At 42.8% G+C, this 58168-nt stretch overlaps 1 pseudogene; it reads left to right on the top strand.

Annotated features, from left to right (window-relative positions):
* Window positions 1-4800: 4800 nt before the first annotated feature.
* LOC129869685 (flavin-containing monooxygenase 5-like) lies at window positions 4801-51737 on the top strand (annotated as a pseudogene).
* Window positions 51738-58168: the final 6431 nt, after the last annotated feature.

Raw genomic sequence — 58168 nt, 5'->3', positions numbered from 1 at the left:
CCCAGTCCCTCCTTATTCCATGATGACCTTAAAAAATAAAGAAATGCCTTATTTGCTTTAGTATTCAGACCCTTTGCTATGAGACTCAAAATTGAGCTCAGGAGCATCCTGTTTCCATTGATCATCCTTGAGATGTTTCTATAACTTCATTGGAGTCCACCTGTGGTAAATTCAATTGATTATACATGATTTGGAAAGGCACACACCTGTCTATATAAGGTCCAACAGCTGACAATGCATGTCAGAGCAAAAACCAAGCCATGAGGTCGAAGGAATTGTCCGTATAGCTCCGAGACAGGATTGTGTCGGGGGCACAGATCTTGGGAAGGGTACCAAAAAATGTCTGCAGCATTGAAGGTCCCCAGGAAAACAGTGGCTTCCATCATTCTTAAATGGAAGAAGTTTGAAACCACCAAGACTCTTCCTAGAGCTGGCCGCCTGGCCTAATTAAGCAATCGGGGGAGAAGGGCCTTGGTCAGGGAGGTGACCAAGAACTCGATGGTCACTCTGACAGAGCTCTAGAGTTCCTCTGTGGAGATGGGAGAAACTTCCAGAAGGACAACCATCTCTGCAGCACTCCACTAATCAGGCCTTTATGGTAGAGTGGCCAGACAGAAGTCACTCCTCAGTAAAAGACACACGACAGCTCGCTTGGAGTTTGCCAAAGGCACCTAAAGGAATCTCAGACCATATGAAACTAAGATTCAACTCTTTGGCCTAAATGCCAAGTGTCCCGTCTGGAGGAAACATGGCATCATCCCTATGGTGAGGCATGGTGGTGGCAGCATCATGCTGTGGGGATGTTTTTCAGTGGCAGGGCCTGGGAGACTAATCAGGATAGAGGGAAAGATTAACGGAGAAAAGTACAGAGATCCTTAATGAAAACCTGCTCCAGAGCGCTCAGGACCTCAGATTGGGGCGAAGGTTCATCTTCCAACAGGAAAACGATCCTAATTACACAGCCAAAACAACGCAGGAGTGGCTTCGGGATAAGTCTCTGAATGTCCTTGAGTGGCCCAGCCAGAGCTTGGATTTGAACCCAATCGAACGTCTCTGGAGATAGCTGAAAATACCTGTGCAGCGACGCTCCCCATCCAACCTGACACAGCTTAAGAAGATCTGCAGAGAAGAATGTGAGAAGCTCCCCAATAAAGGTGTGCCAAGCTTGTAGCGTCATACCCAAGAAGACCCAAGGCTGTAATCGCTGCCAAAGGTGCTTCAACAAAGTACTGAGTAAAGGGTCTGAATACTTATGTAAATGTGATATTCGGCCTCCCGAGTGGCGCAGTGGTCTAAGGCACTGAATCGCAGTGCTAGCTGTGCCACTAGAGATTCTGGGTTCAAGTCTAGGCTCTGTCGCAGCCGGCCGCGACCGGGATACCCATGGGGCCGTGCACAATTGGCCCAGCGTCGTCCGGGTAAGGGGAGGGTTTGGCCAGCAGGGATGTCCTTCTCCCATCGCGCACTAGCAACTCCTGTGGCGGGCCAGGCGCAGTGCACGCTGACACGGTCGCAAGGTGCACGGTGTTTCCTCTGAGGCATTGGTGCGGCTGGCTTCCTTGTCCACCCAACTTTACAGGTTATGTGGGCATTGTGTCAAGAAGCAGTGCGGCTTGGTTGGGTTGTGTTTCGGAGGACGCGCGGCTCTCGTCATTCGCCTCTCCCGAGTCTGTATGGGAGTTACAGCGATGAGACAAGACTGTAACTACCAATTGGATACCACGAAATTGGGGAGAAAACGGGGTAAAAAAAAAAGTTAATGTGATATTTCAGTTTTTGTATTTTTATATTTTTTGTAACATTTTCTAAAAAACTGTTTTTGCTTTGTCATTATGGTGTATTATGTGTAGATAGATGAGGGGGGAAATTATTTAATACATTTTTGAATAAGGCTGTAACGTAACAAAGTGGAAAAAGTCAAGGGGTCTAAATACTTTCCGAATGCACTGTATCACCTGCCTTTTTCCTCCAACGACTTGGTCACCATGTCTGCCTTCTTCACCCATGCCAGCTCATCCCTCTTCATGCGGATGTACCTGGCCAGAATCAACATCTTTCTCAAGTTGCTTACTGGGTCTTCATGTTCCTCCTCTCACCTGCATGTCTCCCTTCTCCTCAAGGGCTTCCAACACATAGAAGTCCCCCCTCGCCGCCAGTCCATAACACTCAACATCCTGTCTGCCTGCATCCAGACGCTTCAGTCTGGTTACATCTCCATCACAGTCTCTTACACACTATAATCAATGTTTCTTTTGCCATTTTTTGGGATTCCTGCAATGTTCAGAGTTTACATCCTCATCTACTATCTACATCCTAGTGTGTCAGACGTTCCCATCCTCAATCAGTTTGGCAAGACCACACCAGTCTACCAGTTTCAGCTACCATCTACCCTCAGCCCTTATGAACCACTTACCTACTTGCTGCAGCTCAGACAATCTCAACATGTCTCTCCATCCGACCCACTATTCATCACTGATTCTGCTTCCATCGCCAATGATTCCATTCCCATCTGAGACAAATACTTTCCCTGTCTGGTTATCTTGTTGACCAATTCTCTGGACAAACCTGCCACATCCATGGCATCCCGACACAGCATCGCAGACCACACCGTTTCAACTCCTCGCCAACTGGTCCTCTCAAGCCTATCATTCCTACTTCCGCTCTGACATAAACATCAGGACAGCCCACAACATGCTAATCTCGCAGAACCTGCATTAACTCAAGCACAGTCCTCCAGTCTCCGCCTCCTTTCACGGACACCATCTACTTCACGCACTGTATCCTGCCCAACCTGCAAAAATAGTATTTGTTCCCCAGCTGAGGCTGGTTCCTCAGGGGTTTTTTCATTCAAGGGAGTTTTTTCCTAGCCACGGTTACTTCTGCTTGCTCTCCTGGGGCCTATGGTTAGTTTTCTCCATGGGCACCTAGTCCGTATGACTGTTCTACCTCAACTATATCGCCAACCATTCAGCACATGAAGTCCAGAACAGCTATCCAGGGTCCAACTAACTTGGTGCTCTCTTATTGGGGATACTGCCTAACTACTTTACCACGACCTGACGGTGATGTCTACCTGAGGCTCCAAGCCAAACCCTACTGCACAGGTGTCAAACTCATTCCACGGAGGGCCGAGTGTCTGCGGGTTTTCGCTCCACCCTTGTACTTGATTGATGAATTAACATCACTAATTAGTTAGGAACTCCCCACACCTGGTTGTCTAGGGCTTTATTGAAAGGAAAGACCAAAAACCTGCAGACACAAGGCCCTCCGTGGAATGAGTTTGACACCCCTGCCCTACTGAGTCAACCCCTCCGGATTCTTGATCTGCATCCTTTGGCTTCATCCGGTCTATTCTCATTTCCCCGCTGAATCCTCATTCTCACATCCATTCCATCTCCTCAATAAATATTCTAAACCCATTTCATGTCTGGTCCTGACACTCGTGAAATGGCGTTAAGGATTGAACAAATTCAGGAGAAGGGACCAGTCTTGAATATAACACTTAACTAGTTGCCTAGCAACTCAACAAGCACCAGCTGTTAACCATTGCGAATTAGCCTATTTTTTGCAACACTTTACTAGTTTGCCTTGAACGTAACTCCTCAAATAAGCTCCAGCTGCTACTAACTGCTAATCTCCACCCCTGTTTTCACTCTTCTTAATTTTTTGTGTCACATGCCATTCCTTAAAAAAATAGTCTAAACCCATTTCATGTCTGGTCATGTGAATTGAACTCAACCTGCAGGAGGTTTGTTTGTTGTGATTGAGTGGAGGGAAACGGCTGCGGGCAAGGTTCTGACAGATGGGTGTGTCATGGCTGCCAGCATTACATGAGGAGCAAGCCAAAATACCAGGCCAAATCAGTGGGTGGAGTTCCCCTTTAAGATCACCAGCATGAAGCAGTTTGTTTTCTAATCAGCATGCAGTTTTTCTCCATGCACCTGGTATTACAATAGGCGTGCAAAAAAAGTCTGTTACATTTAAATGTAACTAAACGACCTGGAGAGAAGCCATTGCTGTGACCTTATCTTAAGCATTCTATTTTTATCATAACACTAAAGAACATCTCTCCACTCTTCTGCCTGATATCATCTACACAGTGTACACCTTCCTGATATTGATCCGCACCCCCTTTGGCCCTCAGAACAGCCTCAATTTGCCGGGGGCATGGACTGCTCAATGTGTCGAAGGCGTTCCACTGCTGGCCCATGTTAACTCCAATGCTTCCCACAAGTTGGTTGGATGTCCTTTGGGTGGTGGACCATTCTTGATACACACTGGAAACTATTGAGCGTGGAAAAACCCAGCAGCGTTGCAGTTCTTGACACACTCAAACCTGTGCACCTGACACCTCCTACCATACCCCGTTCAAAGGCACTTAAATATTTTGTATTGGCCATTCACCCTCTCCTCCACCTTAATCTACACTGATTGACGTGGATTTAATAGGTGACATCAATAAGGGATCCTAGCTTTCACCTGGTCAGTATGTCATGTAAAGATCAGGCATTCCTAATGTTGTGTACACTCAGTGTACGTAAGTTCAATTAGAGCAATTAATTTTTGCACAACAAACTGCTTTTTAAAATGAGTTATTTTACCTACAACCTCTGCTGTCTATCCTTCTCTCCTATACTCTCCCTCCCTCTCTTTCTCCTCTCCTACTCTTCCTCCCTCTCTCCTCTCCCTTGTCTGGGGGTAGGGGCTTGAAGTGCGTCTCTCCCTGTAGCGCCATACTAACCATCACTCTCTCTCCTCCTTGTAGTTCCATCATGGTACTAACCTTCTCTCTCTCTGTAGTTCCATCATGGTGCGTACAGTAGCAGTGATCGGGGCGGGTCCCTCAGGTCTGACCAGCATCAAGAGCTGTCTGGATGAGGGTCTGGAGCCCACCTGCTTCGGGAGCAGTGATGACATCGGGGGGCTGTGGAAGTTCAAGGCAAGGCCTGGGACCAGGGACTGATGTACATTACATTTGGCAAACTAAGTTTGCAGATTTATTCAGGTCGTTATAATGGTTGCCATGTTGGCACCAACAGTTCAAAGGTAGACAATATATACAAAAGTATGTAGTCATCAAATTAGTGGATTCAACTATTTCAGCCACACCCGTTTGCTGACGGGTGTATAAAATCGAGCACACTGCCATGCAATCTCCATAGACAAACATTGGCAATAGAATGGTCTTACTGAAGCGCTCAGTGACTTTCAACGTGGCACCATCATAGGATGTCACCTTTCCAACAAGTCAGTTCGTCAAAATTCTGCCTTGCTAGAACTGCCCCGGTCAAATTGTGCAAGTTCTCCCACTTAAAAAGATGAGAGAGGCCTGTAATTTTCATCATAGGTACACTTCAACTATGACAGACAAAATGAGGAAAAAAAATCCAGAAAATCACATTGTAGGATTTTTTTATGAATTTATTTGCAAATTATGGTGGAAAATAAGTATTTGGTCAATAACAAAAGTTTATCTCAATACTTTGTTATCCTGATGAGGATAGAGGGCGCTATTTACACTTTGGGGGAAAAACGTGCCCAATTTAAACGGCCTCGTACTCTATTCTTGCTCCTACAATATGCATATTATTACTATTGGATAGAAAACACTCTCTAGTTTCTAAAACCGTTTGAATTTTGTCTGTGAGTAAAACAGAACTCATTTGGCAGCACACTTTCTGACCAGGAAGTGGAAAGTCTGAAAATTATGCCCTGCCTATAAATGGGCATGACACGTATGAGTATACATGCACGTCATACACCTTCCCCAGGATGTCAAGATGCAGTGAGAGAAGAAATGGAGTGATTATCTTGGTCTGAGATGGAATACGTCCTCATGGAATGACGTGTCACCCATTTTATGTTTTCAGGAAGGCGCGAAGTTGGTCCTGGATTTGCCAACGGAATAGCTGTCGTTATAGGCAATTACTATCTCCGGCTTTGATTTTATTTGATACATGTGACCATATCATCGTAAAGTATGTTTTTTCAATATAGTTTTATTAGATTTTTGAAATTTATTCGGGACGTTAGGCGTGTTGCGTTGTGTGCCTTTGTTCAGAAAGGAGAGCTTCGAGCCACTTGGCCAGTGTGCTTGCTAAATCAGGAGGGAAAAACGATGTTCTAAATCCAAACAACGACTGTTCTGGACAAAGGACCCCTTGTCCAACATTCTGATGGAAGATCACCAAAAGTAGGACCCATTTTGTGATGCTATTTCATATATCTGTCGAACTGTATACTAGTAGTTTTGCGCCCAGATTTTGGGCACTCTCTCGCTATAAAGTAAGGTGGATGTCGTAATGAAGTTATTTTTAGAATTCTAACACTGCGATTGCATTAAGAACTAGTGTTACTATCATTTCCTATACAACATGTATTTTTTTGTAATGTTTATGAATAGCTATTTGGTCAGAATAGGTGAGAGTCTAATAGAAATATCCGCACATTCTGGGAAAAAGAAGCTACATTAGCATAATGGATAACCACTGATTTCAGCTCTAAATATGCACATTTTTGAACAAAACATAAGTGTATGTATAACCTGATGTTATAGGACTGTCATCTGAGGAAGGTTTATGAAGGTTAGTGAAAATTGATATCTTTTGCTGGTTTATTCGCTAACGTGCCTATTGCTATCGCTAACGTGCCTTGATGAATGAATGCGGTTGTGTGTAGGCTATTGTAGTAAGCTAATATAATGCTATATTGTGTTTTCGCTGTAAAACACTTTAAAAAAAATCGAAAATATTGGCTGGATTCACAAGATGCTTGTCTCTCATTTGCTGTACACGATGCATTTTTCAGAAATGTTTTATGATGAGTATTTAGGTATTCCACGTTGGTCTCTATAATTACTCTGGCTGCTTCGGTGCTATTTTTGACGGTAGCTGTGATGGTAGCTGCAATGTACTACTGATTTATACCTCAAATATGCACATTTTTCGAACAAAACAGATTTGTTGTGTAACATGTTATAAGACTGTCATCTGATGAAGTTGTTTCTTGGTTAGTTTGGTTGGTTCTTGGTTAGTTAGGTTGGCTTTGTGCATGCTACCTGTGCTGTGAAAATGTCTGTCCTTCTTTGTATTTGGTGGTGAGCTAACATAAATATACGTGCTGTTTTCGCTGTAAAACATTTAAAAAAATCGGACATGTTGACTGGATTCACAAGATGTGTATCTTTCATTTGCTGTATTGGACTTGTTAATGTGTGAAAGTTAAATATTTAAAAAAAAAAAACTTTTTAAATGTGCATATTTGAGGTATAAATCAGTTTTACATTGCAGCTACCATCACAGCTACCATCACAAATAGGACCGAAGCAGCCAGAGTAATTACAGACACCAACGTCAAATACCTAAATACTCATCATAAAACATTTCTGAAAATCGATGGTGTACAGCAAATTAAAGACAAACATCTTGTGAATCCAGACAATATTTCTGATTTTTTTAAAGTGTGTTACAGCGAAAACACAATATAGCATTATATTAGCTTACTACAATAGCCTACCACACTACCGCATTCATTCATCAAGGCACGTTAGCGATAGCAATAGGCACGTTAGCGATAGCGAATAAACCAGCAAAAGATATATAATTTTAGACTAACCTTGATAAGCTTCATCAGATGACAGTCCTATAACATCAGGTTATACATACACTTATGTTTTGTTCGAAAATGTGCATATTTAGAGCTGAAATCAGTGGTTATACATTGTGCTAACGTAGCATCTTTTTCCCAGAATGTGCGGATATTTTTATGACACTCAAACTATTCTGACCAAATTATACATAAACGTTACTAAAAAATACATGTTGTATAGGAAATGATAGATACACTAGTTCTTAATGCAATCGCCGTGTTAGAATTCTAAAAATAACTTCATTACGACATCCAGCTTAGGTATAGCGAGAGAGTGCCCAAACTCTGGGCGCAAACAACTAGTACAACATGTTCGACAGATATATGAAATAGCATCATAAAATGGGTCCTACTTTTGATGATCTTTCATCAGAATGTTGTACAAGGGGTCCTTCGTCGGGAACAATCGTTGTTTGGATTTAGAATGTCCTCTTCTCCAGTCAATTAGCACGGAAAGCTAGCAAAGTGGCGCAAAGCTCTCCTTCCTGAACAAAGGTACACAACGCAACACGCCTAACGTCCCGAAAAAATTTCAATAATCTAATAAAACTATATTGAAAAAACATACTTTACGATGATATTGTCACAAGTATCAAATAAAATCAAAGCCGGAGATATTAGTCGTCTATAACGACAGCTTTACAGAAGGCAAAACCAGGTCCCTTCACGCGCTCTCCAGAAAACAGGAAACTGGTGACACGTCATACAAAGAGCTTTTGTTCGTCCCCAGTTCAAGTAACACACTCCATTTCTTCTCTCACTGCCTGTCGACATCTAGTGAAAGACGTATGAAGTGCATGTATACTGATATATATCAAGAACATTTATAGGCAGGCCCTAGAACAGAGCATCGATTTCAGATTTTCCACTTCCTGTCAGGAAGTTTGCTGCAAAATGAGTTCTGTTTAACTCACAGATATAATTCAAACGGTTTTAGAAACTAGAGAGTGTTTTCTATCCAATAGTAATAATAATATGCATATTGTACGAGCAAGAATTGAGTACGAGGCCCTTTGAAATGGGCACCTTTTTATCCGGCTACTCAATACTGCCCCTGCAGCCCAAACAGGTTAATGAAGAAGTTACAGGTCTGTGAGAGACAGAAATCTTGCTTGTTTGTAGGTCACCAAATACTTATTTTCCACCATAATTTGCAAATAAATTCATTAAAAATCCTACAATTTGATTTTCTGGATTTTTTTTTCTCATTTTGTCTCTCATAGTTGAAGTGTACCTATGATGAAAATTACAGGCCTCTCATCTTTTTAAGTGGGAGAACTTGCACAATTGGTGGCTGACTAAATACTTTTTTGCCCCACTGTATATCTGTATGTATCAATCTACAGAAGAGTTACCACGCTTTTGTGCCTAGCGCAGCTAACATAATGTAATGATTATAAATGGGTGAAACAGTCCCACGTTTGAGTTGACCTGATATGCTCAGAGTGAGATCTTATTTATTATGTAAGCACAAGGGAGCAGTCAGTTATCAGATGATAATATGGATATTGATGATCATATCACAGCGCTATGACTTAAACATGTCTGCCTCCTCCCAGGAGGTTTCTGAGCCCAACAGAGCCAGTATCTACCGTTCCCTCACCATCAATATCTCCAAGGAGATGATGTGTTTCAGCGACTTCCCCATCCCAGCTGACTACCCCAACTACATGCACCACTCCCGTATCCTGCAGTACTTCAGGCTCTATGCTGAACACTTCAAACTGCTGCAGCACATCCACTTCCAGGTGACAGCAGAGTGACCTTTCAAACCCGATTATAGGGTATAATGGGTTGGTTGGTGGGTTCAAGGTTGGTTAATTGTGTGTGTTTCAGACCAGTGTGCGGAGTGTGAGACAGAGGCCAGACTTCAGTCATTCAGGCCAGTGGGAGGTGGTGACAGAGAACAGGGAGGGAAAGGAGGAGACACACATGTTTGACTCTGTCATTGTCTGCTCTGGCCACTACTCCTACCCACACCTTCCACTTAAAGACTTCTCAGGTCAGCAGAATCAATCAATCAATCAACAAATAAAATCATTTTTTTAAATAAAAAAGTGCTTTACAATAACCTGGCCTAGACCCCTAGAGCAAGCAGTTAGCACAATGGCAAGAAAAACCTCCTTGAACCATTCTCAGAGCTGAGACTATCTTCTGACACATATATATATATACACACTGCTCAAAAAAATAAAGGGAACACTTAAACAACACAATGTAACTCCAAGTCAATCACACTTCTGTGAAATCAAACTGTCCACTTAGGAAGCATCACTGATTGACAATAAATTTCACATGCTGTTGTGCAAATGGAATAGACAAAAGGTGGAAATAATAGGCAATTAGCAAGACACCCCCAATAAAGGAGTGATTCTGCAGGTGGTGTCTCCTGGTAGCGCCTCCATGCTCTGGACACTACGCTGACAGACACAGCAAACCTTCTTGCCACAGCTCGCATTGATGTGCCATCCTGGATGAGCTGCACTACCTGAGCCACTTGTGTGGGTTGTAGACTCCGTCTCATGCTACCACTAGAGTGAGAGCACCGCCAGCATTCAAAAGTGACCAAAACATTAGCCAGGAAGCATAGGAACTGAGAAGTGGTCTGTGGTCACCACCTGCAGAATCACTCCTGTTTTGGGTGGTGTCTTGCTAATTGCCTATAATTTCCACCTTTTGTCTATTCCATTTGCACAACAGCATGTGAAATTTATTGTCAATCAGTGTTGCTTCCTATGTGGACAGTTTGATTTCACAGAAGTGTGATTGACTTGGAGTTACATTGTGTTGTTTAAGTGTTCCCTTTATTTTTTTGAGCAATGTATATGTTGAAGAGGGTGAGGTTTAAGCTGCATCCCTGTCTCACCCCACGGCCCTGTGGAAAGAAATATGTGTTTTTTGCCAATTTTAACCACAGACTTGTTGTTTGTGTACATGGATTTTATAATGACGTATATTTCCCCCCCAACCATGAGAGAGAGAGAGAGAGAGAGAGAGAGCCAAACATCCTTATTCTAAAATGGATTAAATAAAAAATAAAAGCTGGGTATTACTAATCAATATCCTGAATAATTAATAACTGATGACTGTAGCTCTGTCCTGTCCACAGCTACATCGTATCCAAGCTGGTGCCTCTGCAGGTGGACTTTGTGTCCTACATGGATGACATCGCTGGGGAGGTGGGGGTCGGACCCAGCCTGGCCTGGCTGTTCTTCACTGACTACCCCCTATTCAAGAGGGTTCTGTGGGGTCCCGTCACCGCCTACCAATACCGTATCACCGGCCCAGGGAAATGGTCCGGGGCACGCCGAGCCATCTTCACCCAGTTTGACCGCATGTTCCAGCCCTTCAAGACCAGACAGGTGACATATTTATTATATATTCATACTGAAGATGCATCTAAGATATTTGTATTTAAGATGAATGTACATTGGTATCGAATAGGTTATTATACTATGATGTGTTCTTCTGCCCATCCTTGTACCAGGTGGAGGAGAAGCAGGGATGTTCTGTGGCGGGCCGTCTGCTAAAGCTCAGCCTCACAGCGATGGTGGGAGGAGCAGCAGCCTACTACTTCCACCTCCATCCACCCTCCTCCCTCACCTACCTTCTCTCCAAACTCACACCTCAGAGAGCCTGAACACCATCCTCCTCCACCTCCCTCCTCTCCACCCTCAACCCCCAGAGAGCCTGAACACCACCCTCTTTTCATCCTAAACCACCTCCCTCCTCTCTTTTATGAACACCACCCTCTGCTCCTGTGATCTTCATGATTCTAAGAGCCATTCCTCTGCTGTGAAGTATGTTATTGGTATTATTAAAGATTGTAAATGGACTGCTCTTTGTGTTTAACTGGGTAGAAAAAATTACTTCTGTTAAATTTAATACCCCATATTAAATTTCATAAATATTGTTTATCTTCCCAATGTTCAACCATTCCGCAACATAGCAAATGTTTAAGCGAACTGAACGCACATTTGCATTTGACACAGTTCCAGTCAAAACTACTTCAGCTGAGAGAGAGCAAAGTCTATCCCTCTGACACACAGACTGGGGTTACATAACAATCTGGGTTTTGACTGAGAGTTTAGAGGTTTTCCACACCAGCAAACAGCAGGCAACACACAGGCTTCTGGGTCCACTCACTGGACCAGGTGAGTACAGTCTATGGGTGACAGATTTAGATGGGTTTGCATTGTTATACAGGTTTACAATAGAGGATAAATAACTTGGTGGGTGATTATATTTATCCTGTTTCACGTGTACAAGTGTGTATTATACCCATGTGTTAAATGGAAATGTGTTTTTGCATATCCCAACGTCCCCTGAGACACCCTTGGTGAATGGGGTCACAGCCAGGGTCAGCCATTATCAATGGCGGCACAGTAGCAATTAAAGGTTAATCAACAGATTTTTGACCTTGTCAGAGGTCAAGGAGTGTCGAATTTAGTCAGCAATTTTTTGGATCGGTAATTTGCTACGTGAGGCTTATTTGATCTAATAGAAGTTTCGTAATGGTTAGGTTGTGAAAAAAATACAACTTTATATTGGAGTTGCCTGTTGTTCACACACATCTGCCCTCTCATTGGCTAGAATGGTCCCACCCGATCCTGCCTTCCATCAATCAAAGACAGTAGAGCGCTTCCATCTTTGAGGACATGTATTTCCATTGTTAGAGCAGTCACTCCACTATCTTGTCAATATAATAGATTGTGTAATAGATACTCTTTGTTTCTACCCCTGTGGGAGAATCTCAATTGCATACTCTCTCCTTGCCTCCTTCTCAAAACCCATTGGAGAAGGTCAGAAGGGAGAGACCTTGCTTTTTCATCCAATTGGTTTTGAGGAGGGAGGAAGCAAGGGGTAAACAATTGAGATTCTCCCTGTGTCCAATGGAATAGAGGTAAGCACAACTTCTTTAACATCAAAGTTTACTGTTTGACAAATGTATTTGTGTTGTTCCATGATGTTTTCATGATTTTGAAGAAAAGTAATCAAAGCAATGTGTGAGCAACTCTCCCTTTAAAGGTGCAGTAGACAGCTTTTTGTGCGATCCAACCAAATCCAATAGAAACGGGAGTTATAGATACGTCATTCTCAGTAACTAGGTTTTCATCAAATTGGCGACAGATTTTTTTGCGAATATTCTACAATCCACAAAGAAAATATGCACATTTTCCCACCAGTGGTGTTTCCACCAAATGGACTTGTTGGGTCTAAAAATCAGAGCGTGATGACAGTGCACACAAAATTTACTTTTCCGCTTAAGTTTTCATGTACCGATTTAAAAGTTGTTTCCATCGCATTTTCAACTACCTCACACAAAAACTGTTGCATTAAATAGCATGTGCCTTCTCTGGTCCTGGCACGTGCGCTCTAGTCAACAGCTGGAATAAACAGTGAGAGTAGGTTGTGTGGGTAGGCTGGTCTACACAAGATTGTTCATATTTTTATTTGTCAAATGGCAGTCAAGCATCGACTATCATGTCACCAGAACAAGGCCCTCGATATGTATTGGGAATGAGCATCAATATTACCGTGCACTTTCACCACCCTGTGTAGATAAACTATATGGCTTCCTGAGTCATAGTGGAAGGACCACACACCATATAATTTATAGTTTATCTACAGATGGAATATGGTTTCCTGAGTCATAGTGGAAGGACCACACACCATATCATTTATAGTTTATCTACAGATGGAATATGGTTTCCTGAGTCATAGTGGAAGGACCACACACCATATCATTTATAGTTTATCTACAGATGGAATATGGTTTCCTGAGTCATACTGGAAGGACCACACACCATATCATTTATAGTTTATCTACAGATGGAATATGGTTTCCTGAGTCATAGTGGAAGGACCACACACCATATCATTTATAGTTTATCTACAGATGGAATATGGTTTCCTGAGTCATACTGGAAGGACCACACACCATATCATTTATAGTTTATCGACAGATGGAATATGGTTTCCTGAGTCATAGTGGAAGGACCACACACCATATAATTTATACAAGTGTACTGAAACTGCTACATTTATTATAGTATGACTTTACACGCATACAAACTATGGATGGAAACGTGGTCAATGAAAGCAAGCCTGAGAGGCCGTAGATTTGTTTAATGTGGGATAATTCTATACTTGCCGTTCTTGTTTCGTTTTTGCTAAAATTATGCCAATAACCGTTAGAATTTAAAGCAGCAATCCACAGGTCGTGGGCGACACTATGCCCATAGCTGGAGAGGAAGTAAAATTCACTTGAAATTTAACATTACAGCCGTCAGAAACAATCAGAGCAGACAAAGTCAACATGCATCATCTCTGTTCTTGGATCTGAATCAATTCAAGTCAAAAGAGAAAAAGATTGCTCATGACCAATCCAGGAACCGGATAAACATAGGAATTAATTTTGAAAGGTGTTAGAGAAATGGCCACCATTCTCATGGACTGGTAACCTTGGCCAAGGACCACCCCAAAAAATGCATCTAGCTATAACGTTTGGAACAGTAACATCAAACAAACATGTGTTACTCAGGGAGATACTGGTGGAGACCATTTGGAGGTAACCCGAGGCTGTACAAGTTGTGGTTGTGCAAACCCCAAAACTGAAAAGGAAGGTAAGAAATGCTGTATGCATTTTCTGTTATGCTTTGTAATTCAACCAAAATAGTTAGCTATGTTTGCCTGTTCAGCACATTGCCTATATACAGCATTGATTCCTATCTAGTGTGAACTGCCCACCAGAATGACAATGAAAACCCAGTGTGGTCAATAAACAATGGCTCATTGCTTCAGTATGATATGTTGGATAAATGAATAAAGACAGACACCAATGTCAAGTTCAATAGCCTTGTTCAAGCATTGTACAAATCCCTACATGCGGAGTCCGGCAGACAGACAACCAATCGAGGCAGAGTAATTCACCATGAATGGTGAACACAGAGAGCCCCATAGCATGTAAATACTGTGGGAATACACACACACACACGAGGCGAAGAGCACTGCCCTGCCTACAGAAAACCATGCAGAGCTTGTGGAACTAATAATCACTTTGCAAAAGTGTGTTGCAAAAGAAGGGTGAGTGAGGGCAAGATTCACTGTGTTGATGTCACTCAATGTTCAGATCAGTGAAAGTGACATTTACATGCATGAATCCATTGGGGTTGTACACTCGAGGGAAGAAATTGTTCCTGACACTACGATTACACGCCAAGCAACAACAATGTCAACTGGATTCTGGTGCTACATGCAACTTAATGTGCTACAAAGACAAAATCAATCTGGCACCTGACACACATCTATTGCCCAGCGATACTAGACTAAAGCTGTACTCAGGAGAACTAATGAGCTCTATGGGCATCTTTGAGACCGAATGTGTTATTCGGGGACGCAAACACAAGCTGAAGTTTGAGATTGTGAAAACCAGTCAACATCCTCTCCTCTCAGGCTCTACATGTGAATGCCTGGGACTGATGCAGTTCACTGTACCAAATGACCTGCACATTGTGGAGCATGTCCAGCATGGACCCCCTGTCCAGAGAACAACTACTCAGCAGATATGATGATGTATTCAACATGCCCGTTGAATCAGTCCCTTGGGAGGTACACTTTGAAGTGAGAGCATCACTCCAGTCCAGTGTGCTCCTCGCAATGTGCCCATTGCAATGAAAGTGGCTGTGAAGGCCCAGCTGGACAAGTATGAGGCCTATGGCCACATGACATCTGTGACTGAACCAGCAATATGGTCATAGTGAAAAAACAAAGAAGCTGAGGGTCTACATCGACCCAAAGCATCTGAACCAAGCACTGAAACGATCCCACTACATCATGCCGACACTAGAGGATGTCCTCTACAAGCTTCCCAAGGCCAGGATTTTCACCTTGGTGGATGCCCGAGATGCATTCCTTCAATGCAAGCTGGACGAAGAAAGCAGCTTCATGACTACCTTCTGGACCCCCTGGGGTCAGAAACATTGGCTCAAGCTCCCGTTTGGTGTCTCAGTGGCGCCTGAGGTATACCAACGCAAGCAGCACAAGTTACTGGCTGGGCTCAAGGGTATTGAACCCATCGCCGAAGATGTCCTGATCGTAGGCTGCAGTGACACAGACGAAGAAGCAGAACGCGACCACGATGTGAAACTCCTTGCACTGATGGAGCGCTGCCGATCAGTTAAGCTTCGCCTTGGCCTGAAGATGCTGCAGTTCAAGGAAAAAAGACAGACACCAATGTCAAGTTCAATAGCCTTGATCAAGCATTGTACAAATCCCTACACGCGGAGTCCGGGGAACAGTCCGGCTAGTCGATTACCTATCAACTAGACTCCGTAACACTCATCTGCATGACATATTGGTGGACTATGGGCCATCAAGTCATATGATGGTTATGTTCGCATTACACTGGTCATAGCACAACCCCCAACTCCAATGTAACGTAACAGGTCAAGCATTTATAACACTTTTTTTTAACAAAAAATACCTAGAAAACGGTTGAAGCACAAATGGCAACCTATTCCCTACATAGTGAACTATGTTTGACACCCCCAGCCCCTGAGAAGCAGGGGGTGTCTATACAGTGACTTCTGTTCATTTTTAAATACTGTAGAGACATTTGTAAAGTTGTCCTTTTGGTATCAATCCATTCTCTCTTCACACAACAGGATATCACAACTCAAATTACATAACTCTGAAAATCCCAAACACCCTTATAAATAAATAAAACATTTAAACCTAGTGTTAGTCTCTTAAAGATGAACAAACATTTTAGTTTTTTTGTCTGGCACATGGTAATCTTAAGGGGAAAAAACGTAGTTCTGCTCATTTCCCAATGTCAACCTATAATGCTCAGGATAGCTTAGACCTGTTGGATGGAGGAAAATGTCAGCCATAGACAGTGGTATAAAGTACTTTAGTAAAAATTCTCAGACACAAATACTCAACGGCTCAGACACGAGATGTATGCGGCAGGGTTTACTGGCAATCACGGACTACAAAAAGAAAACCACCCACGTCATGGACACCGACGTCTTGCTTCCAGACAAAGAAAACACCTTCTTTGCCCACTTTGAGGATAATGGAGTGCCACCGACACGGCCCGCTACCAAGGACTGCGAGCCCTCCTTCTCCGTGGCCGACATGAGTAAGACATTTAAAAGTATTAAACCTTGCAAGGCTGCCGGCCAAGACGGTATCTGGAGCATCAGTATTTGTGGGTTTGATTACAGACTCAAAATGGCCAGAAACAAAGAACTTTCTTCTGAAACTCGTCAGTCTATTTTTGATCCGAGAAATGAAGGCTATTCCATGCGAGAAATTGCCAAGAAACTGAAGATCTCGTACAACGCTGTGTACTACTCCCTTCACAGAACAGCGCAAACTGGCTCTAACCAAAATAGAAAGAGGAGTGAGAGGCCCCAGTGCACAACTGAGGATTTTTACACAAAAGATTTGTGATTCGTTTTTAAATATTTTATTATGCCGCAAGTAGTCCAAGTCATCCAAGGTTCTGTTACTCCGGCAGTGTTAATGCTGAAGCGGGAGAAAAGCATCACTGAAATGCATTGAAATCACAAATAAAGTATTGATTGTAACTCAATGTAATTGTATATTCATTTCTCAAGATTCATCAGGAAGAGGTCAAATACTTGTAACAAGTGTAATATCTGCCATTGTGTATGAACAAAAGTTTCTTACCAATCCCTTTGCACTGATGTTCCTGGAGAAACTCTTGCTTGCTTTGTAGTGGGACGAGTCTTTGAAGGTTGTTGGCACAGTGTGGGAAAACATTAAACAAGTTGTTACTTCAATAGTACACAGTACAATGCAATGTCATATTCCCGTATACACCCCACTGTATCCTGTGCATATACCAAATAAACATTGATACGAGTAAATTTGTGATAACGTACTCACTGTTTATGAATTTAACCAATTCACCATCAATTAATTGGACTCACCTGAGAGAAGGTAGGTAATATTTTCTTAATGTAATTGTAATTTCTCAAATATACTCAAAATACTTGTAAAGAGCGTAACGTCTGCCATTGTGTATGCACACGTTTCTTACCAAGCCCTTTGCACTGATGTTCCTGGAGATACTCTTGCTTGGTTGGTTGTGAGAAAGGAGGGACGAGTGTGAGTCTGTGGGGGGTTGTTGACACTGAGTTGACTACAGCTAAATGTAGAGGCAGTACCATCAAATAAGTTAGTGTTAGTCACAACAGTGTCCTTTTTCATACAGTTCATTCGGAAAGTTTTCAGACCTTCACTTTTTCCAAATTTTGTTACGTTACAACCTTATTCTAAAGTGGATTAAATTAAATGTTTTCCTCATTAATCTACACACAATACCCCAAAATGACATAGTGAAAACAGTTGCCGTAGAGCTCAGAGACAAGATTGTATTGAGGCACAGCTCAGGGGAATGGTACCAAAACATTTCTACAGCATTGAAGGTCTCCAAGAACACTGTTCTCCATCATTCTTAAAAGGAAGAAGTTTGGAACCACCAAGACTCCTCCGAGAGCTGGCCGCCCAACCAAACAGAACAATCAGAGGAGAAGGGCCTTGGTCAGGGAGGTGACCAAGAACCCAATGGTCACTGACAGAGCTCCAGAGTTCTTCTGTGGAGATGGGAGAACCTTCCAGAAGGACAACCATCTCTGCAGCACTCCAACAAACAGACGTTTATGGCCTTTATGGTAGAGTGACCAGACGGAAGACACTCCTCAGTAAAATGCACATGACAGCCCGCTTGGAGTTTGCCTAAACACTCTCAGACCATGAGAAACAAGATTGAACTCTTTGGCCTGAATGCCAAACTTCACATCTGGAGGAAACCTGGCACCATCTCTACAGTGAAGCATGGTGGTGGCAGCATCATGATGTGGGGATGTTTTTCAGCGGCAGGGACATGGAGACTAGTCAGGATCGAGGGAAAGATTAATGGAGCAAAGTACAGAGAGATCCTTGATGAAAGCGCTCAGGACGTCAGACTGGGGCAAAGATTCACCTTCCAACAGAACAACGATCCTAATTACACAGCCAATGCAATGCGGGAGTGGACTTGAACCCAATCAAACATCTCTGGAGAGACCCTGAAAATAGCTGTGCAGCGACGCTCCCCATCCAACCTGACAGAGCTTAAGAGGATCTGCAGAGAAGAATGTGAGAAACTCCCCAAGCTTGTAGCGTCATACCCAAGAAGACTCAAGGCTGTAATCGCTGCCAAAAGTGCTTCAACAAAGTACTGAGTAAAGGGTCTGAATACTTATGTAAATGAAATATTTCAGTTTTTTAAATTTGCTAACATTTGTGAAAGCCTGTTTTTGCTTTGTCATTATTGGGTACTGTGTGTAGATTGAGGGGGTAAAAACTATTTAATTTTATAATGAGGCTGTAACATTTAGAAAAAGTCAAGGAGTCAGAATACTTTCCAAATGATAGGATGTGGTGGTGTAACATATGCTAATATAACCATCGAATGAGTCATGATTTGATGGCCCATAGTCCACCAATATGTCATGTAGTTTAGCAATTTTTTACTTGACTGGCCATGCTGGATATTCATTGTCCTTCTGGTGGGTAGTTCAGACTAGGTAGGAATCAATGCTGTATATAAGCAGGCAATGTGATGTACAGGCAAACGTAGCCAACTATTTTGTTCGATGAACAACAAAATCATTATTGAATCAATAACCATAACAGAAAATGCATACAGCATTTCTTAGCTCTTACAGTGTTGGTTTGCAAAACAACAAATTTTACGGCCTTAGGTTCCCTCGAAATCAGACTGTCTCCACCAGTATCTCCCTGAGAAATACATGTTTGTGTGATGTTGCTGTACCAAATATTATAGATAAATGCATTTGGGTGAGTCCCGGGCCAAAAATGCTGGGTAATATAGATATAGCATTGTCACCTAGTTAGCATTGTCATCTACAAACGAAACACACTATAATGTCAACAATCTGCTTATCTAGGTTACACTAGCTAACGTTAGCTAGTTGAAATAAAGGCATTGGGCATCTTCTGGGGTTTATGCAGTGTAACTACATGATGCCATTGTTAGATACCTTTTTAATACAACACGGTCCTAATAAAGATGTTAGCTAGCTTGAACATTGAACACGCTACGATTCTCAGCTAACGTAGCAAGCAGGCAAAAAAAACAACCCAACACTTACCTAACATTACCAGTCCATGAGAAAAGTGGCCATTTCAGCGTCACTCTTATACCTTTCAAAATGTGTTTATCCAATTTCTGGATTGGTCATAACTCATGAGCAGCCAGGAAATGGCGGCGCGATTCTTGGAAAACATTAAAGCAAGGTCATTATTGTGTGAACCTTCCTGAAACACTGATTACACTGAGACTGATAAACAATGTTCATGGAGCGCTGTGTTCCTTATTCCCTGTATTATTGTATTGTTTTTTTATGCCATTCTGTGTCCTGATCGACTCAAGCACCCTTAATTTTAAATAGTTCTAAGGTCTCTAATTTGATTGATTTATAATGGTGTATGGATTGAAAAGTCAATCAGTGAAGTTCTAAAGAAACAGTGCCTTCAGACAAATACAAATTAAACAGAGCCCCTAACTAGAGTCAATAGGTCATAAACGTTGGCTCCTAGTTGGACATTCTTTGTGAACATCCACCAGAAACAGTGCCACTCCCCACTAACCAATCAGAGGCTCTGGTCTTGTCATAACCATCTCTTGCCTGTGCAGGTCAGGGCCCCTCAGTCTCTCTCCAAGTTGACATGTGTTGTGTCTGGACAGAAGTGAGTGTGATATTGTACCTTGTGTGTATTTGTTGTAGTTATTCCAATGGCACTTCCAATTGGCCTATACTTAATCTTCTTCAATACTGGGTATGTGTATTTCTATTACCCCCTCTCTCGGGGTGAGCTATGACCTGTTTCCATAAACTACACGGGGACCTGCACAGATATCTTCCATAAAGGCCCATAGTCCTAGACTGCCAAGGGGTCAGAGACCCTATTTGGTCTATATAGAACTCAACGGAGACATATTTCCCTATCTCCACTCTCACTTCCTGTTGACCTCTTATGCTTGGTTGATACAAAATCCTCATCATCTACACCACAGGTGTCAAACTCATTCCACGGGGGGCCGAGTGTCTGCGGGTTTTCGCTCCTCCCTTGTACTTGATTGATGAATTAACATCACTAATTAGTTAGGAACTCCCCACACCTGGTTGTCTAGGGCTTTATTGAAAGGAAAAACCAAAAACCTGCAGACACAAGGCCCTCCGTGGAATGAGTTTGACACCCCTGATCTACACTATGGGTCAAGTTACCACCTTCTGCATTCTCGGATGGGTCATGGTGTATTAGGAATATGGCTCCCACCATAAGACAGCTCAGACCGATCAGCACTCCTGTAAAGCCCCACCATTTCCCGGAGAACATATCATCAGCTAGAGGCCAGCCCATACTTTCACTTCTATGAACGCACACAGGGAGGATAGGGCGGGGTCAGGGAATCTTCGTTAGAGCGGTAACCCCCTATTGGTATTCGATTCTTCTCCTAACTCTGTGATTGTTCGACAGTGTCAGTGTGTCTTACCCTCTTGCAATGTGTGACATGAACCCAGGTAGCTCTTTCAGCTATTCTCACCGCGAAAGCAGTGACCAGGAGTACTTGATATGGCCCCTCCCACCGTGGCTGCTTCCAGTCCTTTTTCTTTAGTGATTGGACCCAGACCCAGTCTCCTGGTTGGATTGAGTGAATCACCTTCTCCTGTAATTCACTTGTTGGACATAAAATCTTGGACATACGGGTTTGGTTAACAAACAGTCCTGCTAGTATATTTGTTCTGCTAGTATATCTTCAACTTCTATGTCTACCAATTCTGGTTCCTAACTCTGGCCTTCTATTTGTTCTACCTGATTAGCTAAACTGTCATCCATTATTTAAATAAATAGATCCTAGTAAACCAACTCTAAGGATAATATCTTGACCTAATATTTTAGCTACCATAATTGTGTCCGCCAAGTATGTTGGGAACGCTTCTACCCATTTGCTATATTTATCTATTATAAAAAAATATTTTCATATTTATTCTAATTAATTCGTTATCCAATAGGCCACAAAGTGTCCCAATATTGCCGCATATCTAAATAATGACAGGTAAGATTAGTAAATTATCCTTATGTCGGACATTATCTTGTAGGATCGCCCCTTTCATTTTCCATCTGTCTAATTCCCCCAGGGGCTTTCATTCATGGCTATCCTGTAACAATTCTCTGTCAAGTGTCTTATCTTCTTTAAGATCTATCTGTGCTGCTTTCTATGGTTTTAAATGCCTATGTGCTTGTCTGTGTAAACTCTGTGTCACTTCTATCTTCTCTCCTCATGCTACTCCCCAACCATCAAGGTCTCAGTAGTGCGGGGAGGGCTTCTCCATCTGCCTTTCCTTCTGTCTGTCTCTCTTTTTTATAACAGTAGGTATCAACTATGGGTTGTTTCCAAATATTTACTAAATGTCTCACTGTCTCCCTGTCTGAACTCATGGATTTTAGAAAAATCAACAGGTCTATAGCTTTAATCTCTAAGTGTCGAATTTCTTACACTGCATACTACAACAGCTGACTACCTAAAGGAAAATAAAATGTTGCTAGATTTCTAAACATTACTTAAGCTACTTTAAAAACAGTATTACAAATGACCTTAAATTCATTATCCAAATGGATTTCCAATGAGGGTGATCAAGCCACAACGGAAAGTCATGATAGAGGTCATAAAAAACCCTTCAAAGAAGTGTTTCTTACTATAGAAGACAAATTTAGAAAATAGTCAAACATTTCCTAAATGTTGTATCCCAGGTTCCCAGAACATTCCTTTACCAAATTAATTCACGTGTTTAATTAAAACTCAGAAAATAAAACCTCTAAAATTCCATATGTGTGTGTACCCCTTTAAGATTCGCTCCCTTCAAGATTACAGCACCCAGAAAACATTTTTTCCCGAAGAGAGACAATGAAACACTCCTTTTCCCCCCAAAAAACCACTTGGTCAGCATTCATTATACTACCCCGATTCAGAAACCCAAACGTTGACTACAAACAAAACATAATGATAATTCCATTGTACTTCCTCCAATCATTAGTTTTACATGTCCTCAATGGTTATATGTACTTAACTTCTTGTGCATAGGGGGCAGCATTTTCACGTTTGGATGAAAAGCATGCCCAGAGTAAATTCCCTCTTCCTCAGTCCCAGATGCTAATATATGCATATTATTATTAGTATTGGAAATAAAACACTCTGAAGTTTCTAAAACTGTTTGAATCATGTCTGTGACTATAACAAAACTTATTTGGCAGGCGAAACCCAGAGGACAAACCATTCAGAATTTTTCTTTTTGAGGTCACTCTCTTTTCAATGGGTTTTCATTGGGAATCCAGATTTCTAAGGGACCTTCCTGCAGTTCCTATCGCTTCCACTGGATGTCAACAGTCTTTAGAAATTGGTTGAGGTTTTTCCTTTGAGAAAAGAAGAAGTAGCCATGTTCAGAATGAGGCTCCAGTGAAGTGTACTGTTTGTTAGAGGCGCGTGACCAGAAAGCATGCTACACATTGTTTTCCTCCGGTATTGAACACAGATCATCCCGTCTTCAATTTTATCGATTATTTACGTAAAAAATACCTAAAGTTATATTACAAAAGTAGTTTGAAAAGTTTGGACAAAGCTTACAGGTAACTTTTGAGATATTTTGTAGTCACGTTGTGCAAGTTGGAACCGGTGTTTTTCTGGATCAAACGCGCCAAATAAATGGACATTTTGGATATACATTGACAGAATTAATCGAACAAAAGGACCATTTGTGATGTTTATGGGACATATTGGAGTGCCAACAGAAGAAGCTCGTCAAAGGTAAGGCATGAATTATATCTTTATTTCTGCATTTTGTGTCACGCCTGGAGGGTTGAAATATGATGGTCTGTGTTTGTTTGCTTGGGTGCTATCCTCAGATAATAGCATTGTTTGCTTTCGCCGTAAAGCATTTTTGAAATCTGACACGTTGGCTAGATTCACAACAAGTGTAGCTTCAATTTGTTATATTGAATGTGTGATTTCATGAAAGTTACATTTTATAGTAATTTATTTGAATTTGGCGCTCTGCATTTTCACTTGTTGTTGGCCAGGTGGGACGCTACCGTCCCACATATCCCAGAGAGGTTAATTTACTCAATAAATGTTCCTTTTGTTCGATAAAATCTCTTTATATCCAAAAACCTCCGTTTTGTTCGCGTGTTTTCTTCAGTAATCCACAGGCTCAAACGCAGTCAAAACAGGCAGACAAAAAATCCAAATTGTATCCGTAAAGTTCATAGAAACATGTCAAACGATGTTTGTATTCAATCCTCAGGTTGTTTTTAGCCTAAATAATCAATCCTATTTCAACCGGACAATAACGTCGTCAATATAAAATGTAAACAAGAAAGGCACTCTCTCGGGCTCGCGCATGACAAAGCTCTGTGGCACTTTAGGGTCTACTCATTCAGACTGTTCTTACTTCCTCATTTTTCAGAATACAAGCCTGAAACAATTTCTAAAGACTGTTGATATCTAGTGGAAGGCATAGGAACTGCAATTTGAGTGCTAAGTCAATGGATACTGTAATGGCATTGAATAGAAAACTACAAAACCAACAAAAAAAACTACTTCCCGAATGGATTTTTCTCAGGTTTTCGCCTGCCAAATCAGTTATGTTGTACTCAAAGACACTATTTTAATAGTTTTGGAAACTTTAGAGTGTTTTCTATCCAAATATAGGCAGATCATATCTTCTGGGCCCGAGAAGCAGGCAGTTTAATTTGGGCATGCTTTTCATCCAAAATTCTGAATGCTGCCCCATACCCTAGAGAAGTTAACCATTAGGGATTAGAGATTATGTAGCATAGACAAGGAGTAATTAAAGCTGAGAAACATATGTCCAAATAGATTGGACTGGGGAAGAGAGGAATGTATGTGTGTGCCGAAAGAAAACAAAGAGAATCCTTAACCTATGTTTGAACCGACCCCGGCTATATCTCTGGGGAGATAAGACAGGACAGGGAGTACCCCTCCAGGTTTCCCTTATCTTGGGGGGATGGAACTGTCAGTTGGGTAGTGATCAACTGTGGTGAGAATTGTAGAGAAGTAGATAGGATAGCTCTCCTAATGTTAGTGTGTATGTATGTGCGTAGGTTGAGAGAATGTTATAAAAGGAACATCTTTGTATATGCACGGGAGAGCTTTCGCAAATAAAATTGGATTTGACTAATTGTGAGTTGGAATTCTGTCTGTTTCATTTAAACCAGAACTTCACACACTTTGGGTTGCAGACCTATAAGGATAATTGAAATTTATGAACATTGATTACAAAATTCTATAACAATTTGGTCTATAACAAGTTTCCAATATCTGTCCCTGTCGGCCGAAGGTAGCACGCCGAAAGACCTCTCCCCTGAAATTGGGGTTCAATAACAGGCCGGTATATATCTAAGGTCGACAGAGACGGTGACGGAATCTAACGAACATTGCTTTTCCCAGCCTGCAATGCAAAAGGTCAGTAAAACTTTATTCGCGGATTTGGGGAATTGACGTTCGGGCTACATTTTGAGAAAAATGTTTAATGACTCTTGTGTGGTTTGGACATTGATTTTTAGAATCCATTGGGCCTTCTAATCTGGTGACCTGTCTTTAGAATTTTGTGTAGAGAACCCTGGTATAGGTAGTATTCTATGCAATTGGAAGACAGGAATGGGATTTAGAAGCCACCTAGGAATGAAAAGGTCCCCAGTGACTAGTCCGAAATGACAGGAGGATTATTATCATTATTATTATTATTATCATCCTTAGAGCACTACCAACGTAAACTAACTAATATTGAGATCTAAGCGGGAACCTGATCAAGATTATATTAGTGGGTCTGTAAAGACACGAGATATAGGTGGCCACTACAAATGAATGTAAACTATTTGTGAACACTACCTAGGAAAACTAACGGAAACTAGGTATATACGTAGATTGTGAGAATATACTGTAGGACAAAACTTTAGTAATTGGATAACGGTAAAAAAGCACACACATAAATCACAAAAGCATATACACCTAGATAAGGAGAATAAGCATAGCAACTACAAAGTTAACTAGCAATGGGCAGTAAATCCTCAAAGGAAGTGTCCAGAATTAATTGGAAATGAGAGATCAGAGGGAGAAAAGAAAAGGGAAATAACAAAGAAAGAAGATGTAGGTTGCCAGGAACAGATAACAAGTATTCCCACGGCTCCTCAGGAGGCTCCCCATAAGCCTAAATTGAATCCCTCTCTGGCCGATCAGGCATGGAGAGATAATCCTGATGAGTGGTGGTAAGGAGACGGCAGCCGGTGCTCCCCGTACCACAACCACCCCCATATCTCCTATCGCACCCCGAGGGAGCGATAGAAGAGGAAAGGATAGGGCCAGTTACTTTAGAGAAGGAGATAACTAAACTAGGACGCAGAGTAAACAAGCGACAGGAAGAGGAGAAAAGGGGTAGAGACCAGGCTTTATCCCTCAGAAGGCTGAAGTCACATAATCAGAGCCCAGGGAGAAGGGGGGTAGAGTCAGAGTGGCTAGAGGCCGAGGAAGGAGAAGAGGTCAGTCAATATCCCCTAATTGTCTTACCAAACCCACGGGCTGGGGAAGGAGGACAAGATTTAGCAACCTTATTGAGAAAGTGGATAGAGGTAGAGAAAGGGATAAAGTCGAGAAAAGTGGATAGCGACAGTCAAAAGAAAGGGGGAAAAAATGCTTTAACTGTCACAAACCAGGCTATTTGGCTAGAGATTGTAAGGCACCGTGTAAACACTGTAATAAAGTAGGCCATAATCACCGAGACTGTAAAAAGAGAGAAGAGGTTGGGTCAGAGCATCTGACAGTAACGATCGGGGTAATTGTAAACAAGCATGAAGGAGGCTTTAAGGGGAAGGGACCTAAGAGAAAAAATGGACAGGATCAGAAGATAGAAAATGTTTCAATTGCGATGAGACAGGACATTTCACCCGGGAGTGTAAGGCTCCCTGTAAACATTGTGACTGAGTAGGACATGACCTCTATTGGTATGTTTTGCCTGGAAAGATACGGTCGCTAGTGTTTGGATAAGAGATAAATTTAACTTTTTAATAGATTGTTTACGTTAAATTGAGAGACTAATTCATTGAAAATAATAGTGAAGCGAATTTCGATGCCAGATGGTGTCTGTTGCCTAAATTATCTGCTGGAATAACGTATTGAGAGTTTTATTTTTATTTTACCCTTATTTTACCAGGTAAGTTGACTGGGAAAGAGAGTGTGTGTGTGTGTGGCAATATGGAGTTCTGTTTCAATAGCTGTATATCCTTTATGAATTACTATGACTGTTTGGACAAACAGTACAATCTAAGTGGTGTATAGTTGTGTGTGTATATTGGACCGTACCCTCAATCAGTGTCCTTGTCCTTTAGGAGCATCCAGAGCCAGGCAGGGCTAACATCTACCAGTCTGTCATCATCAACGGCAAGGAGATGATGACGTCATATAGCGACTTCCCTCCTCCATCTCACCTGCCCAACAACATGCACCACTCCCAGGTGATACTCTACCTACGACTCTACGCTGAGACCTTTGACCTCAAGCACATCCACTTCCAGGTCAGAGGCCATTAACTTCTCTAGGATATGTGGGACGCTAACGTCCCACTTGGCCAAAATCCATAAAAAATGTAGCGCGCCAAATTCAAATATATTACTATAAAAATCTATCTTTCATGAAATCACACATGAAAGACACCAAATTAAAGCTACACATGTTGTGAATCCAGCCAACGTGTCTGATTTCAAAAAGGATTTACGGGGAAAGCACACCAAACGATTATGTTAGCTCAGTACATAGCCACAGAAAAACACAGCCATTTTCCCAGCAAAATATAGTAGTAACAAAAAGCAGAAAGAGATAAAATGAATCACTAACCTTTGAAATTCATCAAATGACACTCATGACATCATGTTACACAATACACTTATGTTTTGTTCGATAATGTGCATATTTATATCCACAAATCTCGTTTAAATTGGCGCCATGTTCAGAAATGCCTCCAAAATATCCAGAGTAATTACAGAGAGCCATGTTAGATAACAGAAATACTCATCATAAACTTTGAGATACATGTTTTACATATCATTAAAGATACACTTGTTCTTAATGCAACCGCTGTGTCAGATAAAAAAAATAAAAAAAAATGTTGTTTTGTTCGATAATGTCCATTTACTTATGTCCAATTAGCTAATTTTGCTAGCATGTGTAGTACACATGTCCAAACGCTCGCGCAGATGCAGGCAAACGTCGGACGAAAACTTCAAAAGGTTCTATTAAAAGTCGAATAAACTGGTCAAACTTAGTAGAGAATCAATCTTCAGGATGTTGTTATCATATAGATCCAATAATGTTCCAACCAGAGCATTCTTTTCAGTCTCTATAAGTTTTTTTTTTATTTATTTTTTTATTTCACCTTTATTTAACCAGGTAGGCTAGTTGAGAACAAGTTCTCATTTGCAACTGCGACCTGGCAGTAGTAATGGAACGCATGACGATATCATGAGGAAAGTGCGTGACCAAGAACTGGCAATCTGCCAGACCACTGACTCAAACACCTATCCGGTCCCACAACACAGCATAAGCTTCATTCCACGTTCTACTGACATCTAGTGGAAGGCGTAGGAAATGCAAACAGATCCATATATTACAGGGAATTGAATAGGCAATGACTTTTTTTTTTTTTTTTTTTTACTTGTTTTTATTTTATTTTTTTTACCCCCTTTTTCCCCCAATTTTCGTGGTATCCAATCGCTAGTAATTACTATCTTGTCTCATCGCTACAACTCCCGTACGGGCTCGGGAGAGATGAAGGTCGAAAGCCATGCGTCCTCCGAAGCACAACCCAACCAAGCCGCACTGCTTCTTAACACAGCACGCCTCCAACCCGGAAGCCAGCCGCACCAATGTGTCGGAGGAAAAACCGTGCACCTGGCCCCCTCGGTTAGCGCGCACTGCGCCCGGCCCGCCACAGGAGTCGCTGGAGCGCGATGAGACAAGGATATCCCTACCGGCCAAACCCTCCCTAACCCGGACGACGCTAGGCCAATTGTGCGTCGCCCCACGGACCTCCCGGTCGCGGCCGGCTGCGACAGAGCCTGGGTGCGAACCCAGAGACTCTGGTGGCGCAGCTAGCGCTGCAATGCAGTGCCCTAGACCCCTGCGCCACCCGGGAGGCCCTGGCGATGACTTTAACATCGACCACTCTCAGAATTCTCACTTCCTGTTTGGATTTCTTCTCAGGTTTTTGCCTGCCATATGAGTTCTGTTATACTCACAGACATCATTCAAACAGTTTTAGAAACTTCAGAGTGTTTTCTATCCAATAGTAATAATAATATGCATATATTAGCATCTGGGGCAGAGTAGGAGGCAGTTCACTATGGGCACGCAATTCATCCAAAAGTGAAAATGCTGCCCCCTATATCAAAGAAGTTAAGGAAGGAAGATGTATTTTCAGTCATCCATGTCAGCTATGACAATTTACCCATTATGTTCACATTCAGCAATAAATGGTCCTGATTTATGCGTGTTTGTGCCTGTCTTTCTTTCTTTCTGTCTGTCTGTCTGCTTGCTTGTGTCTGCTTATGTGTTAGACCCCTGTGGTGAGTGTGCGACAGAGGCCAGACTTCCCAGTGTCAGGTCAGTGGGAGGTGGAGACAGAGGGGACCGAAGGTCAGAGGGAGACTAAGGTCTTTGATTCTGTGATGGTCTGCACCCATCACTTTACACAACCACACCTGCCTCTCAATGACTTCCCAGGTAACTGTCAACTCCAGAACAAAGTATTATTAGTTTAACATTCAATCCTTCTTCTTTGTTAATTATCACAATCAATCCATGATCCCATTTCTCCTTTTCTCAGGTATAGAGGAGTTTTAGGGCTGGTATTTGCATAGTTGGGAATACCGCAGTGCTGAGGGGCTGCAGGGGAAGAGGGTGGTGGTGGTCGAGATCGGGAATTCTGGAGGTGACATCGCTGTGGATGCCAGCAGAGTGGGAAATCATCCGATTCTTTTTGAAGTATTTCTCTCCGATATTATGTAGGGAAGTTTGCAAAACTCCCAGCTAGCATGAACAGGAAGAGACTAGGCAATATCTGACCTACATCACAAACCCCTGGTCTACAGGTGTACCTCAGCATACGGAGGGGGGCGTGGGTGGTCAGCAGGGTGGGGGCAGGGGGACCGCCAGGTGACCTGGTGGGCACTTCGCGATTGGACAAGCTGCTGCAGAAGCTCTTCTCCTCCTGGATTACCAGGACGATGGAGAAGAATCTGAATCAAAGCTTCGACCACAGACTGTACGGCCTACAGCCAAAACACAGGTATGCTACAATGAACAAATATATAAACGCAACATGCAACAATTTCAAAGATCTAGAGCATCCCAAACCTGCTCAATGGGTGACATGTCTGGTGAGTATGCAGGCCATGGAAGAACTGGGACATTTTCAGCTTCCAGGAATTGTGTACAGATCCTTGCGACATGGGGCCGTGCATTATCATGATGAGGATATGGCGGTGGATGAATGGCTAGACAATGAGCCTCAGGATCTTGTCGCGTTATCTCTGTGCTTTCAAATTGCCATTGATTAAATGCAATCGTGTTCGTTGTCCGTAGCTTATGTCTGCCCATACCATAACCCCACTGCTACCATGGGGCACTCTGTTCACAATGTTGACATCAGCAAACCACTCACCCACACAGTACAGTTGAAATCAGGATTCATCTGTGAAGATTACACTTCTCTTGCGTGCCAGTGGCCATCGAAGGTGACATTTACCCCCGGAAGTTGGTTACGACGCCAATCTGCAGTCAGGTCAAGACCCCGGTTAGGTCTATGAGCACACAGATGAGCTTTTTGTGTTTTTTTCTCATGGGATGTAGGCCTACATTGAACACACATTGGCTGCTACTGTAGGCTGAATGCTAAAACCACTATTTCTATGTTAAAATGTTATGTGATGCATTTTCTCCATGTTTTTTATGGTAGGCCACTCTAGTAGGCCTACATTATGATCAAATAGCCACAGTAGCCTGATTGGCCACTGCGGCAGTACCCACTTTAATTTTGTTCACAGTAAACGCGTGCTGGAAATTGCACAGAAATTTCACAAGGTTCAAATTTGTGAAATCTGCTCAGTGCTGAAAAATATTAGAGGGAACATTGCCACCAAGCCATAAGACAGGGATCATCAACTAGATTCAGCGGCGGGCCAATTTTTTTCTTGAGCGGATGGTCGGGGGCCGGAACATAATTAAGCAATAAGGCCCGAGCGGGTGTGGTAAATCAAATTTAAGAGAGAAATAGAAGTTCATGGCCCGCATAACTAATGTCCTGCCTAGCAGTAAAGAATGATGTTTGTACAGATGGGTAGGAGGAGACTCAGCCTAGGAGAAAGGGTTAAATATCGGCGCATGTGTGAAATGTTTTTTTTTGTCTGAATTACAGCTGTATCGACCCTTTGGGAAGAAGGGACAACGAACACAGGATACTTTTCTGCTGGATTCCACAAAATGAAAGCCCTAAAAAGCCTCCTCATGCTTTCGCCCAAACTTCCCCTTTCGGCGCCAGGTTCCGAGAAGTGTTCCCAAGTCATGTCATTTTCACTTTGTTCCCCATCTCCTCCATTGCCACAACCCTACATCCTCTTGAGGTAACTCAGCACTGTATATGCTTTCACATCAATGCCTTCAACATGTTGTTTAGAGTAAAATTACCCCTAATATCTATCCTCTTTCATATGATGCATTAACCACATTTTTTTTTTTTCATTTTTTTTTTTTCACCTTTATATTAACCAGGTAGGCTAGTTGAGAACAAGTTCTCATTTACAACTGCGACCTGGCCAAGATAAAGCATAGCAGTGTGAACATACAACAACACAGAGTTACACATGGAGTAAACAATAAACAAGTAAATAACACAGTAGGGGGGAAAAATGAGTCTATACATTGTGTGCAAAAGGCATGAGGAGGTAGGCAATAAATAGGCCATAGGAGCGAATAATTACAATTTAGCAGATTAACACTGGAGTGATAAATCATCAGATGATCATGTGCAAATAGAGATACTGGTGTGCAAAAGAGCAGAAAAGTAAATAAATAAAAACAGTAGGGGATGAGGTTGGTAAATTGGGTGGGCTGTTTACAGATGGACTATATACAGCTGCAGCAATCGGTTAGCTGCTCAGATAGCAGATGTTTAAAGTTGGTGAGGGAAATAAAAGTCTCCAACTTCAGCAATTTTTGCAATTCGTTCCAGTCACAGGCAGCAGAGAACTGGAAGGAAAGGCGGCCAAATGAGGTGTTGGCTTTTGGGATGATCAGTGAGATATACCTGCTGGAGCGTGTGCTACGGGTGGGTGTTGTTATTATGACCAGTGAACTGAGATAAGGCGGAGCTTTACCTAGCATGGACTTATAGATGACCTGGAGCCAGTGGGTCTGGCGACGAATATGTAGCGAGGGCCAGCCGACTAGAGCATACAGGTCGCAGTGGTGGGTGGTATAAGGTGTTTTAGTAACAAAACGGATGGCACTATGATAAACTGCATCTAGTTTGCTGAGTAGAGTATTGGAAGCTATTTTGTAGATGACATCGCTGAAGTCGAGGATCGGTAGGATAGTCAGTTTTACTAGGGTAAGTTTGGCGGCGTGAGTGAAGGAGGCTTTGTTGCGAAATAGAAATCCGATTCTTGATTTGATTTTGGATTGGAGATGTTTAATACGAGTCTGGAAGGAGAGTTTACAGTCTAGCCAGACACCTAGGTATTTATAGATGTCCACATATTCTAGGTCGGAACCGTCCAGGGTGGTGATGCTAGTCGGGCGGGCGGGTGCAGGCAGCGAACGGTTGAAAAGCATGCATTTGGTTTTACTAGCGTTTAAGAGCAGTTGGAGGCCACGGAAGGAGTGTTGTATGGCACTGAGGCTCGTTTGGAGGTTAGATAGCACAGTGTCCAAGGAAGGGCCAGAAGTATACAGAATGGTGTCGTCTGCGTAGAGGTGGATCAGGGAATCGCCCGCAGCAAGAGCAACATCATTGATATATACAGAGAAAAGATTGGGTCCGAGAATCGAACCCTGTGGTACCCCCATAGAGACTGCCAGAGGACCGGACAACATGCCCTCCGATTTGACACACTGAACTCTGTCTGCAAAGTAGTTGGTGAACCAGGCAAGGCAGTCATCAGAAAAACCGAGGCTACTGAGTCTGCCGATAAGAATATGGTGATTGACAGAGTCGAAAGCCTTGGCCAGGTCGATGAAGACGGCTGCACAGTACTGTCTTTTATCGATGGCAGTTATGATATCATTTAGTACCTTGAGCGTGGCTGAGGTGCACCCGTGACCGGCTCGGAAACCGGATTGCACAGCGGAGAAGGTACGGTGGGATTCGAGATGGTCAGTGATCTGTTTATTAACTTGGCTTTCGAAGACCTTAGATAGGCAGGACAGGATGGATATAGGTCTGTAACAGTTTGGGTCCAGGGTGTCTCCCCCTTTGAAGAGGGGGATGACCGCAGCAGCTTTCCAATCCTTGGGGATCTCAGACGATATGAAAGAGATTGAACAGGCTGGTAATAGGGGTTGCGACAATGGCGGCGGACAGTTTCAGAAATAGAGGGTCCAGATTGTCAAGCCCAGCTGATTTCTATGGGTCCAGGTTTTGCAGCTCTTTCAGAACATCTGCTATCTGGATTTGGGTAAAGGAGAAGCTGGGGACGCTTGGGCGAGTAGCTGCGGGGGGGGGAGCTGTTGGCCGAGGTTGGAGTAGCCAGGTGGAAGGCATGGCCAGCCGTTGAGAAATGCTTGTTGAAGTTTTCGATTATCATGGATTTATCGGTGGTGACCGTGTTACCTAGCCTCAGTGCAGTGGGCAGCTGGGAGGAGGTGCTCTTGTTCTCCATGGACTTTACAGTGTCCCAGAACTTTTTGGAGTTAGAGCTACAGGATGCAAATTTCTGCTTGAAAAAGTTAGCCTTTGCTTTCCTGACTGACTGCGTGTATTGGTTCCTGACTTCCCTGAACAGTTGCATATCGCGGGGACAATTCGATGCTATTGCAGTCCGCCACAGGATGTTTTTGTGCTGGTCGAGGGCAGTCAGGTCTGGAGTGAACCAAGGGCTATATCTGTTCTTAGTTCTGCATTTTTCGAACGGGGCATGCTTATCTAAGATGGTGAGGAAGTTACTTTAAAGAATGACCAGGCATCCTCAACTGACGGGATGAGGTCAATATCCTTCCAGGATACCCGGGCCAGGTCAATTAGAAAGTGTTTTAGGGCGCGTTTGACAGTGATGAGGGGTGGTCGTTTGACCGCGGGCCCGTAGCGGATACAGGCAATGAGGCAGTGATCGCTGAGATCCTGATTGAAGACAGCAGAGGTGTATTTGGAGGGCAAGTTGGTCAGGATAATGTCTATGAGGGTGCCCATGTTTACAGATTTAGGGTTGTACCTGGCGGGTTCCTTGATGATTTGTGTGAGATTGAGGGCATCTAGCTTAGATTGTAGGACTGCCGTTGTGTTAAGCATATCCCAGTTTAGGTCACCTAACAGAACAAACTCTGAAGCTAGATGGGGGGCGATCAATTCACAAATGGTGTCCAGGGCACAGCTGGGAGCTGAGGGGGGTTGGTAGCAGGTGGCAACAGTGAGAGACTTATTTCTGGAGAGATTAATTTTTAAAATTAGAAGTTCGAACTGTTTGGGTATGGACCTGGAAAGTATGACATTACTTTGCAGGCTATCTCTGCAGTAGATTGCAACTCCTCCCCCTTTGGCAGTTCTATCTTGACGGAAAATGTTATAGGTGGGTATGGAAATTTCCGAATATTTGGTGGCCTTCCTAAGCCAGGATTCAGACACGGCAAGGACATCAGGGTTGGCAGAGTGTGCTAAAGCGGTGATTAAGACAAACTTAGGGAGGAGGCTTCTGATGTTGACATGCATGAAACCAAGGCTTTTTCGATCACAGAAGTCAACAAATGAGGGTGCCTGGGGACATGCAGAGCCTGGGTTTACCTCCACATCACCCGAGGAACAGAGGAGGAGTAGGATGAGGGTGCGGCTAAAGGCTATCAAAACTGGTCGCCTAGAGCGTTGGGGACAAAGAATAAAAGGAGCAGATTTCAGGGCGTGGTAGAATAGATTCAGGGCATAATGTGCAGACAGGGGTATGGTGGGGTGCGGGTACAGCGGAGGTAAGCCCAGGCACTGGGTGATGATAAGAGAGATTGTATCTCTGGACATGCTGGTTATAATGGGTGAGGTCACCGCATGTGTGGGAGGTGGGACAAAGGAGGCGTCAGAAGTATGAAGAGTGGAACTAGGGGCTCTATTATAAACTAAAACAATGATAACTAACCTGAACAACAGTATACAAGGCATATTGACATTTGAGAGAGACATTCAGCGAGGCATAAAGTAATCGCAGGAATTGATTGGGAGAGCTAGCTAAGACAACAGGTGAGACAGCAACAGCTAATCAGCTAACAGCTAACACAACAACAGCAGGTAAAATGGCGATGACTAGGCAGAGAGGGTCGGAATAACTACACCCAGAGCCTGAGTTCGCGGCTGGGGCAATAAAGCAGCTAACTCCAACCCAACTACGATGTTCAAAGTGGCTCCCACTAGTCTCTCTCTCTTTCACTCCGCTTCCTCTGTCATGGTGTCTTCAAGCTCACCCATTATGCAGCTGGACCTCACTTCAAGTGAGAACTATGCAACCACCAAGGAGAGACATGACGATCTTTACCTCTGCAGCTGTTATAAGAAGTACTGTGTGTGGACCAAACCAACGCTGTCCCAACACCCCCACCTGGTGCATCAGGATGTACACTCAATCTCCAGAATTCAGCCAGTGCCCTTGGTTATCTCTGCTTTCACCTGAGGATATACACACTGCAACACATGGGTCATTCCCTGACAACATAGACTTTCCTATTATGGCAAGATCACTAATTTGTGACATTTGAAAAACAGCCTCCCCTGTACTCCCATCGGTCTCCCAGTTACCAATCCATGTGGCACGAGTCCTCATAAACTGATATCCCAACATTGCTACTAAAGTAACCCCTGCTACTACTAACATGGGCCATGCCTATAGCCTCCTTCAATTACGGCTCCTACAGTGACTGTCGTGAGCATAACTCCTGCATGTAATCTGTCAAGTGTTCGCCGGCTGTTAGAAATTGGCAAAGAGATTAATGAGTTGGGAAGAATATTCAACTTAACAAAACTCTGAGTCAAAGGTTTCTTAAAAGTTGACCATAGTGTCTGAAATACCACCACTATCTCTTCTACTCTCACCATGATCTTAATTATGAGCCCCCACAGATCTCCACTGCAGTCATGTTCCATCCCACTTAACAGCCCTATGTAAACATTGTCTCAAACACCTCGCCTCCTGCTACAGATACATTTGCCATCTAACGCCTACAGACTAGTCACTACTCCCAATGTATTTATACAGTTATAAACATTCTCAAATCAATATAAACTCAGCAAAAAAAGAAATGTCCCTTTTTCAGGACCCTGTCTTCCAAAGATAATTTGTAAAAATCCAAATAACTTCACAGATCTTCATTGTAAAGGGTTTAAACACTGTTTCCCATGCTTGTTCATTGAACCATAGACAATTAATGAACATACACCTGTAGAATGGTCATTAAGACTAACAGCTTACAGACGGTAGGCAATTAAGGTCACAGTCATGAAAACCTAGGACTAAAAGAGGCCTTTGACTGACTCTGAAAAACACCAAAAGAAAGATGCCCAGGGTCCCTGCTCATCTGCTTAAGCGTGCCTTAGGCATGCTGCAAGGAGGCATGAGGACTGCAGATGTGGCCAGGGCAATAAATTGCAATGTCTGTACTGTGAGACAGCGCTACAGGGAGACAGGATGGACAGCTGATCGTCTTCGCCGTCGCAGACCACGTGTAAGAACACCTGCATAGGATTGGTACATCCGAACATCACACCTGCGGGACAGGTATAGGACGGCAACAACAACTTCCAGAGTTGGGACGCACAATCCCTCCATCAGTGCTCAGACTGTCTGCAGTAGGCTGAGAGAGGCTGGACTGAGGGCTTGAAAGCCTGTTGTAAGGCAGGTCCTCATCAGACATCACAGGCAACAACGTCACCTATGGGCACAAATCCACCGTCGCTGGACCAGACAGGACTGACAAAAAGTGCTCTTCACTGACGAGTCGCGGTTTTGTCTCACCAGGGGTGATGGTCGGATTTAGAATGACAGTCCTTAGTGCTTACTTTGAGTATAGGACTCAAATTCCAGCTTCTCAATTTAGCACACATCATCCCTGTTAGAACATACATTTATAAACAAAACCTTTTTATTGCTAGTAATTACTCTTCTCATTACAGCCCCCTTTTGTCCCTGTTTTCCTGTCCTGGTAATGAAAGATCAGTATCTCAATGCATCCTTAGTCTAAATTGTTCACAGTGTGTAGACCCCCCCCGTTTACAATTCTCCCCTCTACTTTACATTGACATGGAGATGATCAGCAGCTTCAAGTTCCCGGGCACCCTGATATCCTTTTCTGCCCTCAGTCACTCAAAAAGTCCCACTAGTGCTTCTCCACTACCCTCAAACTTGCTGCACCACGGCCTATGTACCAACTACGGTGTCTGTTTTTATTGCCATTACATGTAAATGAAATGTCCATATTTACTGTAAGATTTATTTGTGTTAACATTGCAGACATTGTAACATAGTCCCTTGACATACATGACTTAACTACTTTGCATAATGCTCAGTTTACCCACTAAGAAATCATACATTTATTAAAATATAAAAGCTGCATTATGCATTACTGTGTCCAATTGATTATGATTGGTTGTAATGTTTTTGAAAACTTTCACGACAACTTTTTTTTGCTGATGGACAATCCTGTCGGAAACTTTCATATTATCAATCATTTTGGGACACATCACCAATTAACATTGGCTGCAGTCTTCCCAATTTACTAGGTAGTCATGCAAGAAACATTTTGGATAATTCCCCTAAAATGAATTCCCTTTAAATCAAATTGTATTTGTCACATGCACCGAATACAACAGGTGTAGTAGACCTTACAGTGAAATGCTTACTTACAAGCCCTTAACCAACAATGCAGTTTTAAAAAACTACAAGAAATAAAAGTAACAAATAATTAAAGAGCAGTAGTAAAATAACAATAGCGAGGCTATATACAGGGGATACCGGTACAGAGTCAATGTGCGGGGGCACCGGTTAGTCGAGGTAATATATACATGTAGGTATTAAAGATATTGAAGTGACTGCATAGAAAATAGAGTAGCAGCAAATAGTCTGGGTAGCCATTTGATTAGATGTTCAGTAGTCTCATGGCTTGGGGGTAGAATCTATTTAGAAGCCTCTTGGACCTAGACTTGGTGCTCCGGTACCGCTTGCCGTGCGGTTGCAGAGAGAACTGTAGCTGTGGCTCCACTGGCAATCCCAGCCTAGGAATGCTGAAGCACCCAAAGTGAAAATGAAACCTTCTCCATGGTTAAAGGGTATGTGTTCCCCCCCTGAAAAAATAAGAGTTGGACATTAAAGTCCATAAGTAACACTTATTTGAGAACATGATACTCTAAGTGAAAGTAGTTTGGGATTTAATTTTTCTATTACGTTCTTAGGGGGCTCATGGAAGAATAAGGCTACAAAATGCTGTCCCATAGTTGTTAGAGTGATTAGGTGTTATATTTTATTGATGTGGGCCATGTTACTTCAATGATCATGGTTTTGCATCTAACCTTCCACCTCCAGCAGCCAGTCCCTCCAGAAACATATGCCTCTTCTCTCTATTGTTCTTTGATTGGTACCAGGTGGGGAGTGCTCTGCTTTTAAGAGGGAAGCTATGTCATTGGCCAAAAGAGGCTTCTCAGCGTAGATGAAAACCTCTCTGAAGAGGCTTGAGTGTCTATTCATGTAAGGCAGGAGACCTAGACACTCCACACCCTATTTGAATCTATAAAGTAAAAAAAAAAGTCACATAATGAATTTGCCCTGAAGAATTGAACTAAACTTGAGATTCCTTAGATACGTATATGGAAACTCACTGCTCAAGAGCATCCCTTATCCTGCTTTCTAAGTAGAATATATATACATTTTTTTAATAGTAATGAAATTGAAGCCTGATAAAGACTAGGCGGCAGCTTTGAGGTATTAAGGCGCTCTGCAAATAGTCGAGACAAGAATGGGCAAAGCAGACCAGAAAACGTCCTGTAAAATTTGGTTGGAAAACCATCCGGACCCGGTGATTTACCACTTTTCATTGCGGACACTGCTGTTGCAATCTCCTCAGGTGTAAATTCTTCTTCTAGACAGTCATGGGTGTCTGTATCAATTGAAGGCATATTCAGGCCATTAAAGAAGGAATCAATCAGCAAAGGGTCTTGAGGGATTCAGAGGTGTATAGCGCAGAGTAAAATTGTTTGAATTGATCATTGATCTCTTTATGTATAACTGTGGTGGCACCAGACGGGGTCCTTATTTGTGGGATTAAACGTGAGGCCTCAGATTTACGGATCTGATGTGCAAGGAGTTTACTGGCCTTGTCGCCTTGTTCATACACTCTGTACCGAGCTCGCAAGAGTAACTGTTCAGCTTGCCTGGTAGAAAGCTCATCAAATTCAGATTGGAGTAGTTGGCGCTCTTTATGCAGATCAGAGGAAGGAACCGTGGCATACTTCTCATCCAATGTGGCTATGGATTCGCTCAGGTCCCGAAGTCGCTGAGAGCGAACTCTGTTTTGGTTGGCTGTATAAGAAATAATTTGGCCACGTAGGTATGCTTCCATATGGTAGAGCAGGACATACCTGGTGTTGAATTAGTTTCTAGGAATAAGGTGATTTCAGAAGAAATGAAATTGACAAACTCCTTATCTGAGAGTAAAATGGGGTTAAGACGCCATTGATAACACATAGGAGGTCGCTGGGGAAACTCTAGTTCAAGCACTAATGGTGAATGGTCAGAAATAACAATACTCTTGTAAGTACACTGCCGAAGGTTAGGCAGAAGTTTTTTGTCCAAAAATAAGTAATCAATCCGGGAGTATGTTTGATGAACATGAGAATAAAAGGAATACTGTCTATCTGTAGGATGTAGGAAACGCCAGGCCTCAAACATGGCATATTTCTGAAGAAAGGCTTGAATAAGTAGGGCACATTTAGATGGGCCTGTAGTTGTTCGTGAGGACTTGTCAAGAACTGGGGACATTTTGCAGTTGAAACCCCCCCCTAAAATCAACAAATGAGAATCTAAATTGGGTATAGCAGACAAAAAGGAAGAAATGAAACTTGTGTCATCCCAATTGGGAGCATAAACACTAGCCAAAACAAGAGGGGTAGAAAACAGTTTACCGGTTACTATGACGTATCGTCCCTTAGGATCAGCGATAACCTCAGAAGCTACAAAGGGAGTGGCTTTATCAACCAAAATGGCAGCCCCTCTTGATTTACTATGAAAGTTAGAGTGGAACACTTGACCAACCCAGTCCCTACGCATCCTAAAGTGCTCACCAGTCCTCAAGTGAGTCTCTTGTAGAAATGCAACATTTGCATTCAAACCCTTTAAGTGTGTCAACACCCTCTTACGCTTCACTGGGTTATTAACCCCTTTGGTGTTCCACGAAATGTACTTGATCGCATTGTTTCGGCCCCTCTGGGCATTCCCGTTATACAACCCTGTCATTAGAGCATAGAATGGAAAAGCAATGAGCGCCCAAAAACCCCAGAATAACTTGTCTCAGAGTAATAATGTACGGTGGTAGATGTTTGGAAAAAGTACAGAAAAAAAACAAAAAAGACAGAATGACAACATTAGAACTGAACAATTCAACCCCTCCCCCCACCCCCTCCCCCCATCCCAGACAATACCTCCCCAAACGAGGTACAAGCCTAAATATAACATGTTCTCTTCGCACAGTATGTCTGTGAGAGTGCGGTCTTAAACCTAAACCCACAGTCCCACTCTTTAAAGTCGCGTTTTGTTAGTGGATCAAACAGCAAAAAGAGATAATCATTTTTTAAATAAAAAAAATTAAAGTGAATCCCTTGTGCAGACGAAATTACAAAAGCACCACTTGTAGATGTATACAATTATATTCCCAGTCTTATAACAGGCATTTGAGAGATAAAATAAATCAAATAAATCAAATGTATAAAGGCTCTCAGCCGAAAACCTAATTTGAAGTAAGGAAATCGTAGTAAGACAATCAAAATTATAATAGTTATTATAATAGTTGTCTAGTTGAATGCTGAGACAGCTTACAACCAAGACCAAAAAACTACGTGTGCGCAACGTTGAACGCTTGCTGGGCATAAATGACCTCAGAACTTTTAAAATTTAAGTGAAGACCCCAAAAAACGTGTAGCCTTGGAAAGCATTTACTGTTTACTGGGTCAATGCAAACGGATGCAGTAAGCAAATAACCAAGAATATTTTGAGTCACTGAGACACTATGTAAACAAACTGAATAGGTGAGCAAGACAGCCTAGAAAACACAGGAGTATAGTAAAACCTCAATACAATGCAATTAAAATGACTGAATGCTTGTAAGGCAAGCACACTAGATGATCAAAACATTAGATCACATCAAATAAGCCTGAATGGGTTCGCCAACTCCCCAACTATACAAAATTAGCATGTTGTAGCTAAACATAATTGTACCACAGGTGGGTTACTTACTATCCACAGTTCGCAAGCAACAGTTGCTGAACTATGAGCAAGTTCAAGACTTCTTGATGTGACGTTGAATGTGAGAGAGAGCCTCATCCGGAGATTCAAATGTGTAGTCTTTACCATCATGAGATAGCCATAAACGGCCGGGAATCGCAGTCCATACTTCACACCTGGATGGTCCCGAAGTAGTCGTTTGGCCTGTCCGAAAGCTGCGCGCTGCCTGGAAACAGTGGGGGAGTAGTCCTGGTAGATGGAGAAGCTCTGTCCTTGAAAGCTCAGAGTGGTATTGCGGGCTCGTTGGAGAATCTCCACCTTCTCATGGAAAAAGTGCACTCGAAGAATTATGTCACGGGGCCTCTCACCATCTCGGGGATTTGGGCGCAGCGACCGGTGGGCACAATCAATCAGGGGCTTTTCATCTAAGGCAAGAACATCCTTCAGCAGCCCAGAAACGAAATCCGTGGCGCGAGGCATTTCCGCTGACTCTGGGACTGATACAAGTCTCATGTCATTGCGGCGAGAGAATCCCTCTAAACTTACACAGGTCTCCTTCACCTTTTTCAAATCCGCAGCTAGGCGTTTCACGTCAGCCTCCAGGGATGTAGTTAAGTCGGAGACATTTGTAGCGAGAAGGTCTCCAGTGCTGCAATCGTTGTAGTGTGCGACGCCATTATTGTTTTGAGTGATGTGATTGCTGGCACCGTCTCGTTCCGCAGGATGGTTAGATCTGCTTTTAAAGTATCAGAAACCTCCTTTATTCGGGCCTCAATCGTAGCAACCACCTCCGTTTTCATTTCAACTATCTCAGACCGTAGTAGTTTGATGGCCTCGAGAATGTTCACTTCAGCGCCGCCAGGCCAAGCCGCCCCCCCGGGTAAAGTATCAGTCCCCGGGCCGTCAGGCTCAGGGGAGGGCGGTGATGAGAGTGTGTCTTGTAGGCCGGGTTTTCTCAAAGTCATGCTTTTGGCCTTATGTTTCGTCGACATACTGACATTTGGAAAATTCACATAAACTTTAAAAATACCACGGGAGCAAACGGAAAACACGTCAGTCGCACATGGCGTCCCTCCAATCCCCCAGCTGTATAACTTTTTGAGAATCTGGAGAACCATGCCAAATCTTTTCAGTTTCCTGAGGGGAAAAGGTGTTGCCGTGCCCTCTTCACGACTGTCTTGGTGTGTTTGGACCATGATAGATTGTTGGTGATGTGAAACTCTCGACCCGCTCCGCTACAGGCCCGTCAATGTGAATGGGGGCATGTTCGGCCCTCATTTTCCTGTAGTCCACGTCTTACCAGATGTAGCTGTTCGGTCTTGCTGATGCATGGAAAACCCTGCTCACTGTATATTATCCATGTCATCGTTCAGCCCCGATTCAGTGAAACATAAGATATTACAGTTTTTATTGTCCCATTTGTAGGATAGTCTCGAACGGAGATCGTCCAGTTTATACTCCCGTGATTGCACCTTGGCCAATAGAACGGATGGTAGTGGCGTGTTACCCACTCATCGATAAATTCTCATTTTACCAGGTAAGTTGACTGAGAACACGTTCTCATTTACAGCAACGACCTGGGGAATAGTTACAGGGGAGAGGAGGGGGATGAATGAGCCAATTGTAAACTGGGGATTATTAGGTGACCGTGATGGTTTGAGGGCCAGATTGGGAATTTAGCCAGGACACCGGGGTTAACACCCCTACTCTTACGATAAGTGCCATGGGATCTTTTAATGACCTCAGAGAGTCAGGACACCCGTTTAACGTCCCATCCGAAAGACAGCACCCTACACAGGGTAGTGTCCCCAATCACTGCCCTTGCATTGGGATATTTTTTGGAACAGAGGAAAGAGTGCCTCCTACTGGCCCTCCAACACCACTTCCAGCAGCATCTGGTCTCCCATCCAGGGACAGACCAGGACCAACCCTGCTTAGCTTCAGAAGCAAGCCAGCAGTGGTATGCAGGGTGGTATGCTGCTATAATAAGGCTGTAACATAACAAAATGTGGAAAAAGTAAATGGGTCTGAATACTTTCTGAATGCACTTTAAATAGGCCCATTTACTTTTTTATGGCTTGCCGTTCCAAATTAAATTGAATACAGTGGGGCAAAAAAGTATTTAGTCAGCCACCAATTGTGCAAGTTCTCCCACTTAAAAATATGAGAGAGGCCTGTAATTTTCATCATAGGTACACTTCAACTATGACAGACAAAATGAGAGAAAAAAAATCCAGAAAATCACATTGTAGGATTTTTTATTAATTTATTTGCAAATTATGGTGGAAAATAAGTATTTGGTCACCTACAAACAAGCAAGATTTCTGGCTCTCACAGACCTCTAACTTCTTCTTTAAGAGGCTCCTCTGTCCTCCACTCGTTACCTGTATTAATGGCACCTGTTTGAACTTGTTATCAGTATAAAAGACACCTGTCCACAACCTCAAACAGTCACACTCCAAACTCAACTATGGCCAAGACCAAAGAGCTGTCAAAGGACACAAGAAACAAAATTGTAGATCTGCACCAGGCTGGGAAGACTGAATCTGCAATAGGTAAGCAGCTTGGTTTGAAGAAAATCAACTGTGGGAGCAATTATTAGGAAATGGAAGCCATACAAGACCACTGATAATCTCCCTCGATCGGGCTCCACGCAAGATCTCACCCCGTGGGGTCAAAATGATCACAAGAACGGTGAGCAAAAATCCCAGAACCACACGGGGGGACCTAGTGAATGACCTGCAGAGAGCTGGGACCAAACAAAGCCTACCATCAGTAACACACTACGCCGCCAGGGACTCAAATCCTGCAGTGCCAGACGTGTCCCCCTGCTTAAGCCAGTACATGTCCAGGCCCGTCTGAAGTTTGCTAGAGAGCATTTGGATGATCCAGAAGAAGATTGGGAGAATGTCATATGGTCAGATGAAACCAAAATATACATTTTTGGTAAAAACTCAACTCGTCGTGTTTGGAGGACAACAAATGCTGAGTTGCATCCAAAGAACACCATACCTACTGTGAAGCATGGGGGTGGAAACATCATGCGTTGGGGCTGTTTTTCTGCAAAGGGACCAGGACGACTGATCCGTGTAAAGGACAGAATGAATGGGGCCATGTATCGTGAGATTTTGAGTGAAAACCTCCTTCCATCAGCAAGGGCATTGAAGATGAAACGTGGCTGGGTCTTTCAGCAGGACAATGATCCCAAACACACCGCCCGGGCAACAAAGGAGTGGCTTCGTAAGAAGCATTTCAAGGTCCTGGAGTGGCCTAGCCAGTCTCCAGATCTCAACCCCATATAAAATCTTTGGAGGGAGTTGAAAGTCCGTGTTGCCCAGCAACAGCCCCAAAACATCACTGCTCTAGAGGAGATCTGCATGGAGGAATGGGCCAAAATACCAGCAACAGTGTGTGAAAACCTTGTGAAGACTTACAGAAAACGTTTGACCTCTGTCGTTGCCAACAAAGGGTAACAAAGTATTGAGATATGTAACAAAGTATTGAGATAAACTTTTGTTATTGACCAAAAACTTATTTTCCACCATAATTTGCAAATAAATTCATCAAAGATCCTAAAAAGGCCTCTCTCATCTTTTTAAGTGGGAGAACATGCACAATTGGTGGCTGACTAAATACTTTTTTGCCCCACTGTATTTTTTGGTCATATAATTTAAAAAACAAGTTGTTTGGTTTAGGCAGGGCCATGAGCAAATAGGTAACACTTTACTATAAGTGTCATTATTCATGCATTCATAAAGCCCTTATAACAGCTATATAACACATTACAACATTTGTCATAAATAGTTTTTAATAGTTATGAGTAACAGCATAAGATGTCATAAAACAAGTTATGGGACTTTTTAGATTACTGTTCATCCTGTTGTCATATGCTCTAATAGCAACAGTTGATAACAACTGCTATTACACAGCCTGCATGACAACTTATATTAAATGTTATTACATGCTACATAAGTGTCTACATACAGGGCGTTAAATAATTTACCAAACTATTGTCACATTATTACATTGAATGGAATGATGGGTGTCATAACCATGTCATATGCCATTGCGAGTGTGCATAGACACCTTAAGTAAAGTGACATTAATTTGATGTGTTATAAAACAGTCATGAATGTGCTTAATACCACAGAGCTGAGAGTATACTATCACAAAGCCATTCAGGATCTCCAAGAAACATGGGCAAATTGGAGCACAGATGGATTTATTTATTTAGACAAGACAATACACTGCTGAGTTGTACGAATTGGACCACGTCCCCAAAATAAGAAATAAGATAAATTATTATCATAACTTTTTTATTTATTAAATGGAAGCAAATATAATTTGACAACAAAATCGGAACAGGGGTTGTGAAAGGTGTAAAAAAAAAAAAAAAAAGATGTGCAGACTACAGTAACAATGACAGCTATATTCTGAAAAACGTGTATAGTTAGTCAGGTAATTGACCGGTAGTTCGTGTTAAAATAGGCTTCTTCACGCATCCGGGTTTGTAGACCGGAAGTTTAACAAAGCCACTTTATTTATGTTCCGGTTTATGTTCCGTCGCTAGCAACAGCGCAGAGTTTGCAAGCTAGCGTAATGGCGACAAAATCCTCTCGCCGATGTTACTGTAGTGCCCCTTTTTGCTCCAACAACAAACAAAAACATCCATTCCTCAGCGTTCACAACTTCCCAAAGGATACGACTTTGAGTGACAGCTGGGTGAGAGAAATTAGAAGAGATGAGGGCCCTGACTCAACTATTTTACGTGGGAGCATCTTCGTCTGTAGCCTGCATTTTAGCTCGACCAACATTCTACTTAACACCAAAAGGCCGTGCTAGCATTAAGACAGGGAACGACTGGTCGAAGAGCCTGTAGTCTCGATATCTCCTTTTGATCGCGCAAGTGCTCGACTGGGAACAGGAGGTGGATGTCAGCTATGGACACAAGTGGTGGTGGTAGTCAGATTGCAGCTGACTATGACTATGCCTGCCCTCCTCTCCCTGGCGAGTACCGTGAATTTTTGTTTTCCAGATGGTTGATGATGTGTTGTAGCTCAGTTCCATGTTTATATTTTATTTCAAATGTAACCTTTATTTACAATAACTGCCTACACTGGCCAAACCCGGATGGCGCTGGGTCAATTGTGCGTCGCCCTATGGGACTCTCAATCACTGCCGGTTGTGATACAGCCTGGAATGAAACCAGGGTGTCTGTAGTGACGCTTCAAGTACTGAGATGCAGTGCCTTAGACCACTGCGCCACTTGGGAGCCCCATGTCAGCATTGTAGTTCTGCAAACGGTCGCTATAGTTCATGGCAACAAAAGTGGTCCAATAATGCTACCATATTTTTAGGTCTCTAAGATAATCATTGATTTATAATGGTGTATGGATTGAAAAGCCAACCAGTGAAGTTCTAAAGAAACAGTGCCTTCAGAGAAGTGTAAATTACTCAGTAAACAGAGCCACTCCTGCAGGGTTAAAATAGGGTTTACAATCACACCTCACTCCACTGCCCATCCCCCCACCACGGCCTATAGTCAATAAGTCATGAACTTTGGCTCCTAGCTGGACATTCTTCGTGACCATCCCCCAGAGATATTGCACTCCCCACTAACTAATCAGAGGATCTGGTCTGGCCAAGACCCTCTCCTGCCTTTGCAGGTCAGGGTTCCTCAGTCTCGCTCCAAGTTGACAGGTGTGATGGCGTGCATGGACAGAAGTAAGTGTGATATTGTATCTTGCGTGTATTGGGTGTAGTTATTCCAATGGCACTTCCAACTATAATAACCATCTCTCTCTTTCTCTGTCTGTCTGTCGTTCCATCGTGTGTGTGTACAGTAGCCGTGATCGGGCAGGTCGCTCAGGTCTGACCAGCATCAAGAGCTGTCTGGATGACGGTCTGGAGCCCACCTGCTTTGAGAGCATTGATGACATTGGGGGGCTTTTTAAGGTCTGGGACCAGAGACCGAGATATACAGTACATTTGCAGATTTGTTCAGGCCATCATGCACATTTGTGGCCTGCTGGAGGTCATTTTGCAGGGCTCTGGCAGTCCTCCTTATTGCACAAAGGCGGAGGTAGCGGTCCTGCTGCTGGGTTGTTGCCCTCCTACGGCCTTCTCCACGTCTCCTGATGTACTGGCCTGTCTCCTGGTAGCGCCTCTATGCTCTGGACACTTGCAATCTGGGAGCTGGAATTACATAGAACCCATAGCTTTCCATTATAAGAATAGCCTGAGAGCTCCCCAAAAATAATTCTGGTTGGTTTTTCTTTGGATTTTTGCCTGCCATATCAATTGTGTTATAGTCTCATACATTATTTTAACATTTCTACAAACTACAAAGTGTTTTTTATCCAATGCTACCAATTATATGTGTATCCAGGCTTTTGGGCCTGAGTAACAGGCAGTTTACTTTGGGCCCGTCAGTCAGGCGGAAATTCTGAAAAAAGGACCCTAGCCTGAAGAAGTTTTAAATGGCACACATACACAATCCATGTCTCAAGGCTTAAACATCTCTCTTTAACCTAAAGAGGATTTAACAAGTGACATCAATACGGCACCATAGCTTTCTCCTGGATTCACTTGGTCAATCTGTCATGGAAAGAGCATTATTTTGTACACTCAGTGTGTGTATAATATACTGTATGTATATCACGTTACCACACTGTTGTGCCTCGTGCAGCAAACATAATGTAATGATTATAAATAGGTGAGACAGTCCCTTTCATGGTTGAATTGACCTAATCATCTCACAGAGAGTGAGATGTTTCTGAGCCCAATAAATAAAGCCAATATCTACCATTCACTCATCAATATCTCCAAGGAGATGATGTGTTTCAGCGACTTCCCCATCCCAGCTGACTACCCCAACTACATGCACCACTCCCGTATCCTGCAGTACTTCAGGCTCTATGCTGAACTCTTTAAACTGCTGCTGCACATCCACTTCCAGGTGACAGCAGGGTGACTTTACAAACCCAATTATGGGGAATAATGGGTTGGTTGGTCGGTTCAAGGTTGGTTGATTGTGTGCGTTTCAGACTTCAGTCATTCAGGCCAGTGGGAGGTGGTGACAGAACAGGGAGGGACAGGATGGGAGACACATGTTTGACTCTGTCATTGTCTGCTCTGGTCACTACTCCTACCCACACCTTCCACTTAAAGACTTCTCAGGTCAGCAGTATGAATCACTCAACCAATCAGCAAATACAAATATTTTTTGTAGCAAAGTACTTTACAATATCCTGGCCTAGACCCCTAGAGCAAGCACTATGGTAAGAAAAAAACTCCTTGAACCATTCTCAGAACTGAGACTATCTTCTGACTGTATCAATAGAATAATAGATTGGGAAGTTCTCCTGTGTGTTTCAGGTAATGAGTTGTTTGAGGGGAAGTACTATCACGGTTGGGACTATAAGGGTCCAGAGGAACTCCATTGGAAGAGGGTGGTGGTGATCGGCATCAGCAACTCTGGAGGAGACATCGCTGTGGAGTCCAGCCGGGTGGCCGAGCAGGTAACTAACAACTGATACAGGTCAGATTCAGAGCAGGTAACCACTGATACAGGGTCAGATTCAGAGCAGGTAACCACTGATACGGGTCAGATTCAGATTGTCGCATTGCCAACTGGCTCAGCTGGTTCGCAGAGAAGAAACTCAACGCCATACATGACCACACCATGTGCACACACACACACACATGTGGACTTAACTGTGTTTGGGGTTCAGGGTGTACATTGTGTGTGTGTGTGTATACAATACATGAATACATTCTCTCCTCTCTTCTAGGTTGTACAGTACGATTCCAGTGATCAATGATGAGCTTCCCAATAAGATCTTGATTGGTGGAGTCATGGTCAAACCCAATGTCCAACAGATCAGAGGCTCCAGTGTGGTGTTTGAGGATGGGAGTGTGGTGGACACACACAGACACCAACAAACATACACACGCATAAGCACACACACACACACACAGAAACACACATGCTCACATACACATACCCTCATACTCTTAAACGATCAGTGCTGTTTTAGATTAGTGAAGACTGTTTCCTTTTTTGTGAGCATGGCCTTACTTCTATTACAGCCTATTGGATGACTGTCATTCATATTCCATTCACTCAGCTTAATGTAACATTGATTGATGTAGTAGGCTAAACCTTACTCAAATTTGCCCTATACCCATCATGAGGTTGTTGGAACCTAGCCTACAAATTAAAGTTTAGTGTAGGTCGAGAGACAAATTGGAGTAATCAAGTTGACAGACAGTGAAACATTCAATACTGCCTTGCACACACTTGCCTGCATCTAGCTGATCTAGAGTTTAATTTTCAAACAGTTGCAAAACGTTACAGAAAGTTTTGCAACTAAAAAAAGTTTATATTGGACGAATTCAGGTAGGTCCATCCCCGTTTCTATCCATTTGCTTCCGTTTAAGAAACTTTTTGCAACAGAATTGGTGGAATGAATACACCCCTGATCACCCGCGCACACAGTTCACTTTTTCATAGTAGCCATACAAACAGCATCTATGCGCTCCCCTCCTCTCACATTTTCCCTTCGCTTGTGGACTTCAGTGCACAACACAACAGCTGTCTGTGACCAGGCAAAAAAACAAAACATCATACCATAACCAATACTCACAGCCTATATCGTTGTCACCATATTAGCTAACATCATAGTCAACATAGCAACTATAGTACCGCTTTAGTAAACCCACAATCCCAATCCATGTGTAGAGTCATGCTGTACAGTGTACAGCAAGCAGTTTAGCAGTTACATCAGCAGGTCCCGTTGGCAATAAATGAAAAAAAACGAAAGCAAAGACTGTTGTATAGACTTAGCCAGCTATCTGACATAAATGTCATTCCTCTCTGAGTCAGGTTGTTGAATAGGCTACATTAACTGCATTAGCTAGCGTAAGTGAAAGTTAAAAAAGTTAACAAAATTAATTTGTTCAAAACTGTTCACCTATTGTCTTTCTCTTTCATTGAGTCACCTACTCAACACATTTTATGCACTGCAGTGCTAGTGTAGCTTATTCTTTCAGTACTAGATTCATTCTCTGATCCTTTCATTAGATTCACAACATGTCAGTTCATGCTGCAAGAGCTCTGATAGGTTGGAGGACATCTTCCGGTACTCGTCATAATTACTGTGTAAGTCTATGGAAGGGGGTGAAAACCATGAGCCTCCTAGGTTTTGTATTGAAGTCAATGTATCCAGAAGAGGATGGAAAATAAATGTCCTCCGGCTACATCCTGGTGCTACCCTACAAAGTGCTGTTGAGGCTACTATAGCCCTTCATTACAAAACAGTGTGTTTTAATCAGTTATTTGGTGACGTGAATATATTTAGTATAGTTTTGTTTAAAAAGGATACATTTTGTTATGTTTCACTATTTTTATGAAGGTCCTCCCGTTCCTCCTCTGAGGAGCCTCCACTAATACACACACCCTAATTAACCTGTCTAGTTGTGTGTTTGCTAGGTGGATGTGATTGTGTTCACTACAGGCGCAACTACGACTTTCAATTCCTGCCTCCCAACTTAATGCATACGTCTGGCCACTGGGTGGGGCTGTACAAGCATGTGTTCCCCCCACCCTGGCCATGGTAGGCTTCATCCATGCCCTGGGAGCCATCATGCAGTCCCGCTTGGTCAGACTGGGAGACTGATGGCCATGGGGGAACGGGCATCAATTTGTTCTAGCCAAGCGCTGTTCCTCTGTTAATCTGTCCTGTCCACAGCTACATTGTATCCAAGCTGGTGCCGCTGCAGGTGGACTTTGTGTCCTACATGGATGACATTGCAGGGAGGTAGGGGTCGGGCCCAGCCTGGCCTGTCTGTTCTTCACTGACTACCCCCTGTTCAAGAGGGTTCTTTGGGGCCCTGTCACCACCTACCAGTAAAGTATCACCAGCCCAGGGCACGCCGTGCCATCTTCACCCAGTTTGAATGCCTGTTCTAGCCCTTCAAGACCAGACAGGTGACATGTACTTCAGAAATATTCACACTAAACATGCAGGTAACTGACAAAATAAAGGAAATACCATCATAAAATGTATTAATAGGGCTTGGGCCACCACAAGTGAGAACAGCTTCAATGCACCTTGGCATAGATTCTACAATTGTTTAGAACTCTATTGAAGGAATGCGACACCATTCTTCCACAAGAAATTCCATCATATGGTGTTTTATTGATGGTTTGTGTGTGAAAATAAACATTTATAAATACGTTATAATTCCCTGCTGTCAGTATTCTACACTTTATCTTACATGTCCACCCCTTCAAGAGGATTCTGTCAAAACAAGTTGAAGGTAAAATGGTGGCTGGTGAGATGAGTTCATCATGTTTGAGTTTCAGCTTCTTCCCATAGGTAGATGAAATTGACTTCTGTAGGCTAGTAACAACCTTCTGCGTTATTTAAGTATGTCAGAAAAGGGTTAGCCTATAGCAGTGGTTCTCAAACCTCTCCTTGGGGATACCCAGCTGTTCCATGTATTTGATCTATTTCAAAGCTAGCACACCTGATTCAACTTGTCAACTAATCATCAAGCCGTTGAATTAGGTGAGCTAGTTCAGAGTTACAACAAAATTGCGAAAGATCTGAGGGTCTCTGAAGAGAGGTTTGAGAACCACTGACCTATAGGACATCCCCTACTCTGCTTTATGTTCACTTCCTGATTTGTGAAGTTTCTTTACTCTGCTAATATGCTGGTCAGAGTCTGTATGCAGGACAGGCCTCTTAGGGAAAAGTTCAAATCCTCAAGGAATTAGAACGTTTGACCTGAGAGAATGTCTCACTACAGATTACAGATCCAGTTATTCCAAGAATGCATCCTGAAATCTAACATGGGGGAGCAACACAAGCACACTGTGGAGCGGCTCAGCCAGCCTCCCTTTCGGTTCTCAGCTGAAGGTATGGACCAGCTGGCTCCATGTGAACTTCATTCCCGAAACGTTTAGAAACATCAATAATCCGCTTGCGATACGGTTTTGGAAACCTTCGTATCTTAAGTTTCATTCCAGCAAGAAAGAATCTTTCTCGTTCATATGAAAAGTTAAGTTGCAAATGTTTCCAAAACTGTTGCGTGAGAGGCATATTTGTGTCGGGACATTTCACTCACAAGGCTGCAGGGGACGTCCAATGACCCAATGTAATGGAATTGGAGTCCTGATAAGGGCTATCTGTGGGGTACCAAACTATGACCTGCATCTGACAGAGTTCCAGATAACAGGGTGCAAAGTCCTTCTCACTCACTCAGACCACATTACAGACTGGGGTTACACAAAAACCTGGGTTCTGGGAGTTTAGAAGTTTTCCACACCAGCTAGCACAGGTAATAAACAGGTAGTATATACAGGCAAGGCACAGGTTTCTTGATCCACTCACTGGACCAGTTGAGTACAATCTATGGGTGACAGCCAACTGATTTTAGATTAGTTTGCATTGTTATTCAGGTTTATGAAATGATCTACATTTTCTGAGGTGTGATTCTGTTGGTAGAGTGAGTTGGATAGTTGTTGGTTTAAGCTGCCAGTACAGACAGAGGAACGACAACGGATCTGTGTGGTGATGCAATTGTGTCTCTGTAGGCTCAGTGGAAACTGAACTAGTGTCTGTCATCTGCCTTCTATAGTGTTGTCCTATGTCTCCCACCCTCTGCAGATGGACGGTATGTCTCAGCGTGTGTGTGATTGGGGCAGGTTCCTCAGGTCTGACCAGCATCATGAGCTGTCTGACTGAGGGTCTGGAGCCCACCTGTTTCAGTGCAGATGTGACATCGGGGCTGTGGAACAGACTATCCGCTCCCACAAAAATCAGCCTATGGCTGAATCTAGTTACTTACCCCTGGTCTAGACGATCATCTCCGCCACTCAGGGCTGTGCGTGTAAATATATTACAATTTGTATCAACATGCCCACAGACTGAGCATTTCAAGGTCAAAAAGAGGTCCAGGGAAATACATTTGTTTTAATGAAATAGACCACAGTGATGTCTTGGACATGCAGTGATTTAAAAATACAATTAGAAAGACTGCATGGGGGCTTTAACATGGTAAACATTTGTAACATAACTAGTTTTACACGCCAAACCAACTTTAAATGTGCAGACTGACTCGACATACAGTGCATTCTGAAAGTATTCAGACCCCTTGACTTTTTCCACATTTTTTTACGTTGCAGCCTTATTCTAAAATTGCTTTAATTGTTTTACACACAATACCCCATAATGACAAAGCAATTTGCAAATTTATTAAAAAATAAACTGATATCACATATCACATAACTATTCAGAACCTTTACTCAGTACTTTGTTGAAGCACATTAGGCAGTGATTACAGCCTCGAGTCTTAGGTATGACGCTACAAGCTTGGCACACCTGTATTTGGGGAGTTTTTCCCATTCTTCTCTGCAGATCCTCTCAAGCTCTGTCAGGTTGGATGGGGAGCGTCGCTGCACAACTATTTTCAGGTCTCTCCAGAGATGTTCAAGTCCGGGCTCTGGCTGGGCCACTCAAGGACATTCAGAGACTTCTTCCGAAGCCACTCCTGCAAAAAAACATTTGATCCATTTTAGAATAAGGCTGTAACGCAAAATAATTTGGAAAAAGTCAAGGGGTCTGAATACTTTCCAAATGTACATTGCTTGTCAAAATGCTTTTGGTACTATTGAAGGCTTAGGGGGGAGAATTCTGTGTTAAAGGCGACAATTCCAATGAGTCATCAAGTTTCTGAAAATGTATTTAATGTCCGAACAGAGGCCTGATGCCAAATGTCTCAAAGGCTCCAAGGCAAATGATTGTTCTGAGTCTCAGGGTTTATATAGTAGTTTTGAATGACTTATACATGCAATATTACAGACTTTAGGTAATATGAGACTGATAAGTTTCAAAGGGAATATTCACAGAATGACATTGGATATAAAGAGCTGGTGCCTGGAAGAGGCTCCATAAGCAACCACACAAAATTATAATTTTAAAAACAAGTGTGCATTGCCTGGCTAGTGTCCAGCAGAGAAAGGCCCGCTAACAAGCCATTTTATTATCTGAGTGGAAAAATACAGCTTATACAGAATGGAAAATTACAGGTTATACTGAACATGTCCTGATATGGCCTTATAAAGATCAATCAAGTGTGTCCTCAGCCAACCCTTCACTATCTATACAATTTGAACTATGACCATTACATTTGCATAAAAGCTCCATAGACTTCAAAGGCAACATTTAGATTTGCCACTGCTCTTGGTCCGTTTCAGCCTACTTCAAGACTACAACGCAAAAGCACACACATTTACTTCGGTGAATGTCCTTTTCTAGTTTATAATTGTGTTTTGTATTTATAAAAAATGTGTGTTTCTTATTCTCCCTTGATTGTAGTATCTGTGTCTAACATTGTTGTACACTGCTCAAAAAAATAAAGGGAACACTTAAACAACACAATGTAACTCCAAGTCAATCACACTCTTCTGAAATCAAACTGTCCACTTAGGAAGCAACACTGATTGACAATAAATTTCACATGCTGTTGTGCAAATGGAATAGACAAAAGGTGGAAATTATAGGCAATTAGCAAGACACCACCCAAAACAGGAGTGATTCTGCAGGTGGTGACCACAGACCACTTCTCAGTTCCTATGCTTCCTGGCTAATGTTTTGGTCACTTTTGAATGCTGGCGGTGCTCTCACTCTAGTGGTAGCATGAGACGGAGTCTACAACCCACACAAGTGGCTCAGGTAGTGCAGTTCATCCAGGATGGCACATCAATGCGAACTGTGGCAAAAAGGTTTGCTGTGTCTGTCAGCGTAGTGTCCAGAGCATGCAGGCGCTACCAGGAGACAGGCCAGTACATCAGGAGACGTGGAGGAGGCCGTAGGAGGGCAACAACCCAGCAGCAGGACCGCTACCTCCACCTTTGTGCAAGGAGGTGCACTGCCAGCGCCCTGCAAAATGACCTCCAGCAGGCCACAAATGTGCATGTGTCAGCATATGGTCTTCTTAACACAGTGCACCTCCAACCCGGAAGCCAGCCGCACCAATATGTCGGAGGAAACACTGTGCACCTGGCCCCCTTGGTTAGCGCGCACTGTGCCCGGCCCGCCACAGGAGTCGCTGGAGCGCGATGAGACAAGGATATCCCTACTGGCCAAACCCTCCCTAACCCAGACGACGCTAGGCCAATTGTGCTTTGCCCCACGGACCTCCCGGTCGCGGCCGGCTGCGACAGAGCCTTGGCGCGAACCCAGAGACTCTGGTGGCACAGCTAGCGCTGCGATGCAGTGCCCTAGACCACTGCGCCACCCGGGAGGCCATGGTAGCACAATCTTATCTATTTTTACTAACTTTTTATTAAAATGTATTGTAGTTAGATCATTTATTTATTTCGGGATATGAATACCGATTATGTTCACTTCACCGTAAGATAATTTTATTGGTAAACAACATGGTAATGTAAAGGCTGTATTTTTTAGTTATCCAATATGTAATATAGTACACTTATCATCATTTGGTTGTAATCCAGAGAGGTTAGAAACATTATCTAGATCCTCTGAGGCTGTGGCGGGATCCAAATTGTGGATTTAAATGAAAACAACATGAATCATCAGCGTACAATGACACCCTTGTTTTTAAGCCCTGGATGGCCATATTTCGATGGCCATAATAAATAGATATGCAGATAGTGGACAACCTTGTTTAACTTTCAGGAGACTGAAATGAAAACACATGTTTAAAGTACTTTGCTTCCTCTTTCAAAATATTGTTTGGTGAATCATGGATGACTGTCATTTCTAACAAGTTTCAGTAAATTATTTTTGGTAGCATTTCAATCTTGAAGATCAAAAAATTATTTGGTGCATATTTCCCAATATTCCATCCAGCTCGCTTTATTTTTTATAATATATTACACTTATTCTTTCTTGAATAAGTTCCTCCAGTTTTTCCTCTAATTTATTCTGTGCCTCTATGGTACAGTTTTCATTGCTATCTATTGTTACTGTTAGTTCCTCTATTTCCTTTGTTAATATGAACTCTTTTGACCTAAATTGCTTTTGTCTTAAAGAGTATTGAATTCCCTTGAGTATGAAGTGCCTTGAGTATGTTGACAGAATCAAGGGCCTTGCCCTTAAAATCACAAAATTCCAGACATGGGGAGGGGTGGAGGAGAGGCAAGAAGCTCTGTTTTTTTTACCTTGGGCTCATTTCCACTGGAATGCTTGACAGAGTTATTTGTGTTAGTCCTTTTGAAGAAAAATGATCAAAATAGAGCAATGGAAAAACATAAAAGCAAGTTATTTATACTGCGAATCTTCCTGAGACACTGATTACATCAAAGACTGAAAAATGTTCATGGAGCTCTGTGTTCCTTATTCATTAAATATGCAGATACTTCATATTAGTTACTTTGTAGGTGTTGATACATTTTTAAGTAACACTTTACTATAAGTGTCATTATTCATGCATTCATAAAGCCCTTATAACAGCTATATAACACATTACAACATTTGTCATAAATAGTTTTTAATAGTTATGAGTAACAGCATAAGATGTCATAAAACAAGTTATGGGACTTTTTAGATTACTGTTCATCCTGTTGTCATATGCTCTAATAGCAACAGTTGATAACAACTGCTATTACACAGCCTGCATGACAACTTATATTAAATGTTATTACATGCTACATAAGTGTCTACATACAGGGCGTTAAATAATTTACCAAACTATTGTCACATTATTGGCCATTTGCACATTTGTGGCCTGCTGGAGGTCATTTTGCAGGGCGCTGGCAGTGCACCTCCTTGCACAAAGGCGGAGGTAGCGGTCCTGCTGCTGGGTTGTTGCCCTCCTACGGCCTCCTCCACGTCTCCTGATGTACTGGCCTGTCTCCTGGTAGCGCCTGCATGCTCTGGACACTACGCTGACAGACACAGCAAACCTTTTTGCCACAGTTCGCATTGATGTGCCATCCTGGATGAACTGCACTACCTGAGCCACTTGTGTGGGTTGTAGACTCCGTCTCATGCTACCACTAGAGTGAGAGCACCGCCAGCATTCAAAAGTGACCAAAACATCAGCCAGGAAGCATAGGAACTGAGAAGTGGTCTGTGGTCACCACCTGCAGAATCACTCCTGTTTTGGGGGGTGTCTTGCTAATTGCCTATAATTTCCACCTTTTGTCTATTCCATTTGCACAACAGCATGTGAAATTTATTGTCAATCAGTGTTGCTTCCTAAGTGGACAGTTTGATTTCACAGAAGTGTGATTGACTTGGAGTTACATTGTGTTGTTTAAGTGTTCCCTTTATTTTTTTGAGCAGTGTATAATTGCTGCTGATCTTATCATGCAGGGCCCTCTTGAAAAAGAGACCTTGATCTCAATTGGACTCCCTGCTTAAATTGAATTAAACCATCCTTCATAACTGCCCACATGAAAAAATACTAAAGTTTACTATAGAATATTACAAGTACTTACTATAGAATTCTGTTGTAAACTGTAATATACTGTAGAATACTATAATAAATACTACAGTATTATCCATACAAAAAAACACTGTAGTAAATACTACAAATGTCCAAAAATACACGGCAATATTAGTTATTTTTTTATGTAGCCTCTATCCTCTAGTTGGTACTCTTGTAGGCTATATCCAGCCTCTTTCTGTACCTGTTCAAC

The sequence above is a fragment of the Salvelinus fontinalis genome, chromosome 14 (genome assembly GCF_029448725.1).
Source record: "Salvelinus fontinalis isolate EN_2023a chromosome 14, ASM2944872v1, whole genome shotgun sequence".
Lineage (NCBI taxonomy): Eukaryota > Metazoa > Chordata > Actinopteri > Salmoniformes > Salmonidae > Salvelinus > Salvelinus fontinalis.
This window is presented reverse-complemented; position numbering and strand designations above follow the sequence as displayed.